General features: G+C 57.5%; 2 protein-coding genes across 2 annotated transcripts; both read left to right on the top strand.

The window, feature by feature from the left end:
• The first annotated feature begins 13696 nt into the window (after positions 1 to 13696).
• Positions 13697 to 14092, top strand: LOC137376701 (uncharacterized). Its single transcript, XM_068045676.1, has one exon. It carries the CDS (start codon positions 13697 to 13699, stop codon positions 14090 to 14092), a length of 396 nt encoding a protein of 131 aa, XP_067901777.1.
• Positions 14093 to 16626: 2534 nt separating this feature from the next.
• On the top strand, positions 16627 to 45657 carry LOC137376700 (loricrin-like). Its single transcript, XM_068045675.1, has 2 exons — positions 16627 to 17332; positions 45077 to 45657. Exons 1-2 carry the CDS (start codon positions 16627 to 16629, stop codon positions 45655 to 45657), a joined length of 1287 nt encoding a protein of 428 aa, XP_067901776.1.
• Positions 45658 to 69105: the final 23448 nt, after the last annotated feature.

The raw sequence follows: 69105 nt of genomic DNA, 5'->3' as shown, positions 1-69105 counted from the left end.
CACCAGGTGGCAGGACCGTATCTCCAACACAGAAGTCCTCGAGGCGGCCAACATCCCCAGCTTATACACACTACTGAGTCAGCGGCGCTTGAGATGGCTTGGCCATGTGAGCCGCATGGAAGATGGCAGGATCCCCAAAGACACATTGTACAGCGAGCTCACCACTGGTATCAGACCTATCAGCCGTCCATGTCTGCGCTATAAAGACGTCTGCAAACGCAACATGAAATCCTGTGACATTGATCACAAGTCATGGGAGTCAGTTGCCAGCGTTCGCCAGAGCTGGCGGGCAGCCATAAAGGCGGGGCTAAAGTGTGGCGAGTCGAAGAGACTTAACAGTTGGCAGCAAAAAAGACAGAGGCGCAAGGGAAGAGCCAACTGTGTAACAGCCCCGACAATCAAATTTTTCTGCAGCACCTGTGGAAGAGCCTGTCACTCTAGAATTGGCCTTTATAGCCACTCCAGGCGCTGCTTCACAAACCACTGACCACCTCCAGGTGCTTACCCATTGTCTCTCGAGATAAGGAGGCCAAAGAAAGTTGATAGTGAAGAGGATAGCTGTAGACTCCGGAAAGAATTCAATGGTTTGGCTGAGTTTGCGGAAAAGTGGCAAATGGAATTCAATCCAGAGAAGTGTGAGGTAATGCATTTGGGGAGGGCAAATAAAGTGAGGGAATACACACGGGAGGATATTGAGAGGGGTAGAAGAAGTGAGAGATCTTGCAGTGCATGTCAACAGGTCCCTGAAAGTGGCAGGACAGGTAGATAGAGTGGTGAAGAAGGCATATGAAATGCTTTCCTTTATTGGCTAAGGTATAGAATTCAAAAGCAGGGATTTAATGCTGGAACTGTATAAAACGCTGGTTAGGCCACAGTTGGAGTACTGCATACAGTTCTGGTCACCACATTACAGAAAGGACATAATTGCTCTGGAGAGAGTACAGAGGAGATTTACAAGAATGTTGCCAGGGCTCAAAAGTTGCAGCTATGAGGAAATATTGGATCGGCTAGGGTTGTTTTCCTTAGAACAGAGGAGGCTGAGGGGTGACTTAATAGAGGTGTACAAAATTATGAGGGGCCTTGATAGAGTAGACAAGAAGGACCTGTTTCCTCTAGCGGAGAGTCAATTACCAGGGGGCACAGATTTAAGGTGATTGGTAGTAGGATCAGAGGGGACCCGTGAGGAAAAACGTTTTCACCCAGAGGGTGGTGGATGTCTGGAATTCACTGCCAGGAATGGTGGTGGTGGCAGAAATCCTCAATTCTTTTAAAAGGTACCTGGACATGTACCTGAATTGCTGTAACCGACAAGGCTGTAGACCAGTGCTGGAAAGTGGGATTAGATTGGAGGCTAGTTTTTCGGCCAGCACGACGGGCTGAATGGCCTCCTTCTGTGCCGTAATTTTTCTATGGTTCTAAGTATGAGGTAATGCATTTGGGGAGGGCAAACAAGGCAAGAGAACATACAATAAATGGTAGGGATACTGAGAGGAACAGAGGAAACTTGGAATGCATGTCCACAGACCCCTGAAGGTAACAGGACAGGTAGATAATGTGGTTAAGAAAGGAAATAGGGTACTTTCCTTTCTTAGCTGAGGCATAGAGATGATAAGAGCAGGAAGGTTATGCTCCAACTGTATAAAACTATAGTTAGGCGACAGCTACTCGAGTACTGCGTACAGTTCTGGCCACCGCATTACAGGAAGTATGTGATTGCAGTAAAGAGGACATTTATGTTGCCAGGGATGGAGCATTTTAGCTATGAGGAAAGATTGGATAGGCTGAAATTATTTTCTTTGGAATAGCGGTGACTAAGGGAAGATTTAATTGAGTTGTAAAAAAAAGTCTGAGCGGCCTAGATAGAGTAGATAGGAAAGACATTTTTTTCCCTTAGCAGAGAATCAATACCGGGGTCATAGATTTAAAGGAATTGCAGAAGGTTTAGAGAGGAATCATAGAAATCATAGAATCATAGAAGGTTTATGGCACAGAAAGAGGGCACATGGCCCATTGTGTCTGTGCCAGCCCTTTTTGTGATTGCACTGGAGAGGGTGCAGAGGAGATTCACCAGGATGTTGCCTGGGCTGGAGCATTTCAGCTATGAAGAGAGACTGAAAAGGCTAGGGTTGTTTTCCTTAGAGCAGAGAAGGCTGAGGGGGAACATGATTGAGGTATACAAAATTATGAGGGGCATTGACAGGTTAGATAGGAAGAAACTTTTTCCCTTAGCGGAGGGGTCAATAACCAGGGGGCGTAGATTTAAGGTAAGGGGTAGGAGGCTTAGAGGAGGTTTAGAGGGGATTTGAGGGAAAGAAAATTCATCCAGAGGGTGGTTGGAATCTGAAACACACTGTCTGAAGAGGTGGTAGAGGCAGGAACCCTCACAACATTTAAGAAATATTTAGATGAGCACTTGAAATTCCATAGCATACAAGGCTATGGGCCAAGTGCTGGAAAATGGGATTAGAATAGTTAGGTGCTTGATGGCCGGCACAGACACGGTGGGCCGAAGGACCTGTTTCTGTTCTGTTTTTTCCAGTCCTGGCAACATCCTCGTAAGTCTCCTCTGTACCCTCACTTGTGCAATTACATCCTTTCTGTAATGAGGGGACCAGAACTGCATACAGCACTCAAGTTGTGGCCTAACCAATGAGTTATACAGTTGCAGCATAACCTCCCTTCTCTTATATTATATACCTCGCCTAATAAAGGAAAGGATTCCATGTTCCTTCTTAACCACCTTATCGACCTGTCCTGCTACCTTCAGGGATCTGTGGACATTCACTCCAAGGTCCCTCACTTCCTCTACACTTCTCAGTATTTTCCCATTAATCGTGTTAACCTTTGCCTTGTTTGACCTCTCCAAATGCATCACCTCACACTTCTCGGGGTTGAATTCCATTTGTCACTTTTCTGCCTATCTGACCAGACCATCAATATCTTCCTGCAGGCTACAGCTATCCTCCTCGCCATCTACCACACGGCCAATCTTTCTGTCATCTGCAAACTTCTTGATCATGCCCCCTACATTTACGTCCAAATCATTTATATATGCCACTAAAAGCAGGGGACCCAGTACTGAGCCCTGCGGAATGCCACTGGAAACAACCCTCCAGTTGAAAAAACACCTGTCACTTTGTTTCCTGCCACTGAGACAATTTTGTATCCACTTTGCTGCATTTCCCTGGATCCCATGGGATGTTATTTTTTTAACCAGTCTGACATGTGGGACCTTGACAAAAGCCTTGCTAAAATCCATGTAGATCATATCAACTGCACTATCCACATCTATCTTCTTTGTTACTTCTTTAAAAAATTCAATCAAGTTGGTCAAACAAGACCTTCCCTTAACGAATCCATGCTGACTATACTTGATTAACATGTTGGAAAACCACTTAATTGAAACCAGTCAAAGCAGCTGGAGTTCCCCAGTCATGCCTAAGTCTGATGGTTCAACTAGATTTTGCATAGACTATTGAAAGGTTAAAGCAGTAACAAAGGCAGACTCCTACCCAATTCCTTGCTTGGATGACTGTATTGACAGAGTGGACAGTGCCACATTTCTAGGAAAAATAGATTTGTTGAAGGGATACTGGCAGGTTCCTTTAATACCCCGAGCTAAAGAAATATCAGCCTTTGTCACATCAGGCGGTCTTTTCCAATGCCAAGTAATGCCATTTGGACTAAAAAAGAAAATGCCCCAGCAATTTTACAGAGACTAATGAATCAAGTGGTAGCCAGTGTTCCTAACTGTGTGGTTTACCTTGATGATGTGCTGGTGTACAGTGACACCTGGAAGGACCACTTAGAACAACTAAAAGCTCTGTTTAGAAAATTACAGTTGGCTGATTTGGTGATAAACCAAAAGTGAATTTACAAAGATGTGGGTAACCTATGTAGGGCATATAGTAGGGCAGGACATGTATTGCCAAGAACAGTGCGGCACAGTGGCGCAGTGGTTAGCACCGCAGCCTCACAGCTCCAGTGACCCGGGTTCAGATCTGGGTACTGCCTGTGTGGAGTTTGCAAGTTCTCCCTGTGTCTGCGTGGGTTTCCGTCGGGTGCTCCGGTTTCCTCCCACAGCCAAAGACTTGCTGGTTGATAGGTAAATTGGCCATTGTAAATTGCCCCTAGTGTAGGTAGGAGAACGGTGGGGATGTGGTAGAGAACATTACAGCACAGTACAGGCCCTTCGGCCCTCGATGTTGCGCTGACCTGTGAAACCATCTGACCTACACTATTCCATTTTCATCCATATGTCTATCCAATGACCACTTAAATGCCCTTAAAGTTGGCGCGTCTACTACTGTTGCAGGCAGGGCGTTCCACGCCCCTACTACTCTCTGAGTAAAGAAACTACCTCTGACATCTGTCTATATCTTTCACCCCTCAACTTAAAGCTATGTCCCCTCGTGTTTGCCATCATCGTCCGAGGAAAAAGACTCTCACTATCCACCCTATCTAACCCTCTGATTGTCTTGTATGTCTCTATTAAGACACCTCTCCTCCTCCTTCTCTCCAACGAAAACAACCCCAAGTCCCTCAGCCTTTCCTCGTAAGACCTTCCCTCCAGACCAGGCAACATCCTAGTAAATCTCCTCTGCACCCTTTCCAAAGCTTCCACATCCTTCCTATAATGCGGTGACCAGAACTGCACGCAATACTCAAGGTGCGGCCTCACCAGAGTTTTGTACAGCTGCATCATGACCCCGTGGCTCCGAAACTCGATCCCCCTACTAATAAAAGCTAACACACCATATGCCTTCTTAACAGCCCTATTAACCTGGGTAGCAACTTTCAGGGATTTATGTACCTGGACACCAAGATCTCTCTGCTCATCTACACTACCAAGAATCTTCCCATTAGCCCAGTACTCTGCATTGCTGTGACTCCTTCCAAAGTGAATCACCTCACACTTCTCCACATTAAACTCCATTTGCCATCTCTCAGCCCAGCTCTGCAGCCTATCTATGTCCCTCTGTACCCTACAACACCCTTCGACACTATCCACAACTCCACCGACCTTCGTGTCATCCGCAAATTTACTAACCCACCCTTCTACACCCTCATCCAGGTCATTTATAAAAATGACAAACAGCAGTGGCCCCAAAACAGAACCTTGCGGTACACCACTAGTAACTAAACTCCAGGATGAACATTTGCCATCAACCACCACCCTCTGTCTTCTTTCAGCTAGCCAATTTCTGATCCAAAGCTCTAAATCACCTTCAACCCCATACTTCCGTATTTTCTGCAATAGCCTACCGTGGGGAACCTTATCAAACGCCGTACTGAAATCCATATACACCACATCCACGGCTTTACCCTCATCCACCTGTTTGATCACCTTCTCGAAAAACTCAATAAGGTTTGTGAGGCATGACCTACCCGTCACAAAACCGTGCTGACTATCGCTAATGAACTTATTCTTTTCAAGATGATTATAAATCCTGTCTCTTATAATCTTTTCCAACATTTTACCCACAACCGAAGTAAGGCTCACAGGTCTATAATTACCAGGGCTGTCTCTACTCCTCTTCTTGAACAAGGGGACAACATTTGCTATCCTCCAGTCTTCCGGCACTACTCCTGTCGACAATGACGACATAAAGATCAACAACAACGGCTCTGCAATCTCCTCCCTGGCTTCCCAGAGAATCCTAGGATAAATCCCATCTGGCCCAGGGGACTTATCTATTTTCACACTTTCCAAAATTGCTAATACCTCCTCCTTGTGAATCTCAATCCCATCTAGCCTAGTAGGCTGTATCTCAGTAATCTCCTCGACAACATTTTCTTTCTCAACTGTAAATACTGACGAAAAATATTCATTTAACGCTTCCCCTATCTCCTCTGATTCCACACACAACTTCCCACTACTATCCTTGATTGGCCCTATTCTAACTCTCGTCATTCTTTTATTCCTGATATACCTATAGAAAGCCTTAGGGTTTTCTTTGATCCTATCCGCCAATGACTTCTCGTGTCCTCTCCTTGCTCTTCTTAGCCCTCCCTTTAGATCTTTCCTGGCTAGCTTGTAACTCTCAAGCGCCCTAACTGAGCCTTCACGTCTCATCCTAACATAAGCCTTCTTCTTCCTCTTGACAAGCACTTCAACTTCTTTAGTAAACCACGGCTCCCTCGCTCGACAACTTCCTCCCTGCCTGACAGGTACATACTTATCAAGGACACGCATTAGCTGCTCCTTGAATAAGCTCCACATTTCGTTTGTGCCCATCCCCTGCAGTTTCCTTCCCCATCCTACACATCCTAAATCTTGCCTAATCGCGTCATAATTTCCTTTCCCCCAGCTATAATTCTTGCCCTGCGGTATATACCTGTCCCTGCCCATCGCTAAGGTAAACCTAACCGAATTGTGATCACTATCGCCAAAGTGCTCACCTACATCTAAATCGAACACCTGGCCGGGTTCATTACCCAGTACCAAATCCAATGTGGCATCGCCCCTGGTTGGCCTGTCAACATACTGTGTCAGAAAACCCTCCTGCACACACTGGACAAAAACAGACCCATCTAAAGTACTCGAACTATAGTATTTCCAGTCAATATTTGGAAAGTTAAAGTCCCCCATAACAACTACCCTGTTACTCTCGCACCTGTCGAGAATCATCTTCGCTATCCTTTCCTCCACATCTCTGGAACTATTCGGAGGTCTATAGAAAACTCCCAACAGGGTGACCTCTCCTCTCCTGTTTCTAACCTCGGCCCAGACTACCTCAGTAGACGAGTCCTCAAACGTCCTTTCTGCCGCTGTAATACTTTCCTTGATTAACAATGCCACACCCCCCCCTCTTTTACCCTCTTCTCTGTTCTTACTGAAACATCTAAATCCCGGAACCTGCAACATCCATTCCTGCCCCTGCTCTACCCATGTCTCCGAAATGGCCACAACATCAGGATCCCAGGTACCAACCCATGCTGCAAGCTCACCCACCTTATTCCGGATGCTCCTGGCGTTGAAGTAGACACACTTTAAACCAAGTTCTTGCTTGCCAGTGCCCTCTTGCGTCCCTGTAACCTTATCCCTGACCTCACTACTCTCAACAGCCTGTACACTGGAACTATAATTTAGGTTCCCATTCCCCTGCTGATTTAGTTTAAACCCCCCCGAAGAGCACTAACAAATCTCCCCCCCAGGATATTGGTACCCCTCTGGTTCAGGTGAAGACCATCCTGTTTGTAGAGGTCCCACCTACCCCAGAAAGAGCCCCAATTATCCAGGAAACCAAAACCCTCCCTCCTACACCATCCCTGCAGCCACGTGTTCAACTCCTCTCTCTCCCGATTCCTCTCTTCGCTAGCACGTGGCACGGGCAACAACCCAGAGATAATAACTCTGGTTGTTCTCGCTCTAAGCTTCCACCCTAGCTCCCTGAATTTCTGCCTTAAATTCCCATCTCTCTTCCTACCTATATCATTGGTGCCTATGTGGACCACGACTTGGGGCTGTTCCCCCTCCCTCTTAAGGATCCCAAAAACACGATCCGAGACATCACGTACCCTGGCACCTGGGAGGCAACACACCAACCGTGAGTCTCTCTCGTTCCCACAGATTAATGTAGGATTAGTATAAATGGGCGGTTGTTGGTCCGCACAGACTCGGTGGGCCGAAGGGCCTGTTTCAGTGCTGTATCTCTAAATAAATAAAACAGGAAAAGTACCAGCATTGATGGAGTTCCCTACCTCTAAGACTAAATGAGAAATCACGAGGTTTTTGGGGATATGTGGTTTCTCCTGCAAGTTTGTACCAAATTTTAGAACTGTAGCTGCTCCACTGAGGCAATAAAGCCAAGATAATGTGCTCAGGAGAGTGCCAATCATCTTTTGAGAGACTAAAAGTCATTTTGATCAATCAACCAGTGTTGACTACCCCAAATTTCAATAAGCCCTTCAAGGTAGCAATTGATGCTAGTGAGCTTGAGGTAGTCCTGTTATAAGATGATGAATTGAGCATAGAAAGGCCAGTGGGATACTTTTCCAAAAAGGTAAATTGACATCAAAGATATATTCTACAGTGGAATAAGAAACCCTGGGCTTACTAATAGCTCTTAAACATTTGAAGTATATGTCTGCCATGACTACAGAAAATTCAAAAATCAGAATTCCAGACTATTTCAATGGAGTTTACTACTGCAGCCCTAGCACATAAAGATTATCTATATTGCAGGGAGAACAATGTAATTACTGATGCTTTGTCTCAAATTTAACTTTGCTTTGAGTTATCTGTGTATAATGATGGTATAAGGCAGACCTGTAATAGTTACAGGTAAGGAGTGAATGAGAATGAGTGTGTAAATGTGTTTTAATTTTTTTCACCATCTGTTTTTTCCCCACTCTTTGTAATAAAACACATTTTAAAATGATGTTTCATTCCTCCAAGGATAGAGGTGTTATGAAAGTGCTTCCTTTTTTTCCTATGTTTTGAGAACTCGTGTTTAAAAATTGTGGAAATGTATTCATTTGAAAGACTGAAGAGGTTCCACAGATGCTGGACTTTTAAAAAAGGTCACTGGCAGGTCTTTGGGACTTTGGTTAAAAACTCACTGACTGGAAGCCATGTGTCTTCAGCTAAGTAAACGGCAGAAGCCTTGGTGACAAGGGGAGTTATTTGCAGAAAAGTGACATGTCAAAATTTATGGTGGTCAATAGTTGGTTTCATTTTGGATATTGCTTTGGTTCATTTGGGGGTAAGCCTGCTATGAGAGAAGCCATCAGCTCATCTTTTTCCACCTCTTTGAGAAGGCCTGAGAATCCAATGTGATAGCCGAAACCCTGATGCAGTGATTCTCCGGAAAGTCTGCCAGACTTATCATCGCCTGAAAAGAAATGCTCCAAAAAGATCCCAGTGACAGTTGTCTATGTGAATTTGGATGCCAGAATAAGGGACCGCCTGGGAGCATACCATATCTTATCCTTGTCCTGAAGAATTAACAAGTATTTGGACAAAGCATTTTTTGTCCTTTTTGTAAAGAGATCTCTGCAGGGAAAACTTCACCACCTTATCTTTAACTGGTGTTTGTGTGCATCTGTGTTGGGTTAATTTAGGAGGGAGCTTTCATATTTCAACCTGTGTGTTAATAAGCTTTACTGAATAAGTCTTGTTTTATAATAAATTAGTAATTTTGTTGTTTATTGAAGAAACCTGCTTGGTGGATTTTATTCTGAAACTAAAATTAGAGTATTTAATTGGCTGTATCGGTAACTGCGAAAAAAACATTTAAATATATGTTGTGACCCATGGAGAAATGGAACTAGAGAAAGACAGCGCAGTCCTCCAGCCTCAGTTGTAACACTAAGTGTAAGCACCAGGGTAAATAGTTTAATATTTGTAAGTGCTGTTGATTGTGTCATGACTGCATTGTCTTTGCTCTAGAGAAAGAGTGAATTTGCTAATTAGACAGTTTGGCAGTGAGCATCCCTCCAAGGAGAAGCCTGCCAACCTGGTGTTCCCCCTTGTACTCCCCCCCACCCCCAACTCCCCACCATCATCCTCCTCATTCTCATCCTCCTCCTCCTCCTCTTTGGCTCCTGAGCTTGATCCTCTGACACAATTGTTGGTGGTAATGGCTGGTCTCTTCTGATGCAATAAATCACCATGAATCTGTCATTCTCCTCACCCTCCTGTCCCTCCTCTCCCTCTGTCCTCTAGTGGTTGATGTTGCTCTGCCTGGCGTTAGCTCCTCCTCCCATTCCTCTTACCAGCCAAGGTAGCTCCATTGCAAAATCCACATGATAATCACTCCCTTTCTCCTGGTGACTCCTATAAGGTCTCTAAGCTGCAGTAGCACAGCATTCACTCTCTTCAGGTGAAGTCCTCAAAAAACTTCCAGATAACAAATATCGATAAATTGTTGGTGAAGTATTGACAAAGTGTCACAGAAGGTTTCCCAATACATCCCAAACGTCCTCTTCAAATGCAGAGTAGTCAGTTGATCTACAAAATTCCGGACCTGAGTGGCGACAGGAGGTGGAGGAGTGATAGGAGGAGTGTCGGGAGGAGGAACAGTGATGGGAGAGGGAGTGACAGGATGAGGAGCAAGGGGAGGAGGAGCAGCGACAGCAGAAGGAGCAAAGGGAGGAGGAGCAGTGACAAGAGGAGGAGCAGCAACGGAAGGTGGAAGAGCAATGAAGACATGAGGAGAGACAGAAGGAGGACCAATGAGAGGAAGAGTAGCAAGGGGAGGAGGAGCGATGACAGGCGGAGGAGCAGCGATGGGAGGAGGAGGAGGAGCAGCAATGGGAGGAGGAGGAGTGAAGGGAGGAGGAGGAGGAGTGATGGGAGGAGGAGCAGCGATGGAAGGAGGAGTGATGTGAGAAGTGGCAGTGATGGAAGGAGGAGCAGTGATGGGAAGAAGAGCGCCAGGAGGATAGCAGCAGAAAGAGAAGGAGCAATGACAGAAGGAGGAGCAATGACGGGATGAAGAGCAGCGATGGGAGGAACAGCGAAGGGAAGAGGAGCAGCGAGGGGTGGAGGAGCAATAACGGCAGGACAAAGAGCAACAGGAGGAGGAGGAGCGATGGAAGGAGGAGTGGTGATTGGAGAAAGCGCGGTGATGGGACGAGTGGCTGTGACTATAGGATGCGCAGTGACTGGAGGAGGGGGCAAATGGGAAGAGGCACAGTGACAGGAGGAGCGACAGGAGGAGGAGTGGTGACTGCAGCAGGTGCGGTATGAGAGGAGGAACAATGGAATGAGGAGGAGCTGTGTGAGGAGGAGCAGTGACAGAAGGAGGTGTGGTGGCGGGAGGAGGAGTGGTGCAAGGAGAAGTGGTGATGTGAGGAGGTGTGGTGACGGGAGGAGGAGTGATGTGAGCAGGTGTGGTGATGGGAGGAGGTGTGATGTGAGGAGGTGTGGTGACGGGAAGAGGAGTGGTGACGGGAAGAGGTGTGGTGACGTGAGGAGGTGTGGTGACGTGAGGAGGTGTGGTGACGTGAGGAGGTGTGGTGATGTGAGGAGGTGTGGTGACGTGAAGAGGTGTGGTGACGTGAAGAGGTGTGGTGACGTGAAGAGGTGTGGTGACGGGAGGAGGAGTGATGTGAGCAGGTGTGGTGACGGGAAGAGGTGTGGTGACGGGAAGAGGTGTGGTGACAGGAGGAGGTGTGGTGACGGGAGGAGGAGTGATGTGAGGAGGTATAGTGACGTGAGGAGGTGTGGTGACTGGAGGAGGAGTGATGTGAAGAGGTGTGGTGACGGGAAGAGGTGCGGTGACGGGAGGAGGAGCGGTGCGAGGAGGTGTGGTGACGGGAGGAAGTGTGTTTACGGGAGGAAGTGTGGTGACGGGAGGAGTTGTGGTGACGGGAGGAGGTGTGGTGACGGGAGGAGGAGTGATGTGAGGAGGTGTGGTGACGGAAGGAGAAGCGGTGACGGGAGGAGGAGTGGTGATGGGACGAGGAGTGGTGACGGGAAGAGGAGTGGTGACGGGAGGAGGTGCGGTGACGGGAAGAGGAGTGGTGACGGGAAGAGGAGTGGTGACGGGAGGAGGTGTGGTGACGGGAGGAGGAGTGGTGACGGGAGGAGGAGTGGTGACGGGAGGAGGTGCGGTGACGGGAAGAGGAGTGGTGACGGGAAGAGGAGTGGTGACGGGAGGAGGTGTGGTGACGGGAAGAGGAGTGGTGACGGGAGGAGGTGTGGTGACGGGAAGAGCAGTGGTGACGGGAGGAGGTGCGGTGACGGGAGGAGTTGCGGTGACGGGAGGAGTTGCGGTGATGGGAGGAGGAGTGGTGACGGGAGGAGGTGCGGTGACGGGAGGAGGAGTGGTGACGGGAGGAGGTGCGGTGACGGGAGGATGTGCGGTGAAGTGAGGAGGTGCGGTGAAGTGAGGAGGTGCGGTGACGGGAGGAGGTGCGGTGACGGGAAGAGGTTTGGTGATGGGAGGAGGAGCGATGCGGGGAGCTGTTTTGACGGGAGGAGGTGTGGTGACAGGAGGAGGAGCGATGCGAGGAGGTGTTTTGACGGGAGGAGGTGTGGTGACAGGAGGAGGTGATGCGAGGAGGTGTGGTGACGGGAGGATGAGTGATGCGAGGAGGTGTGGTGATGGGAGGAGGAGTGATGCGAGGAGGTGTGGTGACGGGACGAGGAGTGATGCGAGGAGATGTGGTGAAGGGAGGAGGAGTGATGCGAGGAGATGTGGTGACGGGAGGAGGAGTGATGCGAAAAAGTGTTTTGACGGGAGGAGGGGCGGTGACTGGAGGAGGTGCGGTGACGGGAGGAGGAGTGGTGACTGGAGGAGGTGTGGTGATGGGAGGAGGAGCGATGCGAGGAGGTGTTTGGACGGGAGGAGGTGTGGTGACAGGAGGAGGAGTGATGCGAGGAGGTGTGGTGACAGGAGGAGGAGTAATGCGAGGAGGTGTGGTGACGGGAGGATGAGTGATGCGAGGAAGTGTTTTGACGGGAGGAGGTGTGGTGACGGGAGGAGGAGTGATGCGAGGAGGTGTTTTGACGGGAGGAGGTGTGGTGACAGGAGGAGGAGTGATGCGAGGAGGTGTGGTGACGTGAGGAGGTGTGGTGACGGGAGGAGGTGTGTTGATGGGAGGAGGTGTGGTGATGGGAGGAGGAGTGATGCGAGGAGGTGTTTTGATGGGAGGAGGTGTGGTGACGGGAGGAGGAGTGGTGACGGGAGGAGGAGTGATGCGAGGAGGTGTTTTGACGGGAGGAGGTGTGGTGACGGGAGGAGGTGTGGTGACGGGAGGAGGAGTGATGCGAGGAGGTGTTTTGACGGGAGGAGGCGTGGTGATGGGACGAGGAGTGATACGAGGAGGTGTGCTGAAGGGAGGAGGAGGGATGCAAGGAGGTGCGGTGAGGTGAGGAGGTGTGGTGACGGGAGGAGGAGCGGTGACGTGAGGAGGTGCGGTGACGTGAGGTGGTGCGGTGATGGGAGGAGGTGCGGTGACGGGAGGAGGTGCGGTGACATGGGGTGGTGCCGTGACATGAGGAGGTGTGGTGACGTGAGGAGGAGTGATGCGAGGAGGTGTGGTGAGGGGAGGAGGAGTGATGTGAGGAGGTGCGGTGACGGGAGGAGGTGTGATGCGAGGATGTGTGGTGATGGGAGGAGGAGCGATGCGATGAGGTGTGGTGATGGGAGGAGGAGTGATGCGAGGAGGTGTGGTGATGGTAGGAGGAGTGATGCGAGGAGGTGTGGTGATAGGAGGAGGAGTGATGGGAGGAGGAGTGGTGACGGGAGGAGGAGTGGTGCGAGGAGGTGTGGTGACGGGAGGAGGTGTGGTGAGGGGAGGAGGAGTGATGTGAGGAGGTGCGGTGACGGGAGGAGGTGTGATGCGAGGATGTGTGGTGATGGGAGGAGGAGCGATGCGATGAGGTGTGGTGATGGGAGGAGGAGTGATGCGAGGAGGTGTGGTGATGGGAGGAGGAGTGATGCGAGGAGGTGTGGTGATAGGAGGAGGAGTGATGGGAGGAGGAGTGGTGACGGGAGGAGGAGTGGTGCGAGGAGGTGTGGTGACGGGAGGAGGTGTGGTGACGCGAGGAGGTGTGGTAACGGGAGGAGGAGCGATGCGAGGAGGTGTGGTGATGGGAGGAGGAGTGATGCGAGGAGGTGTGGTGATGGGAGGAGGAGTGGTGACGGGAGGAGGAGTGGTGCGAGGAGGTGTGGTGACGGGAGGAGGAGTGGTGCGAGGAGGTGTAGTGACGGGAGGAGGTGTGGTGATGGGAGGAGGAGCGATGCGAGGAGGTGTGGTGATGGGAGGAGGTGTGGTGATGGAAGGAGGAGTGGTACGAGGAGGTGTAGTGACGGGAGGAGGTGTGGTGATGGGAGGAGGAATGATGCGAGGAGGTGTGGTGATGCGAGGAGGCGTGGTGACGGGAGGAGGTGCGGTGACGGGAGGAGGAGTGATGCGAGGAGGTGTTTTGACGGGAGGAGGTGTGACGGGAGGAGGAGCGATGCGAGGAGGTGTTTTGACGGGAGGAGGTGTGCTGATGGGAGGAGGAGTGATGCTAGGAGGGGTTTTGACGGGAGGAGGTGTGGTGACGGGAGGAGGAGTGATGCGAGGAGGTGTTTTGACGGGAGGAGGTGTGGTGACGGGAGGAGGAGTGATGCGAGGAGGTGTGGTGATGTGAGGAGGTGTGGTGACATGAGGAGGTTTGGTGACGGGAGGAGGTGTGTTGATGGGAGGAGTAGAGACGCAAGGAGGTGTATTGACGGGAGGAGGTGTGGTGACGGGAGGAGGAGTGATGCGAGGAGGTGTTTTGACGGGAGGAGGTGTGGTGACGGGAGGAGGAGTGATGCGAGGAGGTGTGGTGACGGGAGGAGGTGTGTTGATGGGAGGAGGTGTGGTGACGGGGGAGGAGTGATGCGAGGAGGTGTTTTGACGGCAGGAGGTGTGGTGACGGGAGGAGGAGTGATGCGAGGAGGTGTGGTGAGGGGAGGAGGAGTGATGCGAGGAGGTGTTTTGATGGGAGGAGGTGTGTTGACGGGAGGAGGAGTGATGCGAGGAGGTGTGGTGACGGGAGGAGGTGTGGTGATGGGAGGAGGTGCGGTGACAGGAGGAGGTGCGGTGACGGGAGGAGGAGTGGTGACTGGAGGAGGTGTGGTGATGGGAGGAGGAGTGATGCGAGGAGGTGTTTTGATGGGAGGAGGTGTGTTGACGGGAGGAGGAGTGATGCGAGGAGTTGTGGTGACGGGAGGAGGTGTGGTGATGGGAGGAGGTGCGGTGACAGGAGGAGGTGCGGTGACGGGAGGAGGAGTGGTGACTGGAGGAGGTGTGGTGATGGGAGGAGGAGTGATGCGAGGAGGTGTGGTGATAGGAGGAGGAGTGATGGGAGGAGGAGTGGTGACGGGAGGAGGAGTGGTGCGAGGAGGTGTGGTGACGGGAGGAGGTGTGGTGACGTGAGGAGGTGTGGTAACGGGAGGAGGAGCGATGCGAGGAGGTGTGGTGATGGGAGGAGGAGTGATGCGAGGAGGTGTGGTGATGGGAGGAGGAGTGGTGACGGGAGGAGGAGTGGTGCGAGGAGGTGTGGTGACAGGAGGAGGAGTGGTGCGAGGAGGTGTAGTGACGGGAGGAGGTGTGGTGATGGGAGGAGGAATGATGCGAGGAGGTGTGGTGATGGGAGGAGGTGTGGTGATGGAAGGAGGAGTGGTACGAGGAGGTGTCGTGACGGGAGGAGGTGTGGTGATGGGAGGAGGAATGATACGAGGAGGTGTGGTGATGGGAGGAGGTGTGGTGACGGGAGGAGGTGCGGTGACGGGAGGAGGAGTGATGCGAGGAGGTGTTTTGACGGGAGGAGGTGTGACGGGAGGAGGAGCGATGCGAGGAGGTGTTTTGACGGGAGGAGGTGTGCTGACAGGAGGAGGAGTGATGCGAGGAGGGGTTTTGACGGGAGGAGGTGTGGTGACGGGAGGAGGAGTGATGCGAGGAGGTGTTTTGACGGGAGGAGGTGTGGTGACGGGAGGAGGAGTGATGCGAGGAGGTGTGGTGATGTGAGGAGGTGTGGTGACATGAGGAGGTTTGGTGACGGGAGGAGGTGTGTTGATGGGAGGAGTAGAGACGCAAGGAGGTGTGGTGATGGGAGGAGGTGTGGTGACGGGAGGAGGAGTGATGCGAGGAGGTGTTTTGACGGGAGGAGGTGTGGTGACGGGAGGAGGAGTGATGCGAGGAGGTGTGGTGACGGGACGAGGTGTGTTGATGGGAGGAAGTGTGGTGACGGGAGGAGGAGTGATGCGAGGAGGTGTTTTGACGGGAGGAGGTGTGGTGACTTGAGGAGGAGTGATGCGAGGAGGTGTGGTGAGGGGAGGAGGAGTGATGCGAGGAGGTGTGGTGACGGGAGGATGAGTGATGCGAGGAGGTGTTTTGATGGGAGGAGGTGTGGTGACGGGAGGAGGAGTGATGCGAGGAGGTGTGGTGACGGGAGGAGGTGTGGTGATGGGAGGAGGTGCGGTGACAGGAGGAGGTGCGGTGACGGGAGGAGGAGTGGTGACTGGAGGAGGTGTGGTGATGGGAGGAGGAGTGATGCGAGGAGGTGTTTTGACGGGAGGAGGTGTGGAGACAGGAGGAGGAGTGATGCGAGGAGGTGTGGTGACGGGAGGAGGAGTAATGCGAGGAGGTGTGGTGACGGGAGGATGAGTGATGCGAGGAGGTGTTTTGACGGGAGGAGGTGTGGTGACGGGAGGAGGAGTGATGCGAGGAGGTGTTTTGATGGGAGGATGTGTGGTGACAGGAGGAGGAGTGATGCGAGGAGGTGTGGTGACGTGAGGAGGTGTGCTGACGGGAGGAGGTGTGTTGATGGGAGGAGGTGTGGTGATGGGAGGAGGAGTGATGCGAGGAGGTGTTTTGATGGGAGGAGGTGTGGTGACGCAAGGAGATGTGGTGACGCGAGGAGGTGTGGTGATGGGAGGAGGAGTGATGCGAGGACGAGTTGTGATGGGAGGAGGAGTGATGCGAGGAGGTGTGGTGATGGGAGGAGGAGTGATACGAGGAGGTGTGGTGATGGGAGGAGGAGTGATGGGAGGAGGAGTGGTGATGGGAGGAGGAGTGCTACGAGGATGTGTGGTGACGGGAGGAGGTGTGGTGACGGGAGGAGGTGTGGTGATGGGAGGAGGAGCGATGCGAGGAGGTGTGGTGATGGGAGGAGGAGTGATGTGAGGAGATGTGGTGATGGGAGGAGGAGTGGTGACGGGAGGAGGAGTGGTGCGAGGAGGTGTGGTGAAGGGAGGAGGAGTGGTACGAGGAGGTGTAGTGACGGGAGGAGGTGTGGTGATGGGAGGAGGTGTGGTGACGGGAGGAGGAGTGGTGCGAGGACGTGTGGTGACGGGAGGCGGAGTGGTGCGAGGGGGTGAGTTGACGGGAGGGGGAGTGGTGCGAGGAGGTGTAGTGACGGGAGGAGGAGTGGTGCGAGGATGTTTTTTGACGGGAGGAGGTGTGATGACGGGTGGAGGAGTGGTGACGGGAGGAGGAGTGGTGACGGGAGGCGGAGTGGTGCGAGGAGGTGTAGTGACGGGAGGAGGAGTGATGCGAGGAGGTGTGGTGACGGGAGGAGGTGTGGTGACGGGACGAGGAGTGGTGCGAGGAGGTGTGTTGACGGGAGGGGGAGTGGTGCGAGGAGGTGTAGTGACGGGAGGAGGAGTGGTGCGAGGATGTTTTTTGACGGGAGGAGGTGTGGTGACGGGTGGAGGAGTGGTGACGGGAGGAGGAGTGGTGACGGGAGGCGGAGTGGTGCGAGGAGGTGTAGTGACGGGAGGAGGAGTGATGCGAGGAGGTGTAGTGACGGGGGGAGGAGTGGTGCGAGGAGGTTTTTTGACGGGAGGAAGAGTGGTGACGGGAGGAGGTGTGGTGACGGGAGGAGGTTCGGTGACGGGAGGAGGTGTGGTGACGGGAGGAGGAGTGATGCGATGAGGTGTTTTGATGGGAGGAGGTGTGGTGACGGGAGGAGGAGTGATGCGAGGAGGTGTGGTGACGGGAGGAGGAGTAATGCGAGGAGGTGTGGTTACGGGAGGATGAGTGATGCGAGGAGGTGTTTTGACGGGAGGAGGTGTGGTGACGGGAGGAGGTGTGGTGACAGGAGGAGGAGTGATGCGAGGAGGTGTGGTGACGTGAGGAGGTGTGGTGACGGGAGGAGGTATGTTGATGGGAGGAGGTGTGGTGACGGGAGGAGGAGTGATGCGAGGAGGTGTTTTGATGGGAGGAGGTGTGGTGACGGGAGGAGGAGTGGTGACGGGAGGAGGAGTGATGCGAGGAGGTGTTTTGACGGGAGGAGGTGTGGTGACGGGAGGAGGAGTGATGCGAGGAGGTGTTTTGACGGGAGGAGGCGTGATGATGGGACGAGGAGTGATACGAGGAGGTGTGCTGAAGGGAGGAGGAGTGATGCGAGGAGGTGTGGTGAGGTGAGGAGGTGTGGTGACGGGAGGAGGAGCGGTGACGTGAGGAGGTGCGGTGACGTGAGGTGGTGCGGTGATGGGAGGATGAGTGATGCGAGGAGGTGTTTTGATGGGAGGAGGTGCGGTGACGGGAGAAGGTGCGGTGACATGGGGTGGTGCCGTGACATGAGGAGGTGTGGTGACGGGAGGAGGAGTGATGCGAGGAGGTGTGGTGAGGGGAGGAGGAGTGATGTGAGGAGGTGTGGTGACGGGAGGAGGAGCGGTGATGTGAGGAGGTGCGGTGACGGGAGGAGGTGTGATGCGAGGATGTGTGGTGATGGGAGGAGGAGCGATGCGAGGAGGTGTGGTGATGGGAGGAGGAGTGATGCGAGGAGGTGTGGTGATGGGAGGAGGAGTGATGCGAGGAGGTGTGGTGATAGGAGGAGGAGTGATGGGAGGAGGAGTGGTGACGGGAGGAGGAGTGGTGCGAGGAGGTGTGGTGACGGGAGGAGGTGTGGTGACGCGAGGAGGTGTGGTAACGGGAGGAGGAGCGATGCAAGGAGGTGTGGTGATGGGAGGAGGAGTGATGCGAGGAGGTGTGGTGATGGGAGGAGGAGTGGTGCGAGGAGGTGTAGTGACGGGAGGAGGTGTGGTGATGGGAGGAGGAATGATGCGAGGAGGTGTGGTGATGGGAGGAGGTGTGGTGATGGAAGGAGGAGTGGTACGAGGAGGTGTAGTGACGGGAGGAGGTGTGGTGATGGGAGGAGGAATGGTGCGAGGAGGTGTGGTGATGGGAGGAGGTGTGGTGACGGGAGGTGGTGCGGTGACGGGAGGAGGAGTGATGCGAGGAGGTGTTTTGACGGGAGGAGGTGTGACGGGAGGAGGAGCGATGCGAGGAGGTGTTTTGACGGGAGGAGGTGTGCTGACGGGAGGAGGAGTGATGCGAGGAGGGGTTTTGACGGGAGGAGGTGTGGTGACGGGAGGAGGAGTGATGTGAGGAGGTGTTTTGACGGTGGAGGTGTGGTGACGGGAGGAGGAGTGATGCGAGGAGGTGTGGTGATGTGAGGAGGTGTGGTGACATGAGGAGGTTTGGTGACGGGAGGAGGTGTGTTGATGGGAGGAGTAGAGACGCAAGGAGGTGTGGTGACGGGAGGAGGTGTGGTGACGGGAGGAGGAGTGATGCGAGGAGGTGTTTTGACGGGAGGAGGTGTGGTGACAGGAGGAGGAGTGATGCGAGGAGGTGTGTTGATGGGAGGAGGTGTGGTGACGGGAGGAGGAGTGATGCGAGGAGGTGTTTTGACGGGAGGAGGTGTGGTTACGGGAGGAGGAGTGATGCGAGGAGGTGTGGTAAGGGGAGGAGGAGTGATGCGAGGAGGTGTGGTGACGGGAGGATGAGTGTTGCGAGGAGGTGTTTTGATGGGAGGAGGCGTGGTGACGGGTGGAGGAGTGATGCGAGGAGGTGTGGTAACGGGAGGAGGTGTGGTGATCGGAGGAGGTGCGGTGACAGGAGGAGGTGCGGTGACGGGAGGAGGAGTGGTGACTGGAGGAGGTGTGGTGATGGGAGGAGGAGCGATGCGAGGAGGTGTTTTGACGGGAGGAGGTGTGGTGACAGGAGGAGGAGTGATGCGAGGAGGTGTGGTGACGGGAGGAGGAGTAATGCGAAGAGGTGTGGTGACGGGAGGATGAGTGATGCGAGGAGTTGTTTTGACGGGAGGAGGTGTGGTGACGGGAGGAGGAGTGATGCGAGGAGGTGTTTTGACGGGAGGAGGTGTGGTGACAGGAGGAGGAGTGATGCGAGGAGGTGTGGTGACGTGAGGAGGTGTGGTGACGGGAGGAGGTGTGTTGACGGGAGGAGGTGTGGTGACGGGAGGAGGAGCGATGCGAGGAGGTGTGGTGATGGGAGGAGGAGTGATGCGAGGAGGTGTGGTGACGTGAGGAGGTGTGGTGACGGGAGGAGGTGTGTTGATGGGAGGAGGTGTGGTGACGCGAGGATGTGCGGTGACGGGAGGAGGTGTGTTGACGGGAGGAGGTGTGGTGACGGGAGGAGGAGCGATGCGAGGAGGTGTGGTGATGGGAGGAGGAGTGATGCGAGGAGGTGTGGTGACGTGAGGAGGTGTGGTGACGGGAGGAGGTGTGTTGATGGGAGGAGGTGTGGTGATGGGAGGAGGAGCGATGCGAGGAGGTGTTTTGACGGGAGGAGGTGTGGTGACAGGAGGAGGAGTGATGCGAGGAGGTGTTTTGATGGGAGGAGGTGTGGTGACGGGAGGAGGAGTGATGCGAGGAGGTGTTTTGACGGGAGGAGGCGTGGTGATGGGAAGAGGAGTGATGCGAGGAGGTTTGGTGATGGGACGAGGAGTGATGCGAGGAGGTGTGGTGACGGGACGAGGAGTGATGCGAGGAGGTTTGGTGATGGGACAAGGAGTGATGCGAGGAGGTGTGGTGAGGGGAGGAGGAGTGTTTTGAGGAGGTGTGGTGACGGGACGTGGTGTGTTGATGGGAGGAAGTGTGGTGACGGGAGGAGGAGTGATGCGAGGAGGTGTTTTGACGGGAGGAGGTGTGGTGACTTGAGGAGGAGTGATGCGAGGAGGTGTGGTGAGGGGAGGAGGAGTGATGCGCGGAGGTGTGGTGACGGGAGGAGGAGTGATGCGAGGAGGTGTTTTGACGGGAGGAGGTGTGGTGACGGGAGGAGGAGTGATGCGAGGAGGTGTGGTGACGGGAGGAGGTGTGTTGATGGGAGGAGGTGTGGTGACGGGGGAGGAGTGATGCGAGGAGGTGTTTTGACGGCAGGAGGTGTGGTGACGGGAGGAGGAGTGATGCGAGGAGGTGTGGTGAGGGGAGGAGGAGTGATGCGAGGAGGTGTGGTGACGGGAGGATGAGTGATGCGAGGAGGTGTTTTGATGGGAGGAGGTGTGTTGACGGGAGGAGGAGTGATGCGAGGAGGTGTGGTGACGGGAGGAGGTGTGGTGATGGGAGGAGGTGCGGTGACAGGAGGAGGTGCGGTGACGGGAGGAGGAGTGGTGACTGGAGGAGGTGTGGTGATGGGAGGAGGAGTGATGCGAGGAGGTGTGGTGATAGGAGGAGGAGTGATGGTTGGAGGAGTGGTGACGGGAGGAGGAGTGGTGCGAGGAGGTGTGGTGACGGGAGGAGGTGTGGTGACGTGAGGAGGTGTGGTAACGGGAGGAGGAGCGATGCGAGGAGGTGTGGTGATGGGAGGAGGAGTGATGCGAGGAGGTGTGGTGATGGGAGGAGGAGTGGTGACGGGAGGAGGAGTGGTGCGAGGAGGTGTGGTGACAGGAGGAGGAGTGGTGCGAGGAGGTGTAGTGACGGGAGGAGGTGTGGTGATGGGAGGAGGAATGATGCGAGGAGGTGTGGTGATGGGAGGAGGTGTGGTGATGGAAGGAGGAGTGGTACGAGGAGGTGTCGTGACGGGAGGAGGTGTGGTGATGGGAGGAGGAATGATGCGAGGAGGTGTGGTGATGGGAGGAGGTGTGGTGACGGGAGGAGGTGCGGTGACGGGAGGAGGAGTGATGCGAGGAGGTGTTTTGACGGGAGGAGGTGTGACGGGAGGAGGCGCGATGCGAGGAGGTGTTTTGACGGGAGGAGGTGTGCTGACAGGAGGAGGAGTGATGCGAGGAGGGTTTTTGACGGGAGGAGGTGTGGTGACGGGAGGAGGAGTGATGCGAGGAGGTGTTTTGACGGGAGGAGGTGTGGTGACGGGAGGAGGAGTGATGCGAGGAGGTGTGGTGATGTGAGGAGGTGTGGTGACATGAGGAGGTTTGGTGACGGGAGGAGGTGTGTTGATGGGAGGAGTAGAGACGCAAGGAGGTGTGGTGATGGGAGGAGGTGTGGTGACGGGAGGAGGAGTGATGCGAGGAGGTGTTTTGACGGGAGGAGGTGTGGTGACAGGAGGAGGAGTGATGCGAGGAGGTGTGGTGACGGGACGAGGTGTGTTGATGGGAGGAAGTGTGGTGACGGGAGGAGGAGCGATGCGAGGAGGTGTTTTGACGGGAGGAGGTGTGGTGACTTGAGGAGGAGTGATGCGAGGAGGTGTGGTGAGGGGAGGAGGAGTGATGCGAGGAGGTGTGGTGACGGGAGGATGAGTGATGCGAGGAGGTGTTTTGATGGGAGGAGGTGTGGTGACGGGAGGAGGAGTGATGCGAGGAGGTGTGGTGACGGGAGGAGGTGTGGTGATGGGAGGAGGTGCGGTGACAGGAGGAGGTGCGGTGACGGGAGGAGGAGTGGTGACTGGAGGAGGTGTGGTGATGGGAGGAGGAGTGATGCGAGGAGGTGTTTTGACGGGAGGAGGTGTGGAGACAGGAGGAGGAGTGATGCGAGGAGGTGTGGTGACGGGAGGAGGAGTAATGCGAGGAGGTGTGGTGACGGGAGGATGAGTGATGCGAGGAGGTGTTTTGATGGGAGGAGGTGTGGTGACAGGAGGAGGAGTGATGCGAGGAGGTGTGGTGACGTGAGGAGGTGTGCTGACGGGAGGAGGAGTGATGCGAGGAGGTGTTTTGATGGGAGGAGGTGTGGTGACAGGAGGAGGAGTGATGCGAGGAGGTGTGGTGACGTGAGGAGGTGTGCTGACGGGAGGAGGTGTGTTGATGGGAGGAGGTGTGGTGATGGGAGGAGGAGTGATGCGAGGAGGTGTTTTGATGGGAGGAGGTGTGGTGACGCAAGGAGATGTGGTGACGCGAGGAGTTGTGGTGATGGGAGGAGGAGTGATGCGAGGACGAGTTGTGATGGGAGGAGGAGTGATGCGAGGAGGTGTGGTGATGGGAGGAGGAGTGATACGAGGAGGTGTGGTGATGGGAGGAGGAGTGATGGGAGGAGGAGTGGTGATGGGAGGAGGAGTGCTGCGAGGATGTGTGGTGACGGGAGGAGGTGTGGTGACGGGAGGAGGTGTGGTGATGGGAGGAGGAGCGATGCGAGGAGGTGTGGTGATGGGAGGAGGAGTGATGTGAGGAGATGTGGTGATGGGAGGAGGAGTGGTGACGGGAGGAGGAGTGGTGCGAGGAGGTGTGGTGAAGGGAGGAGGAGTGGTGCGAGGTGGTGTGGTGAAGGGAGGAGGTGTGGTGATGTAAGGAGGAGTGGTACGAGGAGGTGTAGTGACGGGAGGAGGTGTGGTGATGGGAGGAGGTGTGGTGACGGGAGGAGGAGTGGTGCGAGGACGTGTGGTGACGGGAGGAGGTGTGGTGACGGGAGGCGGAGTGGTGCGAGGGGGTGAGTTGACGGGAGGGGGAGTGGTGCGAGGAGGTGTAGTGACGGGAGGAGGATTGGTGCGAGGATGTTTTTTGACGGGAGGAGGTGTGGTGACGGGTGGAGGAGTGGTGACGGGAGGAGGAGTGGTGACGGGAGGCGGAGTGGTGCGAGGAGGTGTAGTGACGGGAGGAGGAGTGATGCGAGGAGGTGTGGTGACGGGAGGAGGTGTGGTGACGGGACGAGGAGTGGTGCGAGGAGGTGTGTTGACGGGAGGGGGAGTGGTGCGAGGAGGTGTAGTGACGGGAGGAGGAGTGGTGCGAGGATGTTTTTTGACGGGAGGAGGTGTGGTGACGGGTGGAGGAGTGGTGACGGGAGGAGGAGTGGTGACGGGAGGCGGAGTGGTGCGAGGAGGTGTAGTGACGGGAGGAGGAGTGATGCGAGGAGGTGTAGTGACGGGGGGAGGAGTGGTGCGAGGAGGTTTTTTGACGGGAGGAAGAGTGGTGACGGGAGGAGGTGCGGTGACGGGAGGAGGTTCGGTGACGGGAGGAGGTGTGGTGACGGGAGGAGGAGTGATGCGATGAGGTGTTTTGATGGGAGGAGGTGTGGTGACGGGAGGAGGAGTGATGCGAGGAGGTGTGGTGACGGGAGGAGGAGTAATGCGAGGAGGTGTGGTTACGGGAGGATGAGTGATGCGAGGAGGTGTTTTGACGGGAGGAGGTGTGGTGACGGGAGGAGGTGTGGTGACAGGAGGAGGAGTGATGCGAGGAGGTGTGGTGACGTGAGGAGGTGTGGTGACGGGAGGAGGTATGTTGATGGGAGGAGGTGTGGTGACGGGAGGAGGAGTGATGCGAGGAGGTGTTTTGATGGGAGGAGGTGTGGTGACGGGAGGAGGAGTGGTGACGGGAGGAGGAGTGATGCGAGGAGGTGTTTTGACGGGAGGAGGTGTGGTGACGGGAGGAGGAGTGATGCGAGGAGGTGTTTTGACGGGAGGAGGCGTGATGATGGGACGAGGAGTGATACGAGGAGGTGTGCTGAAGGGAGGAGGAGTGATGCGAGGAGGTGTGGTGAGGTGAGGAGGTGTGGTGACGGGAGGAGGAGCGGTGACGTGAGGAGGTGCGGTGACGTGAGGTGGTGCGGTGATGGGAGGATGAGTGATGCGAGGAGGTGTTTTGATGGGAGGAGGTGCGGTGAAGGGAGAAGGTGCGGTGACATGGGGTGGTGCCGTGACATGAGGAGGTGTGGTGACGGGAGGAGGAGTGATGCGAGGAGGTGTGGTGAGGGGAGGAGGAGTGATGTGAGGAGGTGTGGTGACGGGAGGAGGAGCGGTGATGTGAGGAGGTGCGGTGACGGGAGGAGGTGTGATGCGAGGATGTGTGGTGATGGGAGGAGGAGCGATGCGAGGAGGTGTGGTGATGGGAGGAGGAGTGATGCGAGGAGGTGTGGTGATGGGAGGAGGAGTGATGCGAGGAGGTGTGGTGATAGGAGGAGGAGTGATGGGAGGAGGAGTGGTGACGGGAGGAGGAGTGGTGCGAGGAGGTGTGGTGACGGGAGGAGGTGTGGTGACGCGAGGAGGTGTGGTAACGGGAGGAGGAGCGATGCAAGGAGGTGTGGTGATGGGAGGAGGAGTGATGCGAGGAGGTGTGGTGATGGGAGGAGGAGTGGTGCGAGGAGGTGTGGTGATGGGAGGAGGAATGATGCGAGGAGGTGTGGTGATGGGAGGAGGTGTGGTGATGGAAGGAGGAGTGGTACGAGGAGGTGTAGTGACGGGAGGAGGTGTGGTGATGGGAGGAGGAATGGTGCGAGGAGGTGTGGTGATGGGAGGAGGTGTGGTGACGGGAGGAGGTGCGGTGACGGGAGGAGGAGTGATGCGAGGAGGTGTTTTGACGGGAGGAGGTGTGGTGACGGGAGGAGGAGTGATGCGAGGAGGTGTGGTGATGTGAGGAGGTGTGGTGACATGAGGAGGTTTGGTGACGGGAGGAGGTGTGTTGATGGGAGGAGTAGAGACGCAAGGAGGTGTGGTGACGGGAGGAGGTGTGGTGACGGGAGGAGGAGTGATGCGAGGAGGTGTTTTGACGGGAGGAGGTGTGGTGACAGGAGGAGGAGTGAAGCGAGGAGGTGTGGTGACGGGAGGAGGTGTGTTGATGGGAGGAGGTGTGGTGACGGGAGGAGGAGTGATGCGAGGAGGTATTTTGACGGGAGGAGGTGTGGTTACGGGAGGAGGAGTGATGCGAGGAGGTGTGGTAAGGGGAGGAGGAGTGATGCGAGGAGGTGTGGTGACGGGAGGATGAGTGATGCGAGGAGGTGTTTTGATGGGAGGAGGCGTGGTGACGGGTGGAGGAGTGATGCGAGGAGGTGTGGTAACGGGAGGAGGTGTGGTGATCGGAGGAGGTGCGGTGACAGGAGGAGGTGCGGTGACGGGAGGAGGAGTGGTGACTGGAGGAGGTGTGGTGATGGGAGGAGGAGCGATGCGAGGAGGTGTTTTGACGGGAGGAGGTGTGGTGACAGGAGGAGGAGTGATGCGAGGAGGTGTGGTGACGGGAGGAGGAGTAATGCGAAGAGGTGTGGTGACGGGAGGATGAGTGATGCGAGGAGTTGTTTTGACGGGAGGAGGTGTGGTGACGGGAGGAGGAGTGATGCGAGGAGGTGTTTTGACGGGAGGAGGTGTGGTGACAGGAGGAGGAGTGATGCGAGGAGGTGTGGTGACGTGAGGAGGTGTGGTGACGGGAGGAGGTGTGTTGATGGGAGGAGGTGTGGTGACGCGAGGATGTGCGGTGACGGGAGGAGGTGTGTTGACGGGAGGAGGTGTGGTGACGGGAGGAGGAGCGATGCGAGGAGGTGTGGTGATGGGAGGAGGAGTGATGCGAGGAGGTGTGGTGACGTGAGGAGGTGTGGTGACGGGAGGAGGTGTGTTGATGGGAGGAGGTGTGGTGATGGGAGGAGGAGCGATGCGAGGAGGTGTTTTGACGGGAGGAGGTGTGGTGACAGGAGGAGGAGTGATGCGAGGAGGTGTTTTGATGGGAGGAGGTGTGGTGACGGGAGGAGGTATGTTGATGGGAGGAGGTGTGGTGACGGGAGGAGGAGTGATGCGAGGAGGTGTTTTGATGGGAGGAGGTGTGGTGACGGGAGGAGGAGTGGTGACGGGAGGAGGAGTGATGCGAGGAGGTGTTTTGACGGGAGGAGGTGTGGTGACGGGAGGAGGAGTGATGCGAGGAGGTGTTTTGACGGGAGGAGGCGTGATGATGGGACGAGGAGTGATACGAGGAGGTGTGCTGAAGGGAGGAGGAGTGATGCGAGGAGGTGTGGTGAGGTGAGGAGGTGTGGTGACGGGAGGAGGAGCGGTGACGTGAGGAGGTGCGGTGACGTGAGGTGGTGCGGTGATGGGAGGATGAGTGATGCGAGGAGGTGTTTTGATGGGAGGAGGTGCGGTGACGGGAGAAGGTGCGGTGACATGGGGTGGTGCCGTGACATGAGGAGGTGTGGTGACGGGAGGAGGAGTGATGCGAGGAGGTGTGGTGAGGGGAGGAGGAGTGATGTGAGGAGGTGTGGTGACGGGAGGAGGAGCGGTGATGTGAGGAGGTGCGGTGACGGGAGGAGGTGTGATGCGAGGATGTGTGGTGATGGGAGGAGGAGCGATGCGAGGAGGTGTGGTGATGGGAGGAGGAGTGATGCGAGGAGGTGTGGTGATGGGAGGAGGAGTGATGCGAGGAGGTGTGGTGATAGGAGGAGGAGTGATGGGAGGAGGAGTGGTGACGGGAGGAGGAGTGGTGCGAGGAGGTGTGGTGACGGGAGGAGGTGTGGTGACGCGAGGAGGTGTGGTAACGGGAGGAGGAGCGATGCAAGGAGGTGTGGTGATGGGAGGAGGAGTGATGCGAGGAGGTGTGGTGATGGGAGGAGGAGTGGTGCGAGGAGGTGTGGTGATGGGAGGAGGAATGATGCGAGGAGGTGTGGTGATGGGAGGAGGTGTGGTGATGGAAGGAGGAGTGGTACGAGGAGGTGTAGTGACGGGAGGAGGTGTGGTGATGGGAGGAGGAATGGTGCGAGGAGGTGTGGTGATGGGAGGAGGTGTGGTGACGGGAGGAGGTGCGGTGACGGGAGGAGGAGTGATGCGAGGAGGTGTTTTGACGGGAGGAGGTGTGACGGGAGGAGGAGCGATGCGAGGAGGTGTTTTGACGGGAGGAGGTGTGCTGACGGGAGGAGGAGTGATGCGAGGAGGGGTTTTGACGGGAGGAGGTGTGGTGACGGGAGGAGGAGTGATGTGAGGAGGTGTTTTGACGGGAGGAGGTGTGGTGACGGGAGGAGGAGTGATGCGAGGAGGTGTGGTGATGTGAGGAGGTGTGGTGACATGAGGAGGTTTGGTGACGGGAGGAGGTGTGTTGATGGGAGGAGTAGAGACGCAAGGAGGTGTGGTGACGGGAGGAGGTGTGGTGACGGGAGGAGGAGTGATGCGAGGAGGTGTTTTGACGGGAGGAGGTGTGGTGACAGGAGGAGGAGTGATGCGAGGAGGTGTGGTGACGGGAGGAGGTGTGTTGATGGGAGGAGGTGTGGTGACGGGAGGAGGAGTGATGCGAGGAGGTGTTTTGACGGGAGGAGGTGTGGTTACGGGAGGAGGAGTGATGCGAGGAGGTGTGGTAAGGGGAGGAGGAGTGATGCGAGGAGGTGTGGTGACGGGAGGATGAGTGATGCGAGGAGGTGTTTTGATGGGAGGAGGCGTGGTGACGGGTGGAGGAGTGATGCGAGGAGGTGTGGTAACGGGAGGAGGTGTGGTGATCGGAGGAGGTGCGGTGACAGGAGGAGGTGCGGTGACGGGAGGAGGAGTGGTGACTGGAGGAGGTGTGGTGATGGGAGGAGGAGCGATGCGAGGAGGTGTTTTGACGGGAGGAGGTGTGGTGACAGGAGGAGGAGTGATGCGAGGAGGTGTGGTGACGGGAGGAGGAGTAATGCGAAGAGGTGTGGTGACGGGAGGATGAGTGATGCGAGGAGTTGTTTTGACGGGAGGAGGTGTGGTGACGGGAGGAGGAGTGATGCGGGGAGGTGTTTTGACGGGAGGAGGTGTGGTGACAGGAGGAGGAGTGATGCGAGGAGGTGTGGTGACGTGAGGAGGTGTGGTGACGGGAGGAGGTGTGGTGACGGGAGGAGGTGTGTTGATGGGAGGAGGTGTGGTGACGCGAGGATGTGCGGTGACGGGAGGAGGTGTGTTGACGGGAGGAGGTGTGGTGACGGGAGGAGGAGCGATGCGAGGAGGTGTGGTGATGGGAGGAGGAGTGATGCGAGGAGGTGTGGTGACGTGAGGAGGTGTGGTGACGGGAGGAGGTGTGTTGATGGGAGGAGGTGTGGTGATGGGAGGAGGAGCGATGCGAGGAGGTGTTTTGACGGGAGGAGGTGTGGTGACAGGAGGAGGAGTGATGCGAGGAGGTGTTTTGATGGGAGGAGGTGTGGTGACGGGAGGAGGAGTGATGCGAGGAGGTGTTTTGACGGGAGGAGGCGTGGTGATGGGAAGAGGAGTGATTTGAGGAGGTTTGGTGATGGGACGAGGAGTGATGCGAGGAGGTGTGGTGACGGGACGAGGAGTGATGCGAGGAGGTTTGGTGATGGGACGAGGAGTGATGCGAGGAGGTGTGGTGAGGGGAGGAGGAGTGTTTTGAGGAGGTGTGGTGACGGGACGTGGTGTGTTGATGGGAGGAAGTGTGGTGACGGGAGGAGGAGTGATGCGAGGAGGTGTTTTGACGGGAGGAGGTGTGGTGACTTGAGGAGGAGTGATGCGAGGAGGTGTGGTGAGGGGAGGAGGAGTGATGCTCGGAGGTGTGGTGACGGGAGGATGAGTGATGCGAGGAGGTGTTTTGATGGGAGGAGGTGTGGTGACGGGAGGAGGAGTGATGCGAGGAGGTGTGGTGACGGGAGGAGGTGTGGTGATGGGAGGAGGTGCGGTGACAGGAGGAGGTGCGGTGACGGGAGGAGGAGTGGTGAGGGGAGGAGGAGTGATGCGAGGAGGTGTGGTGACGGGAGGAGGAGTGATGCGAGGAGGTGTGGTGACGGGAGGATGAGTGATGCGAGGAGGTGTTTTGATGGGAGGAGGTGTGGTGACGGGAGGAGGAGTGATGCGAGGAGGTGTGGTGACGGGAGGAGGTGTGGTGATGGGAGGAGGTGCGGTGACAGGAGGAGGTGCGGTGACGGGAGGAGGAGTGGTGACTGGAGGAGGTGTGGTGATGGGAGGAGGAGTGATGCGAGGAGGTGTTTTGACGGGAGGAGGTGTGGAGACAGGAGGAGGAGTGATGCGAGGAGGTGTGGTGACGGGAGGAGGAGTAATGCGAGGAGGTGTGGTGACGGGAGGATGAGTGATGCGAGGAGGTGTTTTGACGGGAGGAGGTGTGGTGACGGGAGGAGGAGTGATGCGAGGAGGTGTGGTGACGTGAGGAGGTGTGCTGACGGGAGGAGGTGTGTTGATGGGAGGAGGTGTGGTGATGGGAGGAGGAGTGATGCGAGGAGGTGTTTTGATGGGAGGAGGTGTGGTGACGCAAGGAGATGTGGTGACGCGAGGAGGTGTGGTGATGGGAGGAGGAGTGATGCGAGGAGGAGTTGTGATGGGAGGAGGAGTGATGCGAGGAGGTGTGGTGATGGGAGGAGGAGTGATACGAGGAGGTGTGGTGATGGGAGGAGGAGTGATGGGAGGAGGAGTGGTGATGGGAGGAGGAGTGCTGCGAGGAGGTGTGGTGACGGGACGAGGAGTGATGCGAGGAGGTTTGGTGATGGGACGAGGAGTGATGCGAGGAGGTGTGGTGACGGGACGAGGAGTGATGCGAGGAGGTTTGGTGATGGGACGAGGAGTGATGCGAGGAGGTGTGGTGACGGGACGAGGAGTGATGCGAGGAGGTTTGGTGATGGGACGAGGAGTGATGCGAGGAGGTGTGGTGAGGGGAGGAGGAGTGTTTTGAGGAGGTGTGGTGACGGGACGTGGTGTGTTGATGGGAGGAAGTGTGGTGACGGGAGGAGGAGTGATGCGAGGAGGTGTTTTGACGGGAGGAGGTGTGGTGACTTGAGGAGGAGTGATGCGAGGAGGTGTGGTGAGGGGAGGAGGAGTGATGCTCGGAGGTGTGGTGACGGGAGGATGAGTGATGCGAGGAGGTGTTTTGATGGGAGGAGGTGTGGTGACGGGAGGAGGAGTGATGCGAGGAGGTGTGGTGACGGGAGGAGGTGTGGTGATGGGAGGAGGTGCGGTGACAGGAGGAGGTGCGGTGACGGGAGGAGGAGTGGTGAGGGGAGGAGGAGTGATGCGAGGAGGTGTGGTGACGGGAGGAGGAGTGATGCGAGGAGGTGTGGTGACGGGAGGATGAGTGATGCGAGGAGGTGTTTTGATGGGAGGAGGTGTGGTGACGGGAGGAGGAGTGATGCGAGGAGGTGTGGTGACGGGAGGAGGTGTGGTGATGGGAGGAGGTGCGGTGACAGGAGGAGGTGCGGTGACGGGAGGAGGAGTGGTGACTGGAGGAGGTGTGGTGATGGGAGGAGGAGTGATGCGAGGAGGTGTTTTGACGGGAGGAGGTGTGGAGACAGGAGGAGGAGTGATGCGAGGAGGTGTGGTGACGGGAGGAGGAGTAATGCGAGGAGGTGTGGTGACGGGAGGATGAGTGATGCGAGGAGGTGTTTTGACGGGAGGAGGTGTGGTGACGGGAGGAGGAGTGATGCGAGGAGGTGTTTTGATGGGAGGAGGTGTGGTGACAGGAGGAGGAGTGATGCGAGGAGGTGTGGTGACGTGAGGAGGTGTGCTGACGGGAGGAGGTGTGTTGATGGGAGGAGGTGTGGTGATGGGAGGAGGAGTGATGCGAGGAGGTGTTTTGATGGGAGGAGGTGTGGTGACGCAAGGAGATGTGGTGACGCGAGGAGGTGTGGTGATGGGAGGAGGAGTGATGCGAGGAGGAGTTGTGATGGGAGGAGGAGTGATGCGAGGAGGTGTGGTGATGGGAGGAGGAGTGATACGAGGAGGTGTGGTGATGGGAGGAGGAGTGATGGGAGGAGGAGTGGTGATGGGAGGAGGAGTGCTGCGAGGAGGTGTGGTGACGGGAGGAGGTGTGGTGACGGGAGGAGGTGTGGTGATGGGAGGAGGAGCGATGCGAGGAGGTGTGGTGATGGGAGGAGGAGTGATGTGAGGAGATGTGGTGATGGGAGGAGGAGTGGTGACGGGAGGAGGAGTGGTGCGAGGAGGTGTGGTGAAGGGAGGAGGAGTGGTGCGAGGTGGTGTGGTGAAGGGAGGAGGTGTGGTGATGTAAGGAGGAGTGGTACGAGGAGGTGTAGTGACGGGAGGAGGTGTGGTGATGGGAGGAGGTGTGGTGACGGGAGGAGGAGTGGTGCGAGGACGTGTGGTGACGGGAGGAGGTGTGGTGACGGGACGAGGAGTGGTGCGAGGGGGTGAGTTGACGGGAGGGGGAGTGGTGCGAGGAGGTGTAGTGACGGGAGGAGGAGTGGTGCAAGGTTTTTTTTTGACGGGAGGAGGTGTGGTGACATGAGGAGGTTTGGTGACGGGAGGAGGTGTGTTGATGGGAGGAGTAGAGACGCAAGGAGGTGTGGTGACGGGAGGAGGTGTGGTGACGGGAGGAGGAGTGATGCGAGGAGGTGTTTTGACGGGAGGAGGTGCGGTGACAGGAGGAGGAGTGATGCGAGGAGGTGTGGTGACGGGAGGAGGTGTGTTGATGGGAGGAGGTGTGGTGACGGGAGGAGGAGTGATGCGAGGAGGTGTTTTGACGGGAGGAGGTGTGGTTACGGGAGGAGGAGTGATGCGAGGAGGTGTGGTAAGGGGAGGAGGAGTGATGCGAGGAGGTGTGGTGACGGGAGGATGAGTGATGCGAGGAGGTGTTTTGATGGGAGGAGGCGTGGTGACGGGTGGAGGAGTGATGCGAGGAGGTGTGGTAACGGGAGGAGGTGTGGTGATCGGAGGAGGTGCGGTGACAGGAGGAGGTGCGGTGACGGGAGGAGGAGTGGTGATGGGAGGAGGAGTGCTGCGAGGAGGTGTGGTGACGGGACGAGGAGTGATGCGAGGAGGTTTGGTGATGGGACGAGGAGTGATGCGAGGAGGTGTGGTGACGGGACGAGGAGTGATGCGAGGAGGTTTGGTGATGGGACGAGGAGTGATGCGAGGAGGTGTGGTGACGGGACGAGGAGTGATGCGAGGAGGTTTGGTGATGGGACGAGGAGTGATGCGAGGAGGTGTGGTGAGGGGAGGAGGAGTGTTTTGAGGAGGTGTGGTGACGGGACGTGGTGTGTTGATGGGAGGAAGTGTGGTGACGGGAGGAGGAGTGATGCGAGGAGGTGTTTTGACGGGAGGAGGTGTGGTGACTTGAGGAGGAGTGATGCGAGGAGGTGTGGTGAGGGGAGGAGGAGTGATGCTCGGAGGTGTGGTGACGGGAGGATGAGTGATGCGAGGAGGTGTTTTGATGGGAGGAGGTGTGGTGACGGGAGGAGGAGTGATGCGAGGAGGTGTGGTGACGGGAGGAGGTGTGGTGATGGGAGGAGGTGCGGTGACAGGAGGAGGTGCGGTGACGGGAGGAGGAGTGGTGAGGGGAGGAGGAGTGATGCGAGGAGGTGTGGTGACGGGAGGAGGAGTGATGCGAGGAGGTGTGGTGACGGGAGGATGAGTGATGCGAGGAGGTGTTTTGATGGGAGGAGGTGTGGTGACGGGAGGAGGAGTGATGCGAGGAGGTGTGGTGACGGGAGGAGGTGTGGTGATGGGAGGAGGTGCGGTGACAGGAGGAGGTGCGGTGACGGGAGGAGGAGTGGTGACTGGAGGAGGTGTGGTGATGGGAGGAGGAGTGATGCGAGGAGGTGTTTTGACGGGAGGAGGTGTGGAGACAGGAGGAGGAGTGATGCGAGGAGGTGTGGTGACGGGAGGAGGAGTAATGCGAGGAGGTGTGGTGACGGGAGGATGAGTGATGCGAGGAGGTGTTTTGACGGGAGGAGGTGTGGTGACGGGAGGAGGAGTGATGCGAGGAGGTGTTTTGATGGGAGGAGGTGTGGTGACAGGAGGAGGAGTGATGCGAGGAGGTGTGGTGACGTGAGGAGGTGTGCTGACGGGAGGAGGTGTGTTGATGGGAGGAGGTGTGGTGATGGGAGGAGGAGTGATGCGAGGAGGTGTTTTGATGGGAGGAGGTGTGGTGACGCAAGGAGATGTGGTGACGCGAGGAGGTGTGGTGATGGGAGGAGGAGTGATGCGAGGAGGAGTTGTGATGGGAGGAGGAGTGATGCGAGGAGGTGTGGTGATGGGAGGAGGAGTGATACGAGGAGGTGTGGTGATGGGAGGAGGAGTGATGGGAGGAGGAGTGGTGATGGGAGGAGGAGTGCTGCGAGGAGGTGTGGTGACGGGAGGAGGTGTGGTGACGGGAGGAGGTGTGGTGATGGGAGGAGGAGCGATGCGAGGAGGTGTGGTGATGGGAGGAGGAGTGATGTGAGGAGATGTGGTGATGGGAGGAGGAGTGGTGACGGGAGGAGGAGTGGTGCGAGGAGGTGTGGTGAAGGGAGGAGGAGTGGTGCGAGGTGGTGTGGTGAAGGGAGGAGGTGTGGTGATGTAAGGAGGAGTGGTACGAGGAGGTGTAGTGACGGGAGGAGGTGTGGTGATGGGAGGAGGTGTGGTGACGGGAGGAGGAGTGGTGCGAGGACGTGTGGTGACGGGAGGAGGTGTGGTGACGGGACGAGGAGTGGTGCGAGGGGGTGAGTTGACGGGAGGGGGAGTGGTGCGAGGAGGTGTAGTGACGGGAGGAGGAGTGGTGCAAGGTTTTTTTTTGACGGGAGGAGGTGTGGTGACATGAGGAGGTTTGGTGACGGGAGGAGGTGTGTTGATGGGAGGAGTAGAGACGCAAGGAGGTGTGGTGACGGGAGGAGGTGTGGTGACGGGAGGAGGAGTGATGCGAGGAGGTGTTTTGACGGGAGGAGGTGCGGTGACAGGAGGAGGAGTGATGCGAGGAGGTGTGGTGACGGGAGGAGGTGTGTTGATGGGAGGAGGTGTGGTGACGGGAGGAGGAGTGATGCGAGGAGGTGTTTTGACGGGAGGAGGTGTGGTTACGGGAGGAGGAGTGATGCGAGGAGGTGTGGTAAGGGGAGGAGGAGTGATGCGAGGAGGTGTGGTGACGGGAGGATGAGTGATGCGAGGAGGTGTTTTGATGGGAGGAGGCGTGGTGACGGGTGGAGGAGTGATGCGAGGAGGTGTGGTAACGGGAGGAGGTGTGGTGATCGGAGGAGGTGCGGTGACAGGAGGAGGTGCGGTGACGGGAGGAGGAGTGGTGACTGGAGGAGGTGTGGTGATGGGAGGAGGAGCGATGCGAGGAGGTGTTTTGACGGGAGGAGGTGTGGTGACAGGAGGAGGAGTGATGCGAGGAGGTGTGGTGACGGGAGGAGGAGTAATGCGAAGAGGTGTGGTGACGGGAGGATGAGTGATGCGAGGAGGTGTTTTGACGGGAGGAGGTGTGGTGACGGGAGGAGGAGTGATGCGAGGAGGTGTTTTGACGGGAGGAGGTGTGGTGACAGGAGGAGGAGTGATGCGAGGAGGTGTGGTGACGGGAGGAGGTGTGGTGACGGGAGGAGGTGTGTTGATGGGAGGAGGTGTGGTGACGCGAGGATGTGCGGTGACGGGAGGAGGTGTGTTGACGGGAGGAGGTGTGGTGACGGGAGGAGGAGCGATGCGAGGAGGTGTGGTGATGGGAGGAGGAGTGATGCGAGGAGGTGTGGTGACGTGAGGAGGTGTGGTGACGGGAGGAGGTGTGTTGATGGGAGGAGGTGTGGTGATGGGAGGAGGAGCGATGCGAGGAGGTGTTTTGACGGGAGGAGGTGTGGTGACAGGAGGAGGAGTGATGCGAGGAGGTGTTTTGATGGGAGGAGGTGTGGTGACGGGAGGAGGAGTGATGCGAGGAGGTGTTTTGACGGGAGGAGGCGTGGTGATGGGAAGAGGAGTGATGCGAGGAGGTTTGGTGATGGGACGAGGAGTGATGCGAAGAGGTGTGGTGACGGGACGAGGAGTGATGCGAGGAGGTTTGGTGATGGGACGAGGAGTGATGCGAGGAGGTGTGGTGAGGGGAGGAGGAGTGATTTGAGGAGGTGTGGTGACGGGACGAGGTGTGTTGATGGGAGGAGGTGTGGTGACGGGAGGAGGAGTGATGCGAGGAGGTGTTTTGACGGGAGGAGGTGTGGTGACAGGAGGAGGAGTGATGCGAGGAGGTGTGGTGACGGGAGGAGGTGTGTTGATGGGAGGAGGTGTGGTGACGGGAGGAGGAGTGATGCGAGGAGGTGTTTTGACGGGAGGAGGTGTGGTTACGGGAGGAGGAGTGATGCGAGGAGGTGTGGTAAGGGGAGGAGGAGTGATGCGAGGAGGTGTGGTGACGGGAGGATGAGTGATGCGAGGAGGTGTTTTGATGGGAGGAGGTGTGGTGACGGGAGGAGGAGTGATGCGAGGAGGTGTTTTGATGGGAGGAGGTGTGGTGACGGGAGGAGGTATGTTGATGGGAGGAGGTGTGGTGACGGGAGGAGGAGTGATGCGAGGAGGTGTTTTGATGGGAGGAGGTGTGGTGACGGGAGGAGGAGTGGTGACGGGAGGAGGAGTGATGCGAGGAGGTGTTTTGACGGGAGGAGGTGTGGTGACGGGAGGAGGAGTGATGCGAGGAGGTGTTTTGACGGGAGGAGGCGTGATGATGGGACGAGGAGTGATACGAGGAGGTGTGCTGAAGGGAGGAGGAGTGATGCGAGGAGGTGTGGTGAGGTGAGGAGGTGTGGTGACGGGAGGAGGAGCGGTGACGTGAGGAGGTGCGGTGACGTGAGGTGGTGCGGTGATGGGAGGATGAGTGATGCGAGGAGGTGTTTTGATGGGAGGAGGTGCGGTGACGGGAGAAGGTGCGGTGACATGGGGTGGTGCCGTGACATGAGGAGGTGTGGTGACGGGAGGAGGAGTGATGCGAGGAGGTGTGGTGAGGGGAGGAGGAGTGATGTGAGGAGGTGTGGTGACGGGAGGAGGAGCGGTGATGTGAGGAGGTGCGGTGACGGGAGGAGGTGTGATGCGAGGATGTGTGGTGATGGGAGGAGGAGCGATGCGAGGAGGTGTGGTGATGGGAGGAGGAGTGATGCGAGGAGGTGTGGTGATGGGAGGAGGAGTGATGCGAGGAGGTGTGGTGATAGGAGGAGGAGTGATGGGAGGAGGAGTGGTGACGGGAGGAGGAGTGGTGCGAGGAGGTGTGGTGACGGGAGGAGGTGTGGTGACGCGAGGAGGTGTGGTAACGGGAGGAGGAGCGATGCAAGGAGGTGTGGTGATGGGAGGAGGAGTGATGCGAGGAGGTGTGGTGATGGGAGGAGGAGAGGTGCGAGGAGGTGTGGTGATGGGAGGAGGAATGATGCGAGGAGGTGTGGTGATGGGAGGAGGTGTGGTGATGGAAGGAGGAGTGGTACGAGGAGGTGTAGTGACGGGAGGAGGTGTGGTGATGGGAGGAGGAATGGTGCGAGGAGGTGTGGTGATGGGAGGAGGTGTGGTGACGGGAGGAGGTGCGGTGACGGGAGGAGGAGTGATGCGAGGAGGTGTTTTGACGGGAGGAGGTGTGACGGGAGGAGGAGCGATGCGAGGAGGTGTTTTGACGGGAGGAGGTGTGCTGACGGGAGGAGGAGTGATGCGAGGAGGGGTTTTGACGGGAGGAGGTGTGGTGACGGGAGGAGGAGTGATGTGAGGAGGTGTTTTGACGGGAGGAGGTGTGGTGACGGGAGGAGGAGTGATGCGAGGAGGTGTGGTGATGTGAGGAGGTGTGGTGACATGAGGAGGTTTGGTGACGGGAGGAGGTGTGTTGATGGGAGGAGTAGAGACGCAAGGAGGTGTGGTGACGGGAGGAGGTGTGGTGACGGGAGGAGGAGTGATGCGAGGAGGTGTTTTGACGGGAGGAGGTGTGGTGACAGGAGGAGGAGTGATGCGAGGAGGTGTGGTGACGGGAGGAGGTGTGTTGATGGGAGGAGGTGTGGTGACGGGAGGAGGAGTGATGCGAGGAGGTGTTTTGACGGGAGGAGGTGTGGTTACGGGAGGAGGAGTGATGCGAGGAGGTGTGGTAAGGGGAGGAGGAGTGATGCGAGGAGGTGTGGTGACGGGAGGATGAGTGATGCGAGGAGGTGTTTTGATGGGAGGAGGCGTGGTGACGGGTGGAGGAGTGATGCGAGGAGGTGTGGTAACGGGAGGAGGTGTGGTGATCGGAGGAGGTGCGGTGACAGGAGGAGGTGCGGTGACGGGAGGAGGAGTGGTGACTGGAGGAGGTGTGGTGATGGGAGGAGGAGCGATGCGAGGAGGTGTTTTGACGGGAGGAGGTGTGGTGACAGGAGGAGGAGTGATGCGAGGAGGTGTGGTGACGGGAGGAGGAGTAATGCGAAGAGGTGTGGTGACGGGAGGATGAGTGATGCGAGGAGTTGTTTTGACGGGAGGAGGTGTGGTGACGGGAGGAGGAGTGATGCGGGGAGGTGTTTTGACGGGAGGAGGTGTGGTGACAGGAGGAGGAGTGATGCGAGGAGGTGTGGTGACGTGAGGAGGTGTGGTGACGGGAGGAGGTGTGGTGACGGGAGGAGGTGTGTTGATGGGAGGAGGTGTGGTGACGCGAGGATGTGCGGTGACGGGAGGAGGTGTGTTGACGGGAGGAGGTGTGGTGACGGGAGGAGGAGCGATGCGAGGAGGTGTGGTGATGGGAGGAGGAGTGATGCGAGGAGGTGTGGTGACGTGAGGAGGTGTGGTGACGGGAGGAGGTGTGTTGATGGGAGGAGGTGTGGTGATTGGAGGAGGAGCGATGCGAGGAGGTGTTTTGACGGGAGGAGGTGTGGTGACAGGAGGAGGAGTGATGCGAGGAGGTGTTTTGATGGGAGGAGGTGTGGTGACGGGAGGAGGAGTGATGCGAGGAGGTGTTTTGACGGGAGGAGGCGTGGTGATGGGAAGAGGAGTGATTTGAGGAGGTTTGGTGATGGGACGAGGAGTGATGCGAGGAGGTGTGGTGACGGGACGAGGAGTGATGCGAGGAGGTTTGGTGATGGGACGAGGAGTGATGCGAGGAGGTGTGGTGAGGGGAGGAGGAGTGTTTTGAGGAGGTGTGGTGACGGGACGTGGTGTGTTGATGGGAGGAAGTGTGGTGACGGGAGGAGGAGTGATGCGAGGAGGTGTTTTGACGGGAGGAGGTGTGGTGACTTGAGGAGGAGTGATGCGAGGAGGTGTGGTGAGGGGAGGAGGAGTGATGCTCGGAGGTGTGGTGACGGGAGGATGAGTGATGCGAGGAGGTGTTTTGATGGGAGGAGGTGTGGTGACGGGAGGAGGAGTGATGCGAGGAGGTGTGGTGACGGGAGGAGGTGTGGTGATGGGAGGAGGTGCGGTGACAGGAGGAGGTGCGGTGACGGGAGGAGGAGTGGTGAGGGGAGGAGGAGTGATGCGAGGAGGTGTGGTGACGGGAGGAGGAGTGATGCGAGGAGGTGTGGTGACGGGAGGATGAGTGATGCGAGGAGGTGTTTTGATGGGAGGAGGTGTGGTGACGGGAGGAGGAGTGATGCGAGGAGGTGTGGTGACGGGAGGAGGTGTGGTGATGGGAGGAGGTGCGGTGACAGGAGGAGGTGCGGTGACGGGAGGAGGAGTGGTGACTGGAGGAGGTGTGGTGATGGGAGGAGGAGTGATGCGAGGAGGTGTTTTGACGGGAGGAGGTGTGGAGACAGGAGGAGGAGTGATGCGAGGAGGTGTGGTGACGGGAGGAGGAGTAATGCGAGGAGGTGTGGTGACGGGAGGATGAGTGATGCGAGGAGGTGTTTTGACGGGAGGAGGTGTGGTGACGGGAGGAGGAGTGATGCGAGGAGGTGTGGTGACGTGAGGAGGTGTGCTGACGGGAGGAGGTGTGTTGATGGGAGGAGGTGTGGTGATGGGAGGAGGAGTGATGCGAGGAGGTGTTTTGATGGGAGGAGGTGTGGTGACGCAAGGAGATGTGGTGACGCGAGGAGGTGTGGTGATGGGAGGAGGAGTGATGCGAGGAGGAGTTGTGATGGGAGGAGGAGTGATGCGAGGAGGTGTGGTGATGGGAGGAGGAGTGATACGAGGAGGTGTGGTGATGGGAGGAGGAGTGATGGGAGGAGGAGTGGTGATGGGAGGAGGAGTGCTGCGAGGAGGTGTGGTGACGGGACGAGGAGTGATGCGAGGAGGTTTGGTGATGGGACGAGGAGTGATGCGAGGAGGTGTGGTGACGGGACGAGGAGTGATGCGAGGAGGTTTGGTGATGGGACGAGGAGTGATGCGAGGAGGTGTGGTGACGGGACGAGGAGTGATGCGAGGAGGTTTGGTGATGGGACGAGGAGTGATGCGAGGAGGTGTGGTGAGGGGAGGAGGAGTGTTTTGAGGAGGTGTGGTGACGGGACGTGGTGTGTTGATGGGAGGAAGTGTGGTGACGGGAGGAGGAGTGATGCGAGGAGGTGTTTTGACGGGAGGAGGTGTGGTGACTTGAGGAGGAGTGATGCGAGGAGGTGTGGTGAGGGGAGGAGGAGTGATGCTCGGAGGTGTGGTGACGGGAGGATGAGTGATGCGAGGAGGTGTTTTGATGGGAGGAGGTGTGGTGACGGGAGGAGGAGTGATGCGAGGAGGTGTGGTGACGGGAGGAGGTGTGGTGATGGGAGGAGGTGCGGTGACAGGAGGAGGTGCGGTGACGGGAGGAGGAGTGGTGAGGGGAGGAGGAGTGATGCGAGGAGGTGTGGTGACGGGAGGAGGAGTGATGCGAGGAGGTGTGGTGACGGGAGGATGAGTGATGCGAGGAGGTGTTTTGATGGGAGGAGGTGTGGTGACGGGAGGAGGAGTGATGCGAGGAGGTGTGGTGACGGGAGGAGGTGTGGTGATGGGAGGAGGTGCGGTGACAGGAGGAGGTGCGGTGACGGGAGGAGGAGTGGTGACTGGAGGAGGTGTGGTGATGGGAGGAGGAGTGATGCGAGGAGGTGTTTTGACGGGAGGAGGTGTGGAGACAGGAGGAGGAGTGATGCGAGGAGGTGTGGTGACGGGAGGAGGAGTAATGCGAGGAGGTGTGGTGACGGGAGGATGAGTGATGCGAGGAGGTGTTTTGACGGGAGGAGGTGTGGTGACGGGAGGAGGAGTGATGCGAGGAGGTGTTTTGATGGGAGGAGGTGTGGTGACAGGAGGAGGAGTGATGCGAGGAGGTGTGGTGACGTGAGGAGGTGTGCTGACGGGAGGAGGTGTGTTGATGGGAGGAGGTGTGGTGATGGGAGGAGGAGTGATGCGAGGAGGTGTTTTGATGGGAGGAGGTGTGGTGACGCAAGGAGATGTGGTGACGCGAGGAGGTGTGGTGATGGGAGGAGGAGTGATGCGAGGAGGAGTTGTGATGGGAGGAGGAGTGATGCGAGGAGGTGTGGTGATGGGAGGAGGAGTGATACGAGGAGGTGTGGTGATGGGAGGAGGAGTGATGGGAGGAGGAGTGGTGATGGGAGGAGGAGTGCTGCGAGGAGGTGTGGTGACGGGAGGAGGTGTGGTGACGGGAGGAGGTGTGGTGATGGGAGGAGGAGCGATGCGAGGAGGTGTGGTGATGGGAGGAGGAGTGATGTGAGGAGATGTGGTGATGGGAGGAGGAGTGGTGACGGGAGGAGGAGTGGTGCGAGGAGGTGTGGTGAAGGGAGGAGGAGTGGTGCGAGGTGGTGTGGTGAAGGGAGGAGGTGTGGTGATGTAAGGAGGAGTGGTACGAGGAGGTGTAGTGACGGGAGGAGGTGTGGTGATGGGAGGAGGTGTGGTGACGGGAGGAGGAGTGGTGCGAGGACGTGTGGTGACGGGAGGAGGTGTGGTGACGGGACGAGGAGTGGTGCGAGGGGGTGAGTTGACGGGAGGGGGAGTGGTGCGAGGAGGTGTAGTGACGGGAGGAGGAGTGGTGCAAGGTTTTTTTTTGACGGGAGGAGGTGTGGTGACATGAGGAGGTTTGGTGACGGGAGGAGGTGTGTTGATGGGAGGAGTAGAGACGCAAGGAGGTGTGGTGACGGGAGGAGGTGTGGTGACGGGAGGAGGAGTGATGCGAGGAGGTGTTTTGACGGGAGGAGGTGCGGTGACAGGAGGAGGAGTGATGCGAGGAGGTGTGGTGACGGGAGGAGGTGTGTTGATGGGAGGAGGTGTGGTGACGGGAGGAGGAGTGATGCGAGGAGGTGTTTTGACGGGAGGAGGTGTGGTTACGGGAGGAGGAGTGATGCGAGGAGGTGTGGTAAGGGGAGGAGGAGTGATGCGAGGAGGTGTGGTGACGGGAGGATGAGTGATGCGAGGAGGTGTTTTGATGGGAGGAGGCGTGGTGACGGGTGGAGGAGTGATGCGAGGAGGTGTGGTAACGGGAGGAGGTGTGGTGATCGGAGGAGGTGCGGTGACAGGAGGAGGTGCGGTGACGGGAGGAGGAGTGGTGACTGGAGGAGGTGTGGTGATGGGAGGAGGAGCGATGCGAGGAGGTGTTTTGACGGGAGGAGGTGTGGTGACAGGAGGAGGAGTGATGCGAGGAGGTGTGGTGACGGGAGGAGGAGTAATGCGAAGAGGTGTGGTGACGGGAGGATGAGTGATGCGAGGAGGTGTTTTGACGGGAGGAGGTGTGGTGACGGGAGGAGGAGTGATGCGAGGAGGTGTTTTGACGGGAGGAGGTGTGGTGACAGGAGGAGGAGTGATGCGAGGAGGTGTGGTGACGGGAGGAGGTGTGGTGACGGGAGGAGGTGTGTTGATGGGAGGAGGTGTGGTGACGCGAGGATGTGCGGTGACGGGAGGAGGTGTGTTGACGGGAGGAGGTGTGGTGACGGGAGGAGGAGCGATGCGAGGAGGTGTGGTGATGGGAGGAGGAGTGATGCGAGGAGGTGTGGTGACGTGAGGAGGTGTGGTGACGGGAGGAGGTGTGTTGATGGGAGGAGGTGTGGTGATGGGAGGAGGAGCGATGCGAGGAGGTGTTTTGACGGGAGGAGGTGTGGTGACAGGAGGAGGAGTGATGCGAGGAGGTGTTTTGATGGGAGGAGGTGTGGTGACGGGAGGAGGAGTGATGCGAGGAGGTGTTTTGACGGGAGGAGGCGTGGTGATGGGAAGAGGAGTGATGCGAGGAGGTTTGGTGATGGGACGAGGAGTGATGCGAAGAGGTGTGGTGACGGGACGAGGAGTGATGCGAGGAGGTTTGGTGATGGGACGAGGAGTGATGCGAGGAGGTGTGGTGAGGGGAGGAGGAGTGATTTGAGGAGGTGTGGTGACGGGACGAGGTGTGTTGATGGGAGGAGGTGTGGTGACGGGAGGAGGAGTGATGCGAGGAGGTGTTTTGACGGGAGGAGGTGTGGTGACAGGAGGAGGAGTGATGCGAGGAGGTGTGGTGACGGGAGGAGGTGTGTTGATGGGAGGAGGTGTGGTGACGGGAGGAGGAGTGATGCGAGGAGGTGTTTTGACGGGAGGAGGTGTGGTTACGGGAGGAGGAGTGATGCGAGGAGGTGTGGTAAGGGGAGGAGGAGTGATGCGAGGAGGTGTGGTGACGGGAGGATGAGTGATGCGAGGAGGTGTTTTGATGGGAGGAGGCGTGGTGACGGGTGGAGGAGTGATGTGAGGAGGTGTGGTAACGGGAGGAGGTGTGATGCGAGGAGGTGTTTTGACGGTAGGAGGTGTGGTTACGGGAGGAGGAGTGATGCGAGGAGGTGTGGTAAGGGGAGGAGGAGTGATGCGAGGAGGTGTGGTGACGGGAGGATGAGTGATGCGAGGAGGTGTGTTGATGGGAGGAGGTGTGGTGACGGGAGGAGGAGTGATGCGAGGAGGTGTTTTGACGGGAGGAGGTGTGGTTACGGGAGGAGGAGTGATGCGAGGAGGTGTGGTAAGGGGAGGAGGAGTGATGCGAGGAGGTGTGGTGACGGGAGGATGAGTGATGCGAGGAGGTGTTTTGATGGGAGGAGGCGTGGTGACGGGTGGAGGAGTGATGTGAGGAGGTGTGGTAACGGGAGGAGGTGTGGTGATCGGAGGAGGTGCGGTGACAGGAGGAGGTGCGGTGACGGGAGGAGGAGTGGTGACTGGAGGAGGTGTGGTGATGGGAGGAGGAGCGATGCGAGGAGGTGTTTTGACGGGAGGAGGTGTGGTGACAGGAGGAGGAGTGATGCGAGGAGGTGTGGTGACGGGAGGAGGAGTAATGCGAAGAGGTGTGGTGACGAGAGGATGAGTGATGCGAGGAGGTGTGGTGACGGGAGGAGGTGTGGTGACGGGAGGAGGAGTGATGCGAGGAGGTGTTTTGACGGGAGGAGGTGTGGTGACAGGAGGAGGAGTGATGCGAGGAGGTGTGGTGACGTGAGGAGGTGTGGTGACGGGAGGAGGTGTGTTGATGGGAGGAGGTGTGGTGACGCGAGGATGTGCGGTGACGGGAGGAGGTGTGTTGACGGGAGGAGGTGTGGTGACGGGAGGAGGAGCGATGCGAGGAGGTGTGGTGATGGGAGGAGGAGTGATGCGAGGAGGTGTGGTGTCGTGAGGAGGTGTGGTGACGGGAGGAGGTGTGTTGATGGGAGGAGGTGTGGTGATGGGAGGAGGAGCGATGCGAGGAGGTGTTTTGACGGGAGGAGGTGTGGTGACAGGAGGAGGAGTGATGCGAGGAGGTGTTTTGACGGGAGGAGGCGTGGTGATGGGAAGAGGAGTGATGCGAGGAGGTTTGGTGATGGGACGAGGAGTGATGCGAGGAGGTGTGGTGACAGGACGAGGAGTGATGCGAGGAGGTTTGGTGATGGGACGAGGAGTGATGCGAGGAGGTGTGGTGAGGGGAGGAGGAGTGATTTGAGGAGGTGTGGTGACGGGACGAGGTGTGTTGATGGGAGGAAGTGTGGTGACGGGAGGAGGAGTGATGCGAGGAGGTGTTTTGACGGGAGGAGGTGTGGTGACTTGAGGAGGAGTGATGCGAGGAGGTGTGTGAGGGGAGGAGGAGTGATGCGCGGAGGTGTGGTGACGGGAGGATGAGTGATGCGAGGAGGTGTTTTGATGGGAGGAGGTGTGGTGACGGGAGGAGGAGTGATGCGAGGATGTGTGGTGACGGGAGGAGGTGTGGTGATGGGAGTAGGTGCGGTGACAGGAGGAGGTGCGGTGACGGGAGGAGGAGTGGTGAGGGGAGGAGGAGTGATGCGAGGAGGTGTGGTGACGGGAGGAGGAGTGATGCGAGGAGGTGTGGTGACGGGAGGATGAGTGATGCGAGGAGGTGTTTTGATGGGAGGAGGTGTGGTGACGGGAGGAGGAGTGATGCGAGGAGGTGTGGTGACGGGAGGAGGTGTGGTGATGGGAGGAGGTGCGGTGACAGGAGGAGGTGCGGTGACGGGAGGAGGAGTGGTGACTGGAGGAGGTGTGGTGATGGGAGGAGGAGTGATGCGAGGAGGTGTTTTGACGGGAGGAGGTGTGGAGACAGGAGGAGGAGTGATGCGTGGAGGTGTGGTGACGGGAGGAGGAGTAATGCGAGGAGGTGTGGTGACGAGAGGATGAGTGATGCGAGGAGGTGTTTTGACGGGAGGAGGTGTGGTGACGGGAGGAGGAGTGATGCGAGGAGGTGTTTTGATGGGAGGAGGTGTGGTGACAGGAGGAGGAGTGATGCGAGGAGGTGTGGTGACGTGAGGAGGTGTGCTGACGGGAGGAGGTGTGTTGATGGGAGGAGGTGTGGTGATGGGAGGAGGAGTGATGCGAGGAGGTGTTTTGATGGGAGGAGGTGTGGTGACGCAAGGAGATGTGGTGACGCGAGGAGGTGTGGTGATGGGAGGAGGAGTGATGCGAGGAGGAGTTGTGATGGGAGGAGGAGTGATACGAGGAGGTGTGGTGATGGGAGGAGGAGTGTTGGGAGGAGGAGTGGTGATGGGAGGAGGAGTGCTGCGAGGAGGTGTGGTGACGGGAGGAGGTGTGGTGACGGGAGGAGGTGTGGTGATGGGAGGAGGAGCGATGCGAGGAGGTGTGGTGATGGGAGGAGGAGTGATGTGAGGAGATGTGGTGATGGGAGGAGGAGTGGTGACGGGAGGAGGAGTGGTGCGAGGAGGTGTGGTGAAGGGAGGAGGAGTGGTGCGAGGTGGTGTGGTGAAGGGAGGAGGTGTGGTGATGTAAGGAGGAGTGGTACGAGGAGGTGTAGTGACGGAAGGAGGTCTGGTGATGGGAGGAGGTGTGGTGACGGGAGGAGGAGTGGTGCGAGGACGTGTGGTGACGGGAGGAGGTGTGGGGACGGGAGGCGGAGTGGTGCGAGGAGGTGTAGTGACGGGAGGAGGAGTGGTGATGGGAGGAGGTGTGGCGACGGGAGGAGGAGTGGTGCGAGGACGTGTGGTGACGGGAGGAGGAGTGGTGACGGGAGGCGGAGTGGTGCGAGGAGGTGTAGTGACGGGAGGAGGAGTGGTGCGAGGATGTTTTTTGACGGGAGGAGGTGTGGTGACGGGTGGAGGAGTGGTGACGGGAGGAGGAGTGGTGACAGGAGGCGGAGTGGTGCGAGGAGGTGTAGTGACGGGAGGAGGAGTGATGCGAGGAGGTGTAGTGACGGGGGGAGGAGTGGTGCGAGGAGGTTTTTTGACGGGAGAAAGAGTGGTGACGGGAGGAGGTGTGGTGACGGGAGGAGGTTCGGTGACGGGCGGAGGTGTGGTGATGCTAGGAGGAGTGATGCGAGGAGGTGTGGTGACGGGAGGAGGAGTGATGCGATGAGGTGTTTTGATGGGAGGAGGTGTGGTGACGGGAGGAGGAGTGATGCGAGGAGGTGTGGTGACGGGAGGAGAAGTAATGCGAGGAGGTGTGGTGACGGGAGGATGAGTGATGCGAGGAAGTGTTTTGACGGGAGGAGGTGTGGTGACGGGAGGAGGTGTGGTGACAGGAGCAGGAGTGATGCGGGGAGGTGTGGTGACGTGAGGAGGTGTGGTGACGGGAGGAGGTATGTTGATGGGAGGAGGTGTGGTGACGGGAGGAGGAGTGATGCGAGGAGGTGTTTTGATGGGAGGAGGTGTGGTGACGGGAGGAGGAGTGGTGACGGGAGGAGGAGTGATGCGAGGAGGTGTTTTGACGGGAGGAGGCGTGGTGATGGGACGAGGAGTGATACGAGGAGGTGTGCTGAAGGGAGGAGGAGTGATGCGAGGAGGTGTGGTGAGGTGAGGAGGTGTGGTGACGGGAGGAGGTGCGGTGACGTGAGGTGGTGCGGTGATGGGAGGAGGTGCGGTGACGGGAGAAGGTGCGGTGACATGGGGTGGTGCCGTGACATGAGGAGGTGTGGTGACGGGAGGAGGAGTGATGCGAGGAGGTGTGGTGACGGGAGGAGGAGTGATGTGAGGAGGTGTGGTGAGGGGAGGAGGAGCGGTGATGTGAGGAGGTGCGGTGACGGGAGGAGGTGTGATGCGAGGGTGTGTGGTGATGGGAGGAGGAGCGATGCGAGGAGGTGTGGTGATGGGAGGAGGAGTGATGCGAGGAGGTGTGGTGATGGGAGGAGGAGTGATGCGAGGAGGTGTGGTGATAGGAGGAGGAGTGATGGGAGGAGGAGTGGTGACGGGAGGAGGAGTGGTGCGAGGAGGTGTGGTGACGGGAGGAGGTGTGGTGACGCGAGGAGGTGTGGTAACGGGAGGAGGAGCGATGCAAGGAGGTGTGGTGATGAGAGGAGGAGTGATGCGAGGAGGTGTGGTGATGGGAGGAGGAGTGGTGCGAGGAGGTGTAGTGACGGGAGGAGGTGTGGTGATGGGAGGAGGAATGATGCGAGGAGGTGTGGTGATGGGAGGATGTGTGGTGATGGAAGGAGGAGTGGTACGAGGAGGTGTAGTGACGGGAGGAGGTGTGGTGATGGGAGGAGGAATGATGCGAGGAGGTGTGGTGATGGGAGGAGGTGTGGTGACGGGAGGAGGTGCGGTGACGGGAGGAGGAGTGATGCGAGGAGGTGTTTTGACGGGAGGAGGTGTGACGGGAGGAGGAGCGATGCGAGGAGGTGTTTTGACGGGAGGAGGTGTGCTGACGGGAGGAGGAGTGATGCGAGGAGGGGTTTTGACGGGAGGAGGTGTGGTGACGGGAGGAGGAGTGATGTGAGGAGGTGTTTTGACGGGAGGAGGTGTGGTGACGGGAGGAGGAGTGATGCGAGGAGATGTGGTGATGTGAGGAGGTGTGGTGACATGAGGAGGTTTGGTGACGGGAGGAGGTGTGTTGATGGGAGGAGTAGAGACGCAAGGAGGTGTGGTGACGGGAGGAGGTGTGGTGACGGGAGGAGGAGTGATGCGAGGAGGTGTTTTGACGGGAGGAGGTGTGGTGACAGGAGGAGGAGTGATGCGAGGAGGTGTGGTGACGGGAGGCGGTGTGTTGATGGGAGGAGGTGTGGTGACGGGAGGAGGAGTGATGCGAGGAGGTGTTTTGACGGGAGGAGGTGTGGTTACGGGAGGAGGAGTGATGCGAGGAGGTGTGGTAAGGGGAGGAGGAGTGATGCGAGGAGGTGTGGTGACGGGAGGATGAGTGATGCGAGGAGGTGTTTTGATGGGAGGAGGCGTGGTGACGGGAGGAGGAGTGATGCGAGGAGGTGTGGTAACGGGAGGAGGTGTGGTGATCGGAGGAGGTGCGGTGACAGGAGGAGGTGCGGTGACGGGAGGAGGAGTGGTGACTGGAGGAGGTGTGGTGATGGGAGGAGGAGCGATGCGAGGAGGTGCTTTGACGGGAGGAGGTGTGGTGACAGGAGGATGAGTGATGCGAGGAGGTGTTTTGACGGGAGGAGGAGTAATGCGAAGAGGTGTGGTGACGGGAGGATGAGTGATGCGAGGAGGTGTTTTGACGGGAGGAGGTGTGGTGACGGGAGGATGAGTGATGCGAGGAGGTGTTTTGACGGGAGGAGGTGTGGTGACGGGAGGAGGAGTGATGCGAGGAGGTGTTTTGACGTGAGGAGGTGTGGTGACGGGAGGAGGTGTGTTGATGGGAGGAGGTGTGGTGACGGGAGGAGGAGCGATGCGAGGAGGTGTGGTGATGGGAGGAGGTGTGTTGACGGGAGGAGGTGTGGTGACGGGAGGAGGAGTGATGCGAGGAGGTGTGGTGACGTGAGGAGCTGTGGTGACGGGAGGAGGTGTGTTGATGGGAGGAGGTGTGGTGATGGGAGGAGGAGCGATGCGAGGAGGTGTTTTGACGGGAGGAGGTGTGGTGACAGGAGGAGGAGTGATGCGAGGAGGTGTTTTGATGGGAGGAGGTGTGGTGACGGGAGGAGGAGTGATGCGAGGAGGTGTTTTGACGGGAGGAGGCGTGGTGATGGGAAGAGGAGTGATGCGAGGAGGTTTGGTGATGGGACGAGGAGTGATGCGAGGAGGTGTGGTGACGGGACGAGGAGTGATGCGAGGAGGTTTGGTGATGGGACGAGGAGTGATGCGAGGAGGTGTGGTGAGGGGAGGAGGAGTGATTTGAGGAGGTGTGGTGACGGGAGGAGGAGCGGTGACGGGAGGAGGTGTGGTGACGTGAGGAGGTGCGGTGACGGGAGGAGGTGCAGTGACATGAGGTGGTGTGGTGACGTGAGGAGGTGCGGTGACGGGAGGAGGTGCAGTGACATGAGGTGCGGTGACGGGAGGTGCTGCGGTGACATGAGGAGGTGCGGTGACGGTAGGAGGTGCGATGACATGAGGAGGTGCGGTGACGGGAGGAGGTGTGGTAACGGGAGGAGGAGCGATGCGCGGAGTTGTGGTGATGGGAGTAGGTGTGATGACGGGAGGAGGTGTGATGACGGGAGGAACTGTGATGACGGGAGGAGGAGTGATGCGAGGAGGTGTGGTGAGGGGAGGAGGAGTGATTTGAGAAGGTGTGGTGACGGGAGGAGGAGCGGTGACGGGAGGAGGAGCGATGACGGGAGGAGGTGTGGTGACGTGAGGAGGTGCGGTGACGGGAGGAGGTGCAGTGACATGAGGAGGTGCGGTGACGTGAGGAGGTGCGGTGACGTGAGGAGGTGTGGTGACGGGAGGAGTTGCAGTGACATGAGGAGGTGCGGTGACGGGAGGTGCTGCGGTGACATGAGGAGGTGCGGTGAAGGGAGGAGGTGTGGTGACGGGAGGAGGAATGATGCGAGGAGGTGTGGTGACGGGAGGAGGAGTGGTGCGAGGAGGTGTTTTGACGGGAGGAGGTGTGGTGACGGGAGGAGGTGTGATGACGGGAGGAGGAGTGATGCGAGGAGGTGTGGTGACGGGAGGAGGAGTAATGCGAGGAGGTGTGGTGACGGGAGGATGAGTGATGCGAGGAGGTGTTTTGACGGGAGGAGGTGTGGTGACGGGAGGATGAGTGATGCGAGGAGGTGTTTTGACGGGAGGAGGTGTGGTGATGGGAGGAGGAGTGATGCGAGGAGGTGTTTTGACGGGAGGAGGTGTGGTGACAGGAGGAGGAGTGATGCGAGGAGGTGTGGTGACGTGAGGAGGTGTGGTGACGGGAGGAGGTATGTTGATGGGAGGAGGTGTGGTGACGGGAGGAGGAGTGATGCGAGGAGGTGTTTTGATGGGAGGAGGTGTGGTGACGGGAGGAGGAGTGGTGACGGGAGGAGGAGTGATGCGAGGAGGTGTTTTGACGGGAGGAGGTGTGGTGACGGGAGGAGGAGTGATGCGAGGAGGTGTTTTGACGGGAGGAGGTGTGGTGACAGGAGGAGGAGTGATGCGAGGAGGTGTGGTGACGTGAGGAGGTGTGGTGACGGGAGGAGGTATGTTGATGGGAGGAGGTGTGGTGACGGGAGGAGGAGTGATGCGAGGAGGTGTTTTGATGGGAGGAGGTGTGGTGACGGGAGGAGGAGTGGTGACGGGAGGAGGAGTGATGCGAGGAGGTGTTTTGACGGGAGGAGGTGTGTTGACGGGAGGAGGAGTGATGCGAGGAGGTGTTTTGACGGGAGGAGACGTGGTGATGGGACGAGGAGTGATACGAGGAGGTGTGCTGAAGGGAGGAGGAGTGATGCGAGGAGGTGTGGTGAGGTGAGGTGTGGTGACGGGAGGAGGAGCGGTGACGTGAGGAGGTGCGGTGACGTGAGGTGGTGCGGTGATGGGAGGAGGTGCGGTGACGGGAGAAGGTGCGGTGACATGGGGTGGTGCCGTGACATGAGGAGGTGTGGTGACGGGAGGAGGAGTGATGCGAGGAGGTGTGGTGACGGGAGGAGGAGCGGTGATGTGAGGAGGTGCGGTGACGGGAGGAGGTGTGATGCGAGGATGTGTGGTGATGGGAGGAGGAGCGATGCGAGGAGGTGTGGTGATGGGAGGAGGAGTGATGCGAGGAGGTGTGGTGATGGGAGGAGGAGTGATGCGAGGAGGTGTGGTGATAGGAGGAGGAGTGATGGGAGGAGGTGACGGGAGGAGGAGTGGTGCGAGGAGGTGTGGTGACGGGAGGAGGTGTGGTGACGCGAGGAGGTGTGGTAACGGGAGGAGGAGCGATGCAAGGAGGTGTGGTGACGGGAGGAGGAGTGATGCGAGGAGGTGTTTTGACGGGAGGAGGTGTGGTGACAGGAGGAGGAGTGATGCGAGGAGGTGTGGTGACGGGAGGAGGTGTGTTGATGGGAGGAGGTGTGGTGACGGGAGGAGGAGTGATGCGAGGAGGTGTTTTGACGGGAGGAGGTGTGGTTACGGGAGGAGGAGTGATGCGAGGAGGTGTGGTAAGGGGAGGAGGAGTGATGCGAGGAGGTGTGGTGACGGGAGGATGAGTGATGCGAGGAGGTGTTTTGATGGGAGGAGGCGTGGTGACGGGAGGAGGAGTGATGCGAGGAGGTGTGGTAACGGGAGGAGGTGTGGTGATCGGAGGAGGTGCGGTGACAGGAGGAGGTGCGGTGACGGGAGGAGGAGTGGTGACTGGAGGAGGTGTGGTGATGGGAGGAGGAGCGATGCGAGGAGGTTTTTTGACGGGAGGAGGTGTGGTGACAGGAGGAGGAGTGATGCGAGGAGGTGTGGTGACGGGAGGAGGAGTAATGCGAAGAGGTGTGGTGACGGGAGGATGAGTGATGCGAGGAGGTGTTTTGACGGGAGGAGGTGTGGTGACGGGAGGAGGAGTGATGCGAGGAGGTGTTTTGACGGGAGGAGGTGTGGTGACAGGAGGAGGAGTGATGCGAGGAGGTGTGGTGACGTGAGGAGGTGTGTTGATGGGAGGAGGTGTGGTGATCGGAGGAGGTGCGGTGACAGGAGGAGGTGCGGTGACGCGAGGAGGAGTGGTGACTGGAGGAGGTGTGGTGATGGGAGGAGGAGCGATGCGAGGAGGTGTTTTGACGGGAGGAGGTGTGGTGACAGGAGGAGGAGTGATGCGAGGAGGTGTGGTGACGGGAGGATGAGTGATGCGAGGAGGTGTTTTGACGGGAGGAGGTGTGGTGACGGGAGGAGGAGTGATGCGAGGAGGTGTTTTGACGGGAGGAGGTGTGGTGACGGGAGGAGGAGTAATGCGAAGAGGTGTGGTGACGGGAGGATGAGTGATGCGAGGAGGTGTTTTGACGGGAGGAGGTGTGGTGACGGGAGGAGGAGTGATGCGAGGAGGTGTTTTGACGGGAGGAGGTGTGGTGACAGGAGGAGGAGTGATGCGAGGAGGTGTGGTGACGCGAGGATGTGCGGTGACGGGAGGAGGTGTGTTGACGGGAGGAGGTGTGGTGACGGGAGGAGGAGCGATGCGAGGAGGTGTGGTGATGCGAGGAGGTGTGGTGATGCGAGGAGGTGTGGTGACGTGAGGAGGTGTGGTGACGGGAGGAGGTGTGTTGATGGGAGGAGGTGTGGTGATGGGAGGAGGAGCGATGCGAGGAGGTGTTTTGACGGGAGGAGGTGTGGTGACAGGAGGAGGAGTGATGCGAGGAGGTGTTTTGATGGGAGGAGGTGTGGTGACGGGAGGAGGAGTGATGCGAGGAGGTGTTTTGACGGGAGGAGGCGTGGTGATGGGAAGAGGAGTGATGCGAGGAGGTTTGGTGATGGGACGAGGAGTGATGCGAGGAGGTGTGGTGACGGGACGAGGAGTGATGCGAGGAGGTTTGGTGATGGGACGAGGAGTGATGCGAGGAGGTGTGGTGAGGGGAGGAGGAGTGATTTGAGGAGGTGTGGTGACGGGAGGAGGAGCGGTGACGGGAGGAGGTGTGGTGACGTGAGGAGGTGCGGTGACGGGAGGAGGTGCAGTGACATGAGGTGGTGCGGTGACGTGAGGAGGTGCGATGACGGGAGGAGGTGCAGTGACATGAGGTGCGGTGACGGGACGTGCTGCGGTGACATGAGGAGGTGCGGTGACGGTAGGAGGTGCGGTGACATGAGGAGGTGCGGTGACGGGAGGAGGTACAGTGACATGAGGTGGTGCGGTGACGTGAGGAGGTGCGGTGACGGGAGGAGGTGCAGTGACATGAGGTGCGGTGACGGGAGGTGCTGCGGTGACATGAGGAGGTGCGGTGACGGTAGGAGTTGCGGTGACATGAGGAGTTGCGGTGACGGGAGGAGGTGTGGTAACGGGAGGAGGAGCGATGCGCGGAGTTGTGGTGATGGGAGGAGGTGTGATGACGGGAGGAGGTGTGATGACGGGAGGAACTGTGATGACGGGAGGAGGAGTGATGCGAGGAGGTGTGGTGAGGGGAGGAGGAGTGATTTGAGAAGGTGTGGTGACGGGAGGAGGAGCGGTGACGGGAGGAGGTTCGGTGACGGGAGGAGGTGCAGTGACATGAGGAGGTGCGGTGACGTGAGGAGGTGCGGTGACGGGAGGAGTTGCAGTGACATGAGGAGGTGCGGTGACGGGAGGAGTTGCAGTGACATGAGGAGGTGCGGTGACGGGAGGTGCTGCGGTGACATGAGGAGGTGCGGTGAAGGGAGGAGGTGTGGTGACGGGAGGAGGAATGATGCGAGGAGGTGTGGTGACGGGAGGAGGAGTGGTGCGAGGAGGTGTTTTGACGGGAGGAGGTGTGGTGACGGGAGGAGGTGTGATGACGGGAGGAGGAGTGATGCGAGGATGTGTGGTGACGGGAGGAGGAGTAATGCGAGGAGGTGTGGTGACGGGAGGATGAGTGATGCGAGGAGGTGTTTTGACGGGAGGAGGTGTGGTGACGGGAGGAGGAGTGATGCGAGGAGGTGTTTTGACGGGAGGAGGTGTGGTGACAGGAGGAGGAGTGATGCGAGGAGGTGTGGTGACGTAAGGAGGTGTGGTGACGGGAGGAGGTATGTTGATGGGAGGAGGTGTGGTGACGGGAGGAGGAGTGGTGACGGGAGGAGGAGTGATGCGAGGAGGTGTTTTGACGGGAGGAGGTGTGGTGACGGGAGGAGGAGTGATGCGAGGAGGTGTTTTGACGGGAGGAGGCGTGGTGATGGGACGAGGAGTGATACGAGGAGGTGTGCTGAAGGGAGGAGGAGTGATGCGAGGAGGTGTGGTGAGGTGAGGTGTGGTGACGGGAGGAGGAGCGGTGACGTGAGGAGGTGCGGTGACGTGAGGTGGTGCGGTGATGGGAGGAGGTGCGGTGACGGGAGAAGGTGCGGTGACATGGGGTGGTGCCGTGACATGAGGAGGTGTGGTGACGGGAGGAGGAGTGATGCGAGGAGGTGTGGTGAGGGGAGGAGGAGTGATGTGAGGAGGTGTGGTGACGGGAGGAGGAGCGGTGATGTGAGGAGGTGCAGTGACGGGAGGAGGTGTGATGCGAGGATGTGTGGTGATGGGAGGAGGAGCGATGCGAGGAGGTGTGGTGGTGGGAGGAGGAGTGATGCGAGGAGGTGTGGTGGTGGGAGGAGGAGTGATGCGAGGAGGTGTGGTGATAGGAGGAGGAGTGATGGGAGGAGGAGTGGTGACGGGAGGAGGAGTGGTGCGAGGAGGTGTGGTGACGGGAGGAGGAGTGGTGCGAGGAGGTGTAGTGACGGGAGGAGGTGTGGTGATGGGAGGAGGAATGATGCGAGGAGGTGTGGTGACGGGAGGTGGTGTGGTGACGCGAGGAGGTGTGGTAACGGGAGGAGGAGCGATGCAAGGAGGTGTGGTGATGGGAGGAGGAGTGATGCGAGGAGGTGTGGTGATGGGAGGAGGAGTGGTGCGAGGAGGTGTAGTGACGGGAGGAGGTGTGGTGATGGGAGGAGGAATGATGCGAGGAGGTGTGGTGATGGGAGGAGGTGTAGTGACGGGAGGAGGTGTGGTGATGGGAGGAGGAATGATGCGAGGAGGTGTGGTGATGGGAGGAGGTGTGGTGATGGAAGGAGGAGTGGTACGAGGAGGTGTAGTGACGGGAGGAGGTGTGGTGATGGGAGGAGGAATGATGCGAGGAGGTGTGGTGATGGGAGGAGGTGTGGTGACGGGAGGAGGTGCGGTGACGGGAGGAGGAGTGATGCGAGGAGGTGTTTTGACGGGAGGAGGTGTGACGGGAGGAGGAGCGATGCGAGGAGGTGTTTTGACGGGAGGAGGTGTGCTGACGGGAGGAGGAGTGATGCGAGGAGGGGTTTTGACGGGAGGAGGTGTGGTGACGGGAGGAGGAGTGATGTGAGGAGGTGTTTTGACGGGAGGAGGTGTGGTGACGGGAGGAGGAGTGATGCGAGGAGGTGTGGTGATGTGAGGAGGTGTGGTGACATGAGGAGGTTTGGTGACGGGAGGAGGTGTGTTGATGGGAGGAGTAGAGACGCAAGGAGGTGTGGTGACGGGAGGAGGTGTGGTGACGGGAGGAGGAGTGATGCGAGGAGGTGTTTTGACGGGAGGAGGTGTGGTGACAGGAGGAGGAGTGATGCGAGGAGGTGTGGTGACGGGAGGAGGTGTGTTGATGGGAGGAGGTGTGGTGACGGGAGGAGGAGTGATGCGAGGAGGTGTTTTGACGGGAGGAGGTGTGGTTACGGGAGGAGGAGTGATGCGAGGAGGTGTGGTAAGGGGAGGAGGAGTGATGCGAGGAGGTGTGGTGACGGGAGGATGAGTGATGCGAGGAGGTGTTTTGATGGGAGGAGGTGTGGTGACGGGAGGAGGAGTGATGCGAGGAGGTGTGGTGAAGGGAGGAGGTGTGGTGATGGGAGGAGGTGCGGTGACAGGAGGAGGTGCGGTGACGGGAGGAGGAGTGGTGACTGGAGGAGGTGTGGTGATGGGAGGAGGAGCGATGCGAGGAGGTGTTTTGACGGGAGGAGGTGTGGTGACAGGAGGAGGAGTGATGCGAGGAGGTGTGGTGACGGGAGGAGGAGTAATGCGAAGAGGTGTGGTGACGGGAGGATGAGTGATGCGAGGAGGTGTTTTGACGGGAGGAGGTGTGGTGACGGGAGGAGGAGTGATGCGAGGAGGTGTGGTGACGGGAGGAGGTGTGGTGACAGGAGGAGGAGTGATGCGAGGAGGTGTGGTGACGGGAGGAGGAGTAATGCGAGGAGGTGTGGTGACGGGAGGATGAGTGATGCGAGGAGGTGTTTTGACGGGAGGAGGTGTGGTGACGGGAGGAGGAGTGATGCGAGGAGGTGTGGTGACGTGAGGAGGTGTGGTGACGGGAGGAGGTGTGTTGAATGGAGGAGGTGTGGTGACGGGAGGAGGAGTGATGCGAGGAGGTGTTTTGACGTGAGGAGGTGTGGTGACGGGAGGAGGTGTGTTGATGGGAGGAGGTGTGGTGACGCGAGGAGGTGTGGTGACGGGAGGAGGTGTGTTGACGGGAGGAGGTGTGGTGACGGGAGGAGGAGCGATGCGAGGAGGTGTGGTGATGGGAGGAGGAGTGATGCGAGGAGGTGTGGTGACGTGAGGAGGTGTGGTGACGGGAGGAGGTGTGTTGATGGGAGGAGGTGTGGTGATGGGAGGAGGAGCGATGTGAGGAGGTGTTTTGACGGGAGGAGGTGTGGTGACCGGAGGAGGAGTGATGCGAGGAGGTGTTTTGATGGGAGGAGGTGTGGTGACGGGAGGAGGAGTGATGCGAGGAGGTTTGGTGATGGGACGAGGAGTGATGCGAGGAGGTGTGGTGACGGGAGGAGCAGTGATGCGAGGAGGTGTGGTGAGGGGAGGAGGAGTGATTTGAGGAGGTGTGGTGACGGGACGAGGAGTGATGCGAGGAGGTTTGGTGATGGGACGAGGAGTGATGCGAGGAGGTGTGGTGAGGGGAGGAGGAGTGATTTGAGGAGGTGTGGTGACGGGAGGAGGAGCGGTGACGGGAGGAGGTGTGGTGACGTGAGGAGGTGCGGTGACGGGAGGAGGTGCAGTGACATGAGGTGGTGCGGTGACGTGAGGAGGTGCGGTGACGGGAGGAGGTGCAGTGACATGAGGAGGTGCGGTGACGGGAGGAGGTGTGGTAACGGGAGGAGGAGCGATGCGCGGAGTTGTGGTGATGGGAGGAGGTGTGATGACGGGAGGAGGAGTGATGCGAGGAGGTGTGGTGATGGGAGGAGGAGTGATTTGAGAAGGTGTGGTGACGGGAGGAGGAGCGGTGACGGGAGGAGGTGTGGTGACGTGAGGAGGTGCGGTGACGGGAGGAGGTGCAGTGACATGAGGAGGTGCGGTGACGTGAGGAGGTGCGGTGACGTGAGGAGGTGCGGTGACGGGAGGAGTTGCAGTGACATGAGGAGGTGCGGTGACGGGAGGTGCTGCGGTGACATGAGGAGGTGCGGTGACGGGAGGGGTGCGGTGACATGAGGAGGTGCGGTGAAGGGAGGAGGTGTGATGACGGGAGGAGGAATGATGCGAGGAGGTGTGGTGACGGGAGGAGGAGTGATGCGAGGAGGTGTTTTGACGGGAGGAGGTGTGGTGACGGGAGGAGGTGTGATGACGGGAGGAGGAGTAATGCGAGGAGGTGTGGTGACGGGAGGAGGTGTGATGACGGGAGGAGGAGTAATGCGAGGAGGTGTGGTGACGGGAGGAGGAGTAATGCGAGGAGGTGTGGTGACGGGAGGATGAGTGATGCGAGGAGGTGTTTTGACGGGAGGAGGTGTGGTGACGGGAGGATGAGTGATGCGAGGAGGTGTTTTGACGGGAGGAGGTGTGGTGACGGGAGGAGGAGTGATGCGAGGAGGTGTTTTGACGGGAGGAGGTGTGGTGACGGGAGGAGGTATGTTGATGGGAGGAGGTGTGATGACGGGAGGAGGAGTGATGCGAGGAGGTGTTTTGATGGGAGGAGGTGTGGTGACGGGAGGAGGAGTGATGCGAGGAGGTGTTTTGACGGGAGGAGGTGTGGTGACGGGAGGAGGAGTGATGCGAGGAGGTGTTTTGAAAGGAGGAGGCGTGGTGATGGGATGAGGAGTGATACGAGGAGGTGTGCTGAAGGGAGGAGGAGTGATGCGAGGAGGTGTGGTGAGGTGAGGTGTGGTGACGGGAGGAGGAGCGGTGACGTGAGGAGGTGCGGTGACGTGAGAAGGTGCGGTGACGTGAGGTGGTGCGGTGATGGGAGGAGGTGCGGTGACGGGAGAAGGTGCGGTGACATGGGGTGGTGCCGTGACATGAGGAGGTGTGGTGACGGGAGGAGGAGTGATGCGAGGAGGTGTGGTGAGGGGAGGAGGAGTGATGTGAGGAGGTGTGGTGACGGGAGGAGGAGCGGTGATGTGAGGAGGTGCGGTGACGGGAGGAGGTGTGATGCGAGGATGTGTGGTGATGGGAGGAGGAGCGATGCGAGGAGGTGTGGTGATGGGAGGAGGAGTGATGCGAGGAGGTGTGGTGATGGGAGGAGGAGTGATGCGAGGAGGTGTGGTGATAGGAGGAGGAGTGATGGGAGGAGGAGTGGTGACGGGAGGAGGAGTGGTGCAAGGAGGTGTGGTGACGGGAGGAGGTGTGGTGACGCGAGGAGGTGTGGTAACGGGAGGAGGAGCAATGCAAGGAGGTGTGGTGATGGGAGGAGGAGTGATGCGAGGAGGTGTGGTGATGGGAGGAGGAGTGTTGCGAGGAGATGTAGTGACGGGAGGAGGTGTGGTGATGGGAGGAGGAATGATGCGAGGAGGTGTGGTGATGGGAGGAGGTGTGGTGATGGAAGGAGGAGTGGTACGAGGAGGTGTAGTGACGGGAGGAGGTGTGGTGATGGGAGGAGGAATGATGCGAGGAGGTGTGGTGATGGGAGGAGGTGTGGTGATGGAAGGAGGAGTGGTACGAGGAGGTGTAGTGACGGGAGGAGGTGTGATGATGGGAGGAGGAATGGTGCGAGGAGGTGTGGTGATGGGAGGAGGTGTGGTGACGGGAGGAGGTGCGGTGACGGGAGGAGGAGTGATGCGAGGAGGTGTTTTGACGGGAGGAGGTGTGACGGGAGGAGGAGCGATGCGAGGAGGTGTTTTGACGGGAGGAGGTGTGCTGACGGGAGGAGGAGTGATGCGAGGAGGGGTTTTGACGGGAGGAGGTGTGGTGACGGGAGGAGGAGTGATGTGAGGAGGTGTTTTGACGGGAGGAGGTGTGGTGACGGGAGGAGGAGTGATGCGAGGAGGTGTGGTGATGTGAGGAGGTGTGGTGACATGAGGAGGTTTGGTGACGGGAGGAGGTGTGTTGATGGGAGGAGTAGAGACGCAAGGAGGTGTGGTGAGGGGAGGAGGTGTGGTGACGGGAGGAGGAGTGATGCGAGGAGGTGTTTTGACGGGAGGAGGTGTGGTGACAGGAGGAGGAGTGATGCGAGGAGGTGTGGTGACGGGAGGAGGTGTGTTGATGGGAGGAGGTGTGGTGACGGGAGGAGGAGTGATGCGAGGAGGTGTTTTGACGGGAGGAGGTGTGGTTACGGGAGGAGGAGTGATGCGAGGAGGTGTGGTAAGGGGAGGAGGAGTGATGCGAGGAGGTGTGGTGACGGGAGGATGAGTGATGCGAGGAGGTGTTTTGATGGGAGGAGGTGCGGTGACGGGAGAAGGTGCGGTGACATGGGGTGGTGCCGTGACATGAGGAGGTGTGATGACGGGAGGAGGAGTGATGCGAGGAGGTGTGGTGAGGGGAGGAGGAGTGATGTGAGGAGGTGTGGTGATGGGAGGAGGAGTGATGCGAGGAGGTGTGGTGATGGGAGGAGGAGTGATGCGAGGAGGTGTGGTGATAGGAGGAGGAGTGATGGGAGGAGGAGTGGTGACGGGAGGAGGAGTGGTGCGAGGAGGTGTGGTGACGGGAGGAGGTGTGGTGACGCGAGGAGGTGTGGTAACGGGAGGAGGAGCGATGCAAGGAGGTGTGGTGATGGGAGGAGGAGTGATGCGAGGAGGTGTGGTGATGGGAGGAGGAGTGGTGCGAGGAGGTGTAGTGACGGGAGGAGGTGTGGTGATGGGAGGAGGAATGATGCGAGGAGGTGTGGTGATGGGAGGAGGTGTGGTGATGGAAGGAGGAGTGGTACGAGGAGGTGTAGTGACGGGAGGAGGTGTGGTGATGGGAGGAGGAATGGTGCGAGGAGGTGTGGTGATGGGAGGAGGTGTGGTGACGGGAGGAGGTGCGGTGACGGGAGGAGGAGTGATGCGAGGAGGTGTTTTGACGGGAGGAGGTGTGACGGGAGGAGGAGCGATGCGAGGAGGTGTTTTGACGGGAGGAGGTGTGCTGACGGGAGGAGGAGTGATGCGAGGAGGGGTTTTGACGGGAGGAGGTGTGGTGACGGGAGGAGGAGTGATGTGAGGAGGTGTTTTGACGGGAGGAGGTGTGGTGACGGGAGGAGGAGTGATGCGAGGAGGTGTGGTGATGTGAGGAGGTGTGGTGACATGAGGAGGTTTGGTGACGGGAGGAGGTGTGTTGATGGGAGGAGTAGAGACGCAAGGAGGTGTGGTGACGGGAGGAGGTGTGGTGACGGGAGGAGGAGTGATGCGAGGAGGTGTTTTGACGGGAGGAGGTGTGGTGACAGGAGGAGGAGTGATGCGAGGAGGTGTGGTGACGGGAGGAGGTGTGTTGATGGGAGGAGGTGTGGTGACGGGAGGAGGAGTGATGCGAGGAGGTGTTTTGACGGGAGGAGGTGTGGTTACGGGAGGAGGAGTGATGCGAGGAGGTGTGGTAAGGGGAGGAGGAGTGATGCGAGGAGGTGTGGTGACGGGAGGATGAGTGATGCGAGGAGGTGTTTTGATGGGAGGAGGTGTGGTGACGGGAGGAGGAGTGATGCGAGGAGGTGTGGTGACGGGAGGAGGTGTGGTGATGGGAGGAGGTGCGGTGACAGGAGGAGGTGCGGTGACGGGAGGAGGAGTGGTGACTGGAGGAGGTGTGGTGATGGGAGGAGGAGCGATGCGAGGAGGTGTTTTGACGGGAGGAGGTGTGGTGACAGGAGGAGGAGTGATGTGAGGAGGTGTGGTGACGGGAGGAGGAGTAATGCGAGGAGGTGTGGTGACGGGAGGATGAGTGATGCGAGGAGGTGTTTTGACGGGAGGAGGTGTGGTGACGGGAGGAGGAGTGATGCGCGGAGTTGTGGTGACGGGAGGAGGTGTGGTGACAGGAGGAGGAGTGATGCAAGGAGGTGTGGTGACGGGAGGAGGAGTAATGCGAGGAGGTGTGGTGACGGGAGGATGAGTGATGCGAGGAGGTGTTTTGACGGGAGGAGGTGTGGTGACGGGAGGAGGAGTGATGCGAGGAGGTGTGGTGACGGGAGGATGAGTGATGCGAGGAGGTGTTTTGACGGGAGGAGGTGTTGTGACAGGAGGAGGAGTGATGCGAGGAGGTGTGGTGACGTGAGGAGGTGTGGTGACGGGAGGAGGTGTGTTGATGGGAGGAGGTGTGGTGACGCGAGGAGGTGTGGTGACGGGAGGAGGTGTGTTGACGGGAGGAGGTGTGGTGACGGGAGGAGGAGCGATGCGTGGAGGTGTGGTGATGGGAGGAGGAGTGATGCGAGGAGGTGTGGTGACGTGAGGAGGTGTGGTGACGGGAGGAGGTGTGTTGATGGGAGGAGGTGTGGTGATGGGAGGAGGAGCGATGTGAGGAGGTGTTTTGACGGGAGGAGGTGTGGTGACAGGAGGAGGAGTGATGCGAGGAGGTGTTTTGATGGGAGGAGGTGTGGTGACGGGAGGAGGAGTGATGCGAGGAGGTTTGGTGATGGGACGAGGAGTGATGCGAGGAGGTGTGGTGACGGGAGGAGGAGTGATGCGAGGAGGTGTGGTGAGGGGAGGAGGAGTGATTTGAGGAGGTGTGGTGACGGGAGGAGGAGCGGTGACGGGAGGAGGTGTGGTGACGTGAGGAGGTGCGGTGACGGGAGGAGGTGCAGTGACATGAGGTGGTGCGGTGACGTGAGGTGGTGCGGTGACGGGAGGAGGTGCAGTGACATGAGGAGGTGCGGTGACGGGAGGTGCTGCGGTGACATGAGGAGGTGCGGTGACGGGAGGAGGTGCGGTGATATGAGGAGGTGCGGTGACGGGAGGAGGTGTGGAAACGGGAGGAGGAGCGATGCGCGGAGTTGTGGTGATGGGAGGAGGTGTGATGACGGGAGGAGGTGTGATGACGGGAGGAAGTGTGATGACGGGAGGAGGAGTGATGCGAGGAGGTGTGGTGAGGGGAGGAGGAGTGATTTGAGGAGGTGTATGACGGGAGGAGGAGCGGTGACGGGAGGAGGTGTGGTGACGTGAGGAGGTGCGGTGACGGGAGGAGGTGCAGTGACATGAGGAGGTGCGGTGACGTGAGGAGGTGCGGTGACGTGAGGAGGTGCGGTGACGGGAGGAGTTGCAGTGACATGAGGAGGTGCGGTGACGGGAGGTGCTGCGGTGACATGAGGAGGTGCGGTGACGGGAGGGGGTGCGGTGACATGAGGAGGTGCGGTGACGGGAGGAGGTGTGGTAACGGGAGGAGGAGCGATGCGCGGAGTTGTGGTGATGGGAGGACGTGTGATGACGGGAGGAGGTGTGATGACGGGAGGAGGAGTGATGCGAGGAGGTGTGGTGATGGGAGGAGGAGTGATGGGAGGAGGTGTGGTGACGGGAGGAGGAGTGGTGCGAGGAGGTGTGGTGACGGGAGGAGGTGTAGTGATGGGAGGAGGAGTGGTGACGGGAGGATGAGTGACAGGAGGGGGAGCGGTGCGAGGAGGTGTGGTGAAGGGAGGAGGTGTGGTGACGGGAGGAGGAATGATGCGAGGAGGTGTGGTGACGGGAGGAGGAGTGGTGCGAGGAGGTGTTTTGACGGGAGGAGGTGTGGTGACGGGAGGAGGTGTGATGACGGGAGGAGGAGTGGTGACGGGAGGAGGTGTGGTGATGGAAGGAGGAGTGGTACGAGGAGGTGTGGTGACGGGAGGAGGAGTGGTGACGGGAGGAGGAATGATGCGGGGAGGAGGAATGATGCGAGGAGGTGTGGTGACGGGAGGAGGTGTGGTGACGGGCGGAGGAGTGGTGACGGGAGGAGGAGTGGTGCGAGGAGGTGTGGTGACGGGAGGAGTTTCGGTGACGGGAGGAGGTTCGGTAACGGGTGCAGGTGCGGTGACGGGAGGTTGAGTGGTGAAAGGAGCAGGTGTGGTGACGGGAGGATGAGTGATGTGGCCGAACTAAAGTTCTGTACAGCTACAGCATGACTTGCCTATTTTTATACTCTATGCCCCGACCGATGAAGGCAAGCATGCCGTATGCCTTCTTGACTACTTTCTCCACCTGCGTTGCCACTTTCAGTGACCCGTGGACCTGCACGCCCAGATCTCTCTGCCTGTCAATACTCCTAAGGGTTCTGCCATTTACTGTATACTTCCCACCTGTATTAGATCTTCCAAAATGCATTACCTCACATTTGTCCGGATTAAACTCCATCTGCCATTTCTCCGCCCAAGTCTCCAACCGATCTATATCCTGCTGTACCCTCTGACAATCCTCATCACTATCCGCAACTCCACCAACTTTTGTGTTGTCCGCAAACTTACTAATCAGACCAGCTACAGTTTCCTCCAAATCATTTAAATATACTACAAAGAGCAAAGGTCCCAGCACTGATCCCTGGGGAACACCACTAGTCACAGCCCTCCATTCAGAAAAGCACCCTTCCACTGCTACCCTCTGTCTTCTATGAAAGAGTCACTTCTGTATCCATCTTGCCAGCTCACCTGTGATCCCGTGTGGCTTCACCTTTTGTACCAGTTTGCCATGAGGGACCTTGTCAAAGGCTTCACTGAAGTCCATGTACCAACATCCACTGCCCTTCCTTCATCAATCATCTTCGTCACTTCCTCAAAAAACTCAATCAAGTTAGTGAGACTCGAACTCCCCTTCACGAAACCATGCTGCCTCTCGCTAATACGTTCATTTGTTTCCAAATGGGAGTAAATCCTGTCCCGAAGAATCTTCTCCAATAATTTCCTTATCACTGACGTAAGGCTCACCGGCCTATAATTTCCTGGATTATCCTTGCTACCCTTCTTAAACAAAGGAACAACATTAGCTATCCTCCAGTCCTCTGGGACCTCACCTGCAGCCAATGAGGAGACAAAGATTTCTGTCAAGGCCCCAGCAATTTCCTCCCTCAGTATTCTGGGTCGATCCGATCAGGCCCTGGGGACTTATCTACCTTAATGCTTTGCAAGAAACCCAATACCTCCTCCTTTTTGATAACGACATGACCCAGACTATCTACACTCCCTTCCCTCGACTTATCATCCACCAAGTCCTTCTCTTTGGTGAATACTGATGCAAAGTACTTATTTAGTACCTCGCTCATTTCCTCTGGCTCCACGCAGAGATTCCCTCCTCTGTCCTTGAGTGGGCCAGCCCTTTCCCTGGCTACCCTCTTGCTCTTTATATATGTATAAAAAGCCTTGGGATTCTCCTTAATCCTGTTTGCCAATGACTTTTCATGACCCCTTTTAGCCCTCCTGACTCCTTGGTTAAGTTCCTTCCTACTTTCTTTATATTCCTCAAGGGCTTCGTCTGTTCCCAGTCTTCTAGCCCTTATGAATGCTTCCTTTTTCTTTTTGACTAGGCTCACAATATCTCTCGTTATCCAAGGTTCCCGAAACTTGCCAAACTTATCCTTCTTCCTCACAGAAACATGCTGGTCCTGGATTCTAATCAACTGACGTTTGAAAGACTCCCACATGATTTACCCTCGAACAGCCGCCCCCAATCTAAATTCTTCAGTTCCTGCCTAATATTGTTATTATTAGCCTTCCCCCAATTTAGCACCTTCCCCCGAGGACTACTCTTATCCTTATCCACAAGTACCTTAAAACTTATAGAATTATGGTCACTGTACCCCAAATGCTCCCCTACTGAGACTTCGAACACCTGACCAGGCTCATTCCCCAATACCAGGTCCAGTACGGCCCCTTCCCTAGTTGGACTATCTACATATTGTTTCAAGAAGCCCTCCTAATGCCCCTTACAAATCCTGCCCCATCCAAGCCCCTAGTACTAAGTGAGTCCCAGTCAATATAGGGGAAGTTAAAATCACCCACCACTACAACCCTGTTGCTTTTGCATCTTTGCAAAATCTGTCTACATATCTGCTCCTCTACCTCCCGCTGGCTGTTGGGAGGCCTGTAGTAAATCCCCAACATCTTGACTGCACCCTTCCTATTCCTAAGCTCCACCCATATTGCCCTGCTGCATGACCCCTCTGTGGTGTCCTCCCGCAGTACAGCTGTGATATTCTCCTTATCCAGTAATGCAACTCCTCCACCCCTTTTACATCCCCCTCTATCCTGCCTGAAGCCTCTAAATCCCAGAACATTTAGCTGCCAATCCTCAACCAAGTCTCTGTAATAGCAACAATATCATCGTTCCAAGTACTAATCCAAGCTGCCTTACCTGTTATACTTCTTGCATTGAAACAAATGCACTTCAGACTACCAGTCCCGCTGTGCTCAGGAACATCTCCCTGCCTGCTCTTCCTCTTAGTCTTACTGGCCTTATTTACTGGTTCCCCCTCAGTTATTTCACCTGCTGACCTACTGCTCTGGTTCCCACCCCCCTGCCACACTAGTTTAAACCCTCCCGAGTGACGCTAGCAAAGCTTGCAGACAGGATATTTGTGTCCCTCCAGTTTAGATGCAACCCGTCCTTCTTGTACAGGTCCCACCTGTCCTGGAAGAGATCCCAATGATCCAGATATCTGAAACCCTCCCTCCAACACCAGCTGTACAGCCATGTGTTTAGCTGCACTATCTTCCTACTTCTAGCCTCACTGGCACGTGGCACAGGTAGTAATCCCGAGATTACAACCCTAGTGGTCCTGTCTTTTAACTTTCGACCTAACTCCCTGAACTCCCCATTGCAGGACCTCGTCACTGTTCCCGCCTATGTCGTTAGTACCAATGTGTACCGCAACCTCTGGCTGTTCACCCTCCCCCTTCAGAATGCCCCCTGTCCGTTCAGAGACATCCTTGACCCTGGCACCAGGGCGGCAACATACCATCCTGGAGTCTCTTTCACGTCCAAAGAAGCGCCTATCTGTGCCCCTGACTCTCGAGTCCCCTATAACTATTGCTCTTCTGCGCTTTGCCCCTCCCTGCTGAACAACAGAGCCAACCGTGGTGCCACTGCTCTGGCTGCTGCTGTTGTTTTCCCCTGATAGGTCATCCCCCACAACAGTATCCAAAACGGTATACTTGTTAGAGAGGGGAATAGCCACAGGAGATTCCTGCACTGACTGCCTGCCCCTTCTAGCAGTCACCCATCTATCTGCCTGCACCTTGGGTGTAACCACGTTTCTAAAACTCCTGTCTATGACGCTTTCTGCCACCTGCATGCTCCCAAGTGCATCCAATTGCTGCGACAACCGATCCATGCGGTCTGTGAGGAGCTGCAACTGGGTACACTTCCTGCGGATGTAGTCGTCCAGAACGTTGGAAGCGTCACGGACCTCCCACATCTCACAATTGAAGCACTTTACCCCTCTAACTGACATTTCTAGCACTAATTAATAAATTAATTTAAAATATATACTTATTAAATACTTACTGAATTAAGTTACAATTAACTATATGGTCCCGAGTGCTAGATTCCTACTATAAATATTAAATGCTAACTAAATGCAGTAATCTCCTCCCTCCGGTTAATTACTCCTCTACTTATTAATTCGTTAATTAGGTATTTAATCAATTTTAATCAATGTTTTATTTACAAATTCAATGCTGATTCCCTACCAGCCAACCAGGTCACAGCTTTCCTGTGACATCACTTTTTCAGTTTTTTTTTGGTTTTTTTCCACCCGAGGTAACTTACCGGTCCGAAACTCCGCCCTCCGAGTCTTCTCCCTGGATGTAGGCCGCGAATCCCCAAGGTAAGGTTTTTTATACTTACCGGTCTGGAACTCTGCCCTCTTTGTCTTTTCTCTGAATTTAGGCAATGAAGGTGGATGCCAGGTATGAGAACCTTCGGAATTAATTCTCTTGGAAGAATTTAAAAATTCACTCCCTCTGTTAGTAAGAACCCATGTAGAGAACCAGAAAATGTCAACAGCCAGACAGGCAGCGGAAATCGCTGATGATTATGAGCTTGTTTATGAGCCCAAACCCTTTGTCCTTCACCCCGACAAACCTGAGAAGGCTAGGAGGTGGGAGGATGAAAGGAAGGCAAGTATCCGGGACAAGAAGGGACAGCTGGGAATGCTCTGGGATTTCCTCCTCAGGCCAGAAAGGGAAGTGCTGAAAGGGGAGGTGAGGTCTGAAAGCCTAAGCGTTATCATTGCCACAAGGTTGGGGCACCTTCATGCAGAATGCTGGAAGTTGCGGAATAAACCCATGGGACCTATTGGGGTACACAAAGCCAATGAAGAGAAAGGGGCCCTGACCGAGAGTACGACAGATCAGGCTGTAGCTCTGACTGCAGCTGTAAGGCCAAGTACAAAACTGCTGTGAGAGCGGGGATCATGAATAAGATACCTGAGAGTTATAGGGAATTCTTGTCAAAAGGAAAAGTAACTCCTTATCCCTGAAGTGAGACAAGTAAACCTATAGTTATACTTAGGGACACAGGAGCACCCAGACTCTTTTTCTGGGAACAGGCATAAATTTTCCACAAGAGAGTGCATTGAATACCAAGATTTTAGTGAATGGTATTGGTGGGGAGTATATACCTGTACCTTTGTATTGGGTGTACCGAGAGTGTTTACCTAATGTCTGGAACGTTAACTGTATGACTTTTTTTTTATTCATTCATGGGATGTGGGCGACGTTGCCCATCCCTAATTGCCCTTGCGAAGGTGGTAGTGAGCTGCCTTCTTGAACCGCTGCAGTCCATTTGGGGTAAGTATACCCACAGTGCTGTTAGGAAGGGAGTTCCAGGATTTTGACCCAGCGACAGTGAAGGAACGGCGATATAGTTCCAAGTCAGGATGGTGTGTGACTTGGAGGGGAACTTGCAGGTGGTGGTGTTCCCATGTATTTGCTGCCCTTGTCCTTCTAGTTGGTAGAGGTCACGGGTTTGGAAGGTGCTGTCTGAGGAGGCTTGGTGCATTGCTGCAGTGCATCTTGTAGATGGTACACACTGCTGCCACTGTGCATCGGTGGTGGAGGGAGTGAATGTTTGTAGATGGGGTGCCAATCAAGCAGGCTGCTTTGTCCTGGATGGTGTCAAGCTTCTTGAGTGTTGTTGGAGCTGCACCCATCCAGGCAAGTGGAGAGTATTCCATCACACTCCTGACTTGTGCCTTGTAGATGGTGGACAGGCTTCGGGGAGTCAGGAGGTGAGTTACTTGCCGCAGGATTCCTAGCCTCTGACCTGCTCTTGTAGCCACCGTATTTATATGGCTACTCCAGTTCAGTTTCTGGTCAATGGTAGCCCCTAGGATGTTGATAGTGGGGGATTCAACGATGGAAATGCCATTGAATGTCAAGGGGAGATGGTTAGATTCTCTCTTGTTGGAGATGGTCATTGCCTGGCACTTGTGTGGCGTGAATGTTACTTGCCACTTATCAGCCCAAGCCTGGATATTGTCCAAGTCTTGCTGCATTTCTACACGGACTGCTTCAGTATCTGAGGAGTCACGAATGGTGCTGAACATTGTGCAATCATCAGCGAACATCCCCACTTCTGACCTTATGATTGAAGGAAGGTCATTGATGAAGCAGCTGAAGATGGTTGGGCCCAGGACACTACCCTGAGGAACTCCTGCAGTGATGTCCTGGAGCTCAGATGATTGACCTCCAACAACCACAACCATCTTCCTTTGCGCTAGGTATGACTCCAGACAGTGGAGGGTTTTCGCCCTGATTCCCATTGACCTCAGTTGTCCATAGTTTTCCGGTAGATGGAGTTGACCTACTCCTGGGGAATGATTTGGCTGCAACAAAGGTAGTAGCTTCTCCAGTAGTTATGGAAAAGCCAAGTGAAGTTAAAGAAACAGAACAGTTGCAGGAAAAGGTACCAGGAATTTTTCCTTCATGTGTAGTGAACCGTGCAATGGTTAAACAAGTTCCATTGTTGGAGGTAAAATTGGCACCATAGTCAAGTAGTCAAATATCTGAAACTTTCTTTGGGGATTTGGATAATCTGAAGGAAATATTCAGTAAATCTTCTCTGATCAAAGCTCAGCAAGCCGATCCGGTGTTAAATAAAGTGGCAGAATCGGTTTTAATGGAAACATAGATACAGAGAAACATAGAAAATAGGAGCAGGAGTAGGCCATTTGGCCATTCGAGCTTGCTCCGCCGTTCATTATGGTCATGGCTGATCATCCAACTCAGTAGCCTGTTCTGGCTTTCGCCCCATACCCTTTGATCCCTTTAGACCCAAGAGCTTTATCTAACTCCTTTTTGAAACATACAATGTTTTGGCCTCAACTGCTTTCTGTGGTAGCGAATTCCACAGGCTCACCACTCTCTGGGTGAAGAAATTTCTCCTCATCTCAGTCCTGAAAGGTTTACCCTCTATCCTTAGACTATGACCCCTGGTTCTGGCCTCCCCCACAATCGGGAACATCCTTCCTACATCTACCCTGTCAAGTCCTGTTAAAATTTTATATGAGATCCCCCCCTCACTCTTCTGAACTCCAGCGAATATAATCCTAACCGACTCAATCTCTCCTCATACGTCAGTCCCGCCAACCCAGGAATCAGTCTGGTAAACCTTCGCTGCACTCCCTCCATAGCAAGAACATCCTTCCTCAGATAAGGAGACCAAAACTACACACAATATTCCAGGTGTGGCCCTGTATAATTGCAGCAAGACATCCCTGCTCCTGTATTCAAATCCTCTCGTTATGAAGGCCAACATACCATTTGCCTTATTTACCACCTGTTGCACCTGCATGCTTACCTTCAGCGACTGGTGTACAAGGACACCCAGGTCTCGTTGCATATTCCCCTCTCTCAGTTTATAGCCATTCAAATAATAATCTGCCTTCCTGTTTCTGTTACCAAGATGGATAACCTCACATTTATCCACATTATACTACATCTGCCATGAATTAGCCCACTCACTCAACTTGTCGAAATCACCAGGAAGCCTCTCT

This window comes from Heterodontus francisci, chromosome 13, assembly GCF_036365525.1.
Source record: "Heterodontus francisci isolate sHetFra1 chromosome 13, sHetFra1.hap1, whole genome shotgun sequence".
In the NCBI taxonomy this organism is placed as follows: Eukaryota; Metazoa; Chordata; class Chondrichthyes; order Heterodontiformes; family Heterodontidae; genus Heterodontus; species Heterodontus francisci.
The sequence above is the reverse complement of the archived record's forward strand: the minus strand, read 5'-3'. Positions and strand labels throughout refer to the sequence as shown.

What these genes read in the sequence shown, in the direction of transcription:
- LOC137376701 (XM_068045676.1), top strand. Translation starts at nt 13,697, where the DNA reads ATGCGAGGAGGTGTGGTGATGGGAGGAGGTGTGGTGATGGAAGGAGGA.
- LOC137376700 (XM_068045675.1), top strand. Translation starts at nt 16,627, where the DNA reads ATGGGAGGAGGAGTGGTGACGGGAGGAGGAGTGGTGCGAGGAGGTGTG. An exon ending in AGGTTCGGTGACGGGAGGAG is followed by an intron (nt 17,333 to 45,076) that starts GTGTGGTGACGG and finishes TGGTGATGTAAG; the next exon opens with GAGGAGTGGTACGAGGAGGT.